At 35.8% G+C, this 60948-nt stretch overlaps 2 protein-coding genes across 2 annotated transcripts; both read right to left on the minus strand.

The window, feature by feature from the left end:
* Positions 1-37615: 37615 nt before the first annotated feature.
* Positions 37616-39980, minus strand: LOC145559553 (peroxidase 27-like). Its single transcript, XM_081620968.1, has 4 exons — positions 39783-39980; positions 38900-39091; positions 38615-38780; positions 37616-38031 (listed from the first exon to the last, which is right to left on the minus strand). Exons 1-4 carry the CDS (start codon positions 39978-39980, stop codon positions 37616-37618), a joined length of 972 nt encoding a protein of 323 aa, XP_081477094.1.
* A 5903-nt stretch (positions 39981-45883) lies between these two features.
* LOC145559554 (peroxidase 27-like) lies at positions 45884-48427 on the minus strand. The gene is made up of 4 exons (XM_081620969.1): positions 48166-48427; positions 47655-47846; positions 47323-47488; positions 45884-46462 (listed from the first exon to the last, which is right to left on the minus strand). Exons 1-4 carry the CDS (start codon positions 48373-48375, stop codon positions 46047-46049), a joined length of 984 nt encoding a protein of 327 aa, XP_081477095.1. The 5' UTR covers positions 48376-48427; the 3' UTR covers positions 45884-46046.
* Between the last annotated feature and the right edge of the window lie 12521 nt (positions 48428-60948).

Consider the following 60948-nt stretch of genomic DNA (forward strand, 5'->3'; position numbering starts at 1 on the left):
GAAGAAAGTTCACTAATGGGGCTATGTTATTTTCAAGGATTGGACTTGATTAAAGTTTTGAAATTTCAAGTCTTGGATTCGTTGTCTTATTACTTATTCATCTAATGGTGAAAACTAAGTGATATATTTTTCTAACCATCTGTGCGAATTAAGTTGATGTTGAAAACATGCTAGTTTTTCTTATTAGAAAAAATATTCTAGCAAAATAATTTTGCACTATGGTAAGGAAATTTGGGACATGTAATACAAACCTTGATAATTTGTGGAAATGTCGAGGGGGATAGGCCTTAAGCCCATGTGGAAAAGCGTTACTTTCTTATCCCTATGACATGTGTTGTAATGCTTGTTTGAGGTTGGACTCTTTTGAGTTCTTTAATGGATCAATAGACCATTTTGGTTGGTGCTATTTGAGACGCACTTGATTGATCCACCATTTGAGGCTGAGTCCTTTGACTCTTAATGAATCTAATTGTTTGGGTGGACGCACTAAAACTTTGGATCACCGTTGTTTATGATTATTGTGAGGTTGAGCGTTAAGCTCTTAATGAATCCATGGTCATGTGGGGGTAAATGGCTACAATGCAGCATTTGTTAATTCTTATGAACATGTTTTAACCCCGTTGACTAATGTAGAGAATAATTCAAGCCTTAAATCCCACTAGCTTGAACCCCACTGTGATCATACACTAAAGTACGGTGGCGTCCAAAAGGGAAGAAGATAGAGCAAAAGAGTCTCCAACAAGTTTTCTAGGAACTTGTAAACTGTTCATAAGATGAAGGTTACACCCCTTAACGATCCAAGAGATCGTCAACTCCATAAGGTCATGAACCAAATAAGGGTTCGGGGATGATGATACAAATCCAACCTAAAAGAGATTGAACCTGCCCTAATAATAGGCCTCTACTTTATTCTGCTCGTATTCATGTGCGCTTTCTGACTAACATGCAATCAATAGGATTAACCCTAAACCTGTTTATCTATGTTGGTTGAATTTAATGCACAAACAAATCTATTATTGGCGATCACTTGAATTTATAATCATATTAACCCTAACAAGATTATTAATTATCTTATTAAGCGTGATTACAAGTACCAATTCCCTTTAAACATGCAATAAAGGCGATCAAGCAATAAATAATAAATATCAAGCAACATAATAAACAATCAATATCATGAATAATAATTATAATAATCATGACAATAAAATTATAATCATCATCAAAATAATAATAATAATAATAATAATAATAATAATAATAATAATAATAATAATAATAATAATAATAATAATAATAATAATAATAATAATAATAATAATAATAATAATAATCATAAATTATAACAATTATAACAATTATCATGTTCATGTTAATATTAAAGCACGATAAAAATAGCAAGATCCTAGGCATGATACTAACAAGATTAATAACAAACCCTAGCATGTCACTAAGCAATAAAAATCATAACTTTAACCCTAACATGATACTAACAATCATAAATATTAGGAAGAGAATAAAAGGCATCACATGAATCATATTTAATATTAAAAATACCCTAGACATGATACTAGGAATATCATAATAACAATGTAAACATGAATTCTACATCATAAAATCAATTAATCAATTAAAGTACTTACTTTGATGCTTCGTACCTCTTTCTAATAACAAAATACACACGTTAGTAACTTCAAGGGAAATAATAAAACAAACAATCAAATTAAATAATTGAAAGAGAGATTTGGGACCAAACCTCAGAAATTAAACCTTTCACGTCTAGGGCGAAGGCAACTTCGAATATGGCTAGGTGTTTCTAGATCTTGCGAATGCGGAATTTTGTATTTGAAAACAAAGTTAGGAATAATTAAAGAAAGAGAGAGATGAAATAATCAAGAAAACTTGATGAGAATTGGTGAATGAAAAAGAGAGAATTAGAGAATTAATGATTGCGAATAAAAACTGATTGTAGGTGAATCAAAACGGGGTTTTTAATACGATATTTATAGAGAAAATCAGCCAAAAAAGATAAATTAACAAAACAGAGTCTGACGCTCAGGAAACAGAGCTGGCGCCAACCCTGGCTAGCTGGCGCCAGGCACCAGAACTAGCGCCAATGGCTAGCGCCAGGCCTGGTTTCAGGCGTCAAGGCCTGGGGTCAGACGCCAAGCTTAAATCTAACGCGTTTTCGAAATTCCGATAAGTTTACCGTACTGGAGGATAAAATAATATAATTTCTTCGAAAATGCTATTTGATTTTGATTAAAACTTTGAAAAGTCAACAAAAGTCAATTTATCAATGCTAATTGAATTAGGAATGAAAAGAACCTTCTAGAAGAATCTAGAAGACTAAAACCATTCCTAATTGCATTAGGAATGATAAATCATATTCGGCCCTCCCCTAGATCATTGGGCCGCATATAAAGCTCAAACCGGGCCCAGTTTAGTAAATTGGCCATAACTTCCTCAATATTCATCGGAATTGGGCTTATAATATATCGTTGGAAAGGTCTTGCCAAGCCCCATCCAACTACACTACTATTGGACCCATATCATGGACCAATCAAACTGGGTCGGCTGTTTTCTCAAAATAAAGTTTTCAAAAACAGAGAGAAGGGAAAAGAAAATAAAAACTTTCCGCAACACTAGACTTTCCACACTTTCACTTCATTCGATTATGATTCAACATGAAAGGCACTCATCACCGGGTTTGGTTTTGGGGAGACACAAAAACGCGTATCTTGCACCGTCGAGCACACGTCTCTGAAAGTAACCGATTATTTTGATGACCTCCTACAAGCTAGAGAATGCCATCCCGCTTGAAAACCGCTACGCCTGTAACTGCTTCCAATATAGAAGATTGCTTCGCCTAAAACGATCCTCTTCCGCTTTGACAATATTCCACATCCTAGGGAATACCATCAAATATTATTCCTCTTGAAACAATATCCATCCGCATTGATAATATTCCACATCCTAGGGAATACTATCGATGATTATTTCTCTTGAAATAATCCTCATCCGCATTGATAATATTCCTCATCCTAGGGAATACTATCGAAGATAACTTCGCCCGAAATTACCTCCAGTTGTTCGTGACAACTCTCCGCAAGCTAGGGAATGTCGTCGAAGATATCTTCTCTTGAAGTCATCCTCATTCAATGCGATAATTTTCCAAAGGAAATTACCGAAGATCCACGCCTGTCGATCTTTAAAAGTTCGCCTGAACTTTGCTTCCGCTATGCCTGTACGTCGGTGCTCCCGTTGCTTTGAACCTGTATGTCGGTGCCTTCTTGTGCTTGAACCTATATGTCGGTGCCTTTTGCTAATGAGCCAATGCTTAGGCGCTTTAAGCTAAGTGAGACGATCTCTTATCAGGTCGATCACTTTATGTAATCAAGCCGATTACTAAATCATGTCAAATTGCTTAGAGGGGCTGACTGGCGTACCAAGGAACCCGAAAATATGTTGCAGAAGGCTAGCACAACCTCATCAGGTGGCTAGGTGCTTTGGCGTCGCTGAAAAACCATCAACGCCAGCTTTTTAGCGTTAGCGCCAGGCGCTGATGGTGGCGCCAGGCGCCAAGCCTAATTTGTGACGCCAATGCATAGGGACTGGCGCCAGCACGGGGTCTTCCTTAAATACCCCCTTTTCTCTTCATTTCGCTGCTCTGTTCGTCGCGAAACTGCTCGAGGAAACCCGAAAGCTTCAATTGCTCATTTCTTGCTCGTTTTTTAACCGAATTCGCTCAAATTTATTGCAAATCAAAGCTCTTTTCATCTATTTTCCTGATCTATGTAAGTTTTCTTCAAACTCACATCAGTTTTTATGAATTCTTGGCATATTTATTCACGAATTTCATGAAAATTCGAAATTTATAATGCTCAATTTGCTTTGTTTGTCAAGTTTTATGCAATGAAATTGCTTGATAATGTTTGTATATTGCCTTGGGAGTAATTTGAGACTTGTTTGACTCAATTTGGTGAAGAAATGAGCAATTTGCCATTGTTGGACCTCTTAAGGTCGTGAAGAACAATGTGGCTCGTTCTTGATGTTTTTGCTAGCAATTCTTGTTCAATTTGTCACAATAATCACTATAGTGTTGCAAGAAATTGTTTGATTGTTTGAAAAATGTTGTTATGCCCAATTTGAATTTGTGCTCTGTTTAAGTACTACGTACTCAATTTTTTTTGCGAACATAGTATCATGCGGCTAGGCGAACCTTAGATACTATAGAACCTTAATTTATGATGATTCTGCACAATGTAGTATGGCTAGACAACGAGGCTCGGGTTCACGGTCCCGAAACACTCGACGGGAGCATGAGCCCGTGGAGGACGACGCCACGCCGTCCACTTCACTTGGCCGGCTTCCGGAGTGGGATGAGCGGACTCTGTTCTTCGCCCATGTCCACCACATTTCCGAGAGGGTGAGACGGGGTACCGAGCCCGGGAGGACAAGGCATCACGGCTCTGGCTGTGACGGTTTAGGCGATTTGTACAGGATGCACATTGCCAGGGATCTTGAGACGAGACTCCTATGGGAGTCTTGCGGACTAGCTACTTTGTTCGAGACCTCAGAGGCTATGATCGCCTCCAGCGGGGGTCACCATGTAGTACGAGCTTTGGTGGAGTTCTTCTGGGACACCACCAACACCTTCCATTTCCCTTGGGGTGAGATGATGGTCACCCCTACGGATTTCAGTCTCATCACAGGACTGGAGTTCACTTCTGTGCCACTGCCGTTCGACAGTGGAATCGACGTCTTCTCTTCGGAGGTCGAGGAGTTGTTGGGGCCGATTGCTATTCGGGCCCGAGCTGAGGCCGAGACGACTCAGTTTAGTGCTAGGGGAATTCGCTGCTCGACACTGGCAGGGGCTCTTGATGATGATGCGACAACCCGAGAGCAGCGGGTGCGCATCTTTGTGCTGATGTTGTTGTCATGGACATTCTCTCCTGACAAGGGTAATAGGGCATTGCTTTACTACCTCCCCGCTGTCCGTGATCTCCAGCGGATCGGGACTTATGACTAGGCCAGCTTGGCCTATGCTGACTTCGTTCGTGCACTGAGGGACTCGTGTCGTCACCGGTCCTTTGGGGCGAACGTTGCTTTGTCTGCTTTTTCGAAGGTCGTAGAGGTAAACATTTACTCCCTATAAAGTTTAGCTCTACATATTAGTTAGCATTTACTCACACTTTTAGCTCCTTGTAGATCTGGTTCTACGAGTATTTTCCTTCCGTTGCACCGGCGAGACCATCGCCGAGGGGATTTCCAGTGAGCGGCTCTTGGGGCGGTCATCATGTGGATATGTCTACTGCACGTGTCCGGAGCTGGATCATCTCGATACGACTTTTATTGTTTATCTTGCTCTTCCGCGGTGCTTTAGATATATTCTTGCCTGATTGATGCTTTCTATAGGGACCTGAGGTGGTATACCGACCGTGGGGCGGTTGGACAGTCCCTGGGTTAGCCGCACAGTACTCTGCTGAGCGTCGCTATTTTCTGTGGACTTATGGAGCTGTCGTGTACTTAGGAGAGAGGGTCGCTAGACAGCACTCTTCTGATGTCTTCGTCGTTCCTGCCGCTCCACCACGTCATATGTTCGACGAGGCGCGGTTGTCGAGCATGTCTGAGGGAGCTGGTACCCCTTGGCGGTCCCATGTGATCCTCGGGCGGTGTTATTATGAGGAGCTATTACCTTTATTAGCTCCAGCCCTGTTCCGGCTGAGGATGTGAGGGTAAGATTTTTAGATTTTATTTTTCACTAAGTAGCCCCCAAGTAATACTTTACTGATTTTTTCTGTTTTATCAGGACGGTGATGCTGAGTTCGTGCCGCCCCGTATGTCCATCCACTACCAGGGGATGTAAGGGCCGATCGAGGAGATGATTTCTCCGGCTCCCGAGGGCGAGCGCTTCGTAGAGAGGTCGATTCCTCGCCACCAGACTAGAGTAAGCCTAGTTTTAATTCAGAATTTTGTGTTCATATATCATGCATTTACTGACTTATTTTTCAGACAGTTTTCACGCGAGGTGGTTTTGGCTATGGCACAATGCATAGATGCCTTCCGGAGCCAGCTCGTCCGGATGAGGAACGCGGCCACCTGCCGTCGGGATGATGTTGTCCGAGAGGTAGCCTTTCTTCACTCATTATTTTTGCATTACTGCTTCGATTTTACTTTGTTTCTAATTTAACTCTTTTTACAGGGCCAGCCTATCGCTTCTCACACCCGCACGAGACCTGAGGGGCGGAGGGATCCAGCGAGGTCTAGCTCGAGACGTCGTCGTACTTCGTCAAGGGGTAGAGGTGGTCGCTCTGAGGCTGCTCGAGCCGACGTTGCTGATGGCTCCGGATCTTCTTTTGAGGGTTCTCATGCCGCACCGGTAGGAGAGGCTACCTCGGCTTTCAGAGGTGGTGGGATGTACGAGGTAGGCTCGTTATCGCAGCAGCCTCCGCGGCCTCAGCCTCAGGTTGATCCTGGCTGGAGTGGTCCTATATTGAGTCTTCCTCCTCCTACGGAGACTGGGGCTGGTGCTGAAGCTGGAGCCGGTGGAGAGGTGACTCCTCGTACGGCGTAATTTTATAACATGATGGGCCTACGTCCTCTGGCGCCGTAGTTTGTTCCTGTGTATATTTTATTTTGACTTTTTTTTATAGAACTTTGCCTTTGACTCATTATTTAGAGACACATTTTGTATATTTATGTTATTATGAATTTATTTGATTGTTTATTATTATGTGTATGTTAGTGTGTGCAAGAAAAGTGTGACAAACAATTTTGCGCAAAAATTCCGTCATTTTTATTATTGATGGAGGGTATCCGACTCTCTCCCCCAAAAAGAAAAAATAAAAAAAGGAAAAAATTAAATAGAATGTCGGGTGTTTGAAATTTAAAATAAAGTCCAAAAAGAATAATATAAATTAAAAAAATAATAGCTATATTTAATTAATTAAGAAAAAGGATAAAAAAAAGTATGTTTAGGAATATTAAACGGAGCCATAAAGTCATTAACCGACTCGAGTTTATTATTAAAAACGCAAACTGAGCACGCGCGGCTGTCTGGCAACTTGGCGCCAGCTGGCGCCACACCATGGCGCGTGGCTCCAGGCGCTACACTTAGCGTGTGGCGCCAAGCTTTGATGGTTGGCGCCAATCACGGGGGTTTGACGCCAATTGACGCTGACTCCGTAATTCATTCTGATTAAAATTCCTCGCAATTTGTGGATAAATAGCCCCCTGCCCAGCCGATTCTTCTCATAATTCCAGCGAATAAAATAATTCTCTTCTATAGAAAAACAATAATCATGTCTTTAGTCACCAAGACCTTCACCCAATACACTCATGAATGGTGTCGATCTCTTAATGCTAGAGACAAAAAAGAATTAGATTTATTTCACTTGGGGGGAATTTATGGCATCAAAGGGGTAGATCTTGACCTAAACTTCATACATACCGCTTTAGAATTTTGGAATGTTGATACTCATTGTTTCAGAATAGGGTATGATGAGATTAGCCCTTTGCCAGAGGAATTTGGTGCTATTTTAGGCTTCCCTGCAATAGACCTCGTAGTAATCCCTAGAGTAGATGCGTACTATTATAAGGATTTTGAGCGCTTCTTTAATTTGAAGGAAAGGGATTTATAAAAAATAGTAGATGGCAACATAGTTAATTTGAAAGAATTTGCACGCCGTTATTTTGATAAACCTCTTTCTGAATCTTTTCATATATATAGAAGAAGGATATTCTTATTTTGCATGTTTAATCAATTTTTTCTTAGTAGTGGTAAAAATAACGAGGGTCAATCAATTATAACCACTGTACTAGAACAAATTGAATCAGGGAGGAATCCAATGCCATTAATAGTTGGAGAGACTATGATTAGTCTAGATGAATTGAAAAGGGACCCAAAGGCGCCTCTTCGCGGCTCTCCAATTTTATTACAGGTAGAAAAATAATATTTTTAATTACAGAAATCAAAAAATATATTTTTGTATCGTAATAATAATTTATATGCATTGCATTTTTTACAGATGTGGCTAATGGAGAGGCTAGGATTAATTAGCCCTCCGGACGACATTAAAAAATATACTCCCAATTGTTTCGTGAGAAGGAAGAAGCGCATCCCTAAAATTGGGCGCCATGGGTGGAGAAAAGTCTTTGAATCACGTGATTTTGCTATCAAGTGGGTCATCCCATGGTGGAAAATAGAAAGGATGGTTGGTGTTAACAAGCAACCTTTCTGCCGTCTTCCAAGCTTGTCTCGTGTAACATATTATTATCCCTGCAGGGTAAAAAGACAATACGGCTTGCTGCAGAATATTCCTTCCGGGGATCTTCGTCCTCCCTATGAGTACCCTGTATCTCAAGAAGTAGATAGATTCGATGCTTACTGGAGCGCTAGACCTTTATGGGAAGTGATTACCCAAAAGGTTCCTCCTTCGTTGCCTAATGATGTAAAGAAGTGGTTGCTGAAGAAATCCTCGATTGATCAGGGTAGAATCGATGTGAAGAATCGTCTAGGTGACAGGGTGACTCCTGCCAAAGAACGCTTAGGTGCAAGAATTGAATTCAAAACACCTACAATGCCTAGGAAGAAAAATACCACCAAAGACAAAGGAAAAAGGAAAGCTAACACCACAGACAAAAAAGATTGGGTGGAAAAGAAGCATGGAGTGCTAGCTAAAGGGGAGACCATCTACTCCAAAATTGAATGTAGGTCCTCTAAAGAATGCCTACTAGCTAAAGTTATGGATGAAGAGGAGGAAGCAGAAAAGAATTGGAAAAGAGCTAGAAAGGAAAAGAAAGATTAAGAGCATTGCTTAGCTTTAGATTTATTAGACTTAGATTGTTGTTTTTATTTAAAGTTAATTTATTTCAGCCTTATTTAAATTCCATAAATAATGTAATTTTATTTTATTAATGAAATTTTAGCTTTCAATTAAATTGTTTACTTTAAATTTATTTTATTAAAGCAATGAAAATCGAAAAAAATTAATTTTCCAGAAATTCTTCGAGTACGGACGTCGAAAATTTTCCGAAAAACACCGAAATTCGCCCAGATTTTATTCCTGAATTGGCGCCAGTTATTGGCATTTGGCGCCAGCTATTGAAGTCTGGTGCCAGGCGCCAATTCCATCGGCTGGCGCTGATGACTTATGGCTGGCGCCAGGCTCTGTTCTGCGATGCCAATAATTTGCCGATTTTCTGTTGACTTTTTAATTGATTCTGGAACGCGGAGATATCGAGAAATGAAGTGGCCGCACCCGTAAAGGGTTGCCTACGTATCCTTTCTTAAGGAATCAGGCCGAACGTAGCTCTCTTGAGTATCCTACTCAAGTAATTATGGGTAGTATTTCTTAAGTTGGTCAAGATTGGTCATGTTTGAGAATTCATTGCCATCCATGTCAGTTAGTTTTGCTGCACCCCCTGAAAGGATTGTTTTGACGATGTATGGTCCAGACCAGTTAGGTCTAAATTTTCCCCTTTGGTCTAAAACATTTTTCCTTAGTGCTTTTAATACCAAATCTCCTACTTTGATATATCTTGTCTTGACCTTCTTATTAAAATGCCTAGCCATACGAGTTTGGTAACACTGAGTGTGATGTAGAGCTTCTAGTCATTTTTCGTCGAGTAGAATCAATTCTTCATATCTTGCCCTAGTCCATTCAACTTCATCGAGTTTACTCTCTAACGCGATGCGTAGATATGGTATTTCTAGTTCGACAGGTTGTATGGCATCCATTCCATATACCAAGGAAAATGGCGTATTTCCTGTTGATGTACGGATTGACGTGCGATAACCCCACAATGCAAAGTGAAGCTTGTCAGGCCAATCCTTATAGTTTTCTGTCATTTTCTCAATGATAGTCTTTAGATTTTTATTAGCTGCCTCGACTGCTCCGTTTGCTTGAGGTCTATAAGGGGAAGAATGATGATGTTGAATGCCATATTTTTGTAGCAATTCTTCACATTCGGCTTGAAAGTGAGTTCCATTGTCACTTATCATTTCATGTGGGACTCCATATCGACAAAAAATATTTCTTTCGATAAAGAGTGCTACATGTTTTGCAGTGAGTTTAGCGTATGATTGCGCTTCGACCCACTTTGTGAAGTAATCAATTGCTACTAGAATAAATTCGTGGCCTCCTGTTCCTGGGGGAGTGATTTTGCCAATTATATCAATTCCCCATGTAGAGAATGGCCATGGCGATGTGTAGGTGTAGAGCAAAGATGGAGGGACATGTTGTAAATTGGCGTAAATTTGGCACTTAGGGCATCTTTTTACGTATTGATGGCAATCCCTATTCATTGTAGTCCAATAATATCCTTCTCGCATAATTTTCTGGACTAACATTTTGCCATTTACATGAGTGCAATAGATTCCTTCGTGAACTATTCTCATTACTCTTTGTGCATCCACCTTTCCTACACATAGGAGAGCTCGACCTTTAGGTACCCTTTTATGTAGCTCGTTGTTTATGAGTACATATTGAGAAGCCAAAAGTCTCAACGCTCGCTTTGCTCTTTTGTCAGCATGAGGAGGGTATTCTCCATTGGTGACATAATTGAGTATATCTGTGTACCACGGTTCTTCTTCTTCCTCTTCTTCTTCTTCGCCTTGGACTAAGTCGTCGTCTTCTATAACCTGGATGTATGCTGGTTAGTGCCTTTTTTCGATAGTTAGAGGCATTTTCTCGATCTTCGTGGGAATCCTAACCATTGAGGCTAATCTTGCCAAGGCATCAGCAAACTGGTTTTCTTCTCTAGGTAGATATGTGTATTCTACCTTCTCTAACTGATCGGTAAAAGTTTCCAGATAGGTTTGGTAAGGGGCTAGGCTTTCGCTCCTTACTTTCCACCTTTTAGATATCTGATTGATGATCAAAGAAGAGTCTCCAAATATCCTTAACTTCTTTACTCCCAATGCCAAGGCCGTTTCAAGGCCTACCACGCATGCTTCATATTCAGCAGCGTTGTTGGTAACGTCGAAATCAAGCTTTATTGAGATTGGAACGTGCTCTTCTTTAGGTGATACTAGTAACACTCCGACACCACATCCCTTTTGGTTTGAGGCTCCATTGAAATACAAGGTCCAAGTATCATCTTCAGTGACCATTAGGTCTTCATCTGGAAATTCATTGTCTTGTATTGGCGTCGAGTCTTCTATTGGAAAGTCTGCTAGAAAGTCTGACACCACGGATCCTTTAATAGCTTTTTGTGGCATAAACCATACATCGAACTGGGCTAGATTGACTATCCATCTTGATATGCGTCCATTGAGTGTAGATTTCTCGAACAGATACTTGAGTGGATCTAATCGGGAGACTACAAAAACGGTATGCACTAGCATGTAATGTCTTAACTTAGTTGTGGCCCACACTAAGGCGAGGCATAATTTCTCGAGCGGTGTATAGCGTGTTTCGTATTCGAGCATCTTTTTACTTAGGTAATAGATTGCGTTCTCTTTGCCTTTTACTTCTTGTGCTACCATGGCTCCCATTGTCTCTTTGGTAACCGTCAAATATAACCTAAGAGGTATTCCGGGAAGTGCTGGCGCTAACACGGGAGGATTTGCGAGATAGGCTTTGATCTTTTCAAAGGCTTTTTGACACTCGCTCGTCATCCCATATTACTGGTACATTCTTCTTGAGCTTCGTGAAGATTGGTTCACATATTGTCGTCAGTTTTGATATGAACCTACTTATGTATTGCAACCGGCCAATAAATCCTCGAATCTGCCTCTCAGTCTTGGGCGGTGGCATTGACATGATTGCTTTAATCTTGGTTGGATCTGCCTCTATTCCTCTAGATCTTATGACGTATCCCAAGAGCTTGCCTGAGGTGACTCCAAAAGCACATTTTGATGGATTCAACCTCATGTTACACTTTCTTAGCCTTTCAAAAAATTTCCTTAAGGCTACTTGATGGCCTGGACGGTCTTTTGACTTCACAATCATGTTGTCGACATATACCTCGACTTCTTTGTGCATTATGTCATGGAGTAAGGCAGTTGCTGCACGTTGGTAAGTAGCACCCGCGTTTTTCAACCAGAATGGCATTACCATGTAGTAGTAAGTGCCCCATGGTGTTATAAAGGTTGTTTTCTCCATGTCTTCTTTTGCCATGAGAATCTAGTTGTAACCTGCGTATCCATCCATGAATGAGAGAAGCGCGTGATTTGTCGTGTTGTCTACCAGAATATCGATGTGTGGCAAAGGGAAGTTAAATCTCGATAGTCGACACACATCCTTACCCTTCCGTCTTTCTTTGGAACTGGGACGACGTTGGCGACCCATTCGGGGTATTTGGATACCTTGATGAAACATGCAGTTATTTGTTTTTGAACTTCTTCTTTTATTTTAAGTGCTACGTCGGGTTTCATTCGACACAACTTTTGTTTTGCAGGTTTCATTCCTGGAATTAATGGTATAGTGTGTTGAGCTATCTCTCTATTAATGCCTGACATATCTTCATATGACCAAGCAAATACATCGATAAATTCTTTAAGTAAGTTAATTAAATCGGTTCTTTCTTGTTTATTCAATGTTAGTCCGATTTTAACTTCTTTTTTATGAGTTGAATCATTCGAGATGTCAACTGTTTCAGTTTCTTGAATTACCAGTGCTTTCTTTTCGAGTGTTTCCATTGCTTTAATAATTTCTTTGTCTTTTTCATCGTTAGCTAAGCAATGCTCGTCATCTTGGGTTAGGGAGGAACACAAGAAGTAAGGAGAATGAGAAATATTATTATACTCTGAGATCATTGCATCAAAGAGTGATATGTCCTCAGGGACTGGATCACTAACTATCCTAGGAGAAGAAATAGGAGGGGGAGGTGTTACTACTAAAGAATCAGAAGACTCTAAAGGGGAAGACTCTGACTCAGACTCTAACTCAGACAACTCTTCAAACATCGTTCCTTGCCCTGTCGTGATTGATATCTTCCTTCCGCTTGGAGTAGTCACTTTGATAGTCTTGCGCCACCCTTGTAGTGATCCTTCGGCTGGAGTAATTAGCTTCGAGGGGTCGAAACTTTCATTTTGTAGGACCGTTTGAATGAGCGAGGAGTTATCCTCTTTATAAGTTGGCTCATTCTTTTCTCGCCCAAACAGTAATCCCATGACATTAAAGTGAAAGCATGGGGGTGCTTTCTCCTTGTGGACGGGAGTTGGGATTTCATTAGTGAAGTAGCAATCCAAGAAAATCTCGAATCCTGGTTGTCTTATGCCGTTTACAACAAATGGCTCGGGAAATTCATGGCATGGATAGTCCTCTCCTTCCTTTATGAACTGACCATTAAGCGTAAGAGGGTACTGATCCATTGGAATTGCTTTCTTTTGAATGCGAGCGTCCCTACGTGCTTTCGACTTTTCCTAGGCTCGCTTGAGATCTTTCCGAGTCGGTTCGAAACCATGTCCGAAAGTATCTAACTTAGGGAGGCCAGGTGACTCCAGCGATTTTGCTATCCCTTTCTTCTTTCCTAGGGTCATCCCAGGGAAGTGTCCTTGTTTCTTCAGCATGGTGTTGACAATCATGTTGGAATGGGGGTCATGGCAAAGAGATGTCCTTTCATCCTCCTGGATTAAGGAGACTTCTTCATTAAAGCCCCATAGGTCTTCGTCATCTTCGTCGTGCTCCACATTAATAATTGGATTTTCTATGGATTTGATTCTCATAGGCAAAGCATCGATAGTGATTGGAATTCCTCCAACTATGGCTTTTACTTGTTGGTGGAGAGATGAAGGGACGGCCTTTAGATCATGAAGCCAAGGGCGTCCCAACAACAAGTTGAATGAGGCTTTGATGTCCACTACTTGAAAAGTAGTAGCATGTTCTATTGCTCCTTCCGTAACATTTAGGGTTATTTTGCCAAGAGCTTGACGGCGAGTATTATCGTAGGCTCTTATTCCTTGTGTGGACGGAGTTAAGTCTTCATCCCTTATGCCGAGCATCCTCGCAGTTCTAAGTGGACAGACATTGATAGCCGATCCATTGTCTACAAGAGTCATGGGAACATTCATCCTTTTGCAGACTACCGTGAGGTTTAATGCTTTGTAATGTTTGTCAACTTCCGGGGGTAAATATTTGTCAATAAAGGTGATCAAATTAATCGGACTAGGAAGGTCACTTGTGAGGAAGTTGGCTAGTCCCTCAGGAGTAGTGTCAGAATCTATCCCGATTTTGTCCAAGGCATTCATTACAGCCAACCTATGCTCTCGAGATGTTGCCAGAAGTTTCCACACATTCATCTCAACTTTTGTCTTCTTAAACTGTTTAACAATTTCATTGTCTTCGATGATAGGTATGGGAACTTGATGTATGGTGGGCATAGGTTCTGTTGAAACGGGAGGTTGCATTCTCCCGGATCTTGTGAGGACATCTATTGATGAATCTTCGTCAGCCCAAATGTCATCCGTGGTGTATGATACAGAAGGTGAAGGTCCTACTATGTCCTTTAGATAGACATCTTCTTCATCACTGTCCCAAACTCCATTAATGGTTATATCCTCTTCTTGTTGAACTTGGACTAGTTTCTTTTCATTAATCATTTTCTGTACCAAATCCTTGAACTTGAAACAGTTTTTTATAGTGTGCCCCCCTGATTGATGATACTGACAGTAATATCTATCTGTCCTTTTTAATGACTCAAATGGTCTCGGTTCGAGAGGTTTGACCTCGCCACTCTCGGAGAGCATTTCGAACATTCGCGCATATGGGATCCCAACTGGAGTGTAGATTCTATTGCTCTTCTTGGGTTTTTCAGTGACTTGTAAGGGAAAGTGCTTTGCCTCATAAGTCGTCCTCACTGGTGTGAATTCTCTTTTAGGTTCTTCTTTTGGAAGTGGAAGCTCATCATATTTCTTATGGAGTTTGTTCATAACTTTGAGAGCTTCACGTAGTAATTGCGATGCCTCCTTCATAGACAGTGTGGGCAATTGTATATCTTCCTTATTTGCCGGTTCTGGAAGGCTATCCTTGACATCGAAAAAGATCTCCTCTTCTATTTCTTCGACGGGTTTAATGAGGGAGGAGGGGTCAACCTCGTTTTCTTCATCGGAGATAGCCAGGGTATGATCTAGAGGTGCATTGTCGATGCTTGGCTTCTTACTGGCAGGGGGCAACGACAGTTTTTTATTGTCGATTAGGTCTTGGATAGCTTCCTTAAGCTTCCAACAGCTTTCAGTGGAATGGCCCCTACCTTGGTGATACTTGCAGTGTGCATTGGGGTTCCAGTTAACCGACCTCTTCTCGACTAGTGGGTCCCCAAATGGTCCAATGGGAGTTATAAGACCTTTTGCATTTAATCGATCAAATGCGGTGTCATAACTCATGCCAATAGGAGTGAAGTTCCTCCTAAATGGTTTCTTCTGTCCTTGGTTGTTCATGGCAAGAACTTCTCCTAAATTAAAGGTGCTAACATTATTTGAGTGGGCGGTTTTGGAAGAAGAAGGATTGTCGTTCTTCTTTCCTTTCCAGCCACTGTTGGAGTTATTGTTGGCAACTTTTGACTTAGCCAAGTCATCTTCAATATTGATCCCAATGTCATAAACAGCCTTAAAGGTATGGAGATTATTTTGATATTTAAGATGCTTAGAATATTTTTCTTGGAGATTCTTGATAAATAGTCTTACAGACTCTTTTTCACTTGGCACCTCAATCATTTTAGTTGAGGTTTCTCTCCACTTGTTAAAGAAAGCGGTGAAGCCTTCATTCTCTTTTTGTTTGAGGATTTCAAGTTTTCTATGGTCAGTCTCGACTTGAATGTTTCACTTGTACCTATCAACGAAAGCGTTTGCTATAGACTCCCAGGTAGAGGTCTTTTCTTTCTTGAGAGAAAAGAACCATTGTTGGCAAACGGTCTCGAGAGATAGTGAGAACAGAGAAGGGAAGACTTTCTTATCGATACCCTTGATACTCATTATTGTTTCGAATGCTCTTAAATGGAAGTAAGGGTTGTCAATTGCTTTGAACTTTGGGATGTCGTTGGCGTTGAACTTCTGCGGAAGAAGATCTTTGTCCACCGAGACCCCTTGTGATGTAAGCTCTTGAAACTTGTAGTCGCTAGACAACTTGCTTAAACTCTCTTGCATGAGGTCCATTTGTTGTTGCTTCACGGGATCGTCGATCCTAAGTGCGAGAAGCTTCAGTGTCTCAGTCACAGTAGCCAGTTGGTTCTTAAGATCATTGACTTCTTCTTGAGTTGCCATTATAACCCTAGCTTTCCTCTTGCGAGCTATAGGTTTGTCGAAAAGTTGGACTTGTACGAAGAGGTTATCTTTGATTAATCGTCCTTCCTTTCTTGACCACGCGCTGTAAATTTAACCATTTTGCGCTTTAATTACTTGACTCGAATCAACTTGACTTTATGGTTTATTTTAAGGGAAAAAGCGAAAAGGGTGCATATTTTTGGAAAAAATAATATAATATTTTTTAGGGAACTAAGTATTATTATTTTCATATTGGAGGATTAATATCCGACTTACCCCCCTAAAAAAATGACGGAAAAACGCGCACACAAGACTCTCTTAATCATGGTCAAAGTATGTGTATTGGTGTGTGCGTTGAGTGTAAGTGACATGCTTGGACTCTTGTGTAAGACCATGTGACTTACTGCCTAAACTCGATCATTGATTCAATTAAATATTATTGACAGCAAAATTAACCGAATTAAACAGAAAACTGATTAATTAGACCCTAGGTGACGACTCGACAAATAATCCGAACTGTCGGCCAAGCGACAGGACTGGCGTCACACTGTGGAGCTTGGCGCCAGACAACATAGCTGTCGTCAGGCGCTACACACCATAGTGTGGCGCTACAGCTCAGACCTTGGCGCCAATAGTGGAGCTTCGGTCTGGGACTGTTTTCGGTGTTATTAGTCAACTGGGGTATGCCTAAAGTCGTACTAGGTCAATTCCGATTAAAATATTAGACTTTATTAACTCAAATTAATTAATTAATTAGGCAAAGTTCTTTAAGTTATTAATTTATTTAATCTCAACACAAGTCAACAAACGGTTAAGAGAAACATAGAATACATATGCACAACAAATAATACACAATTAGTCAAGTAGGCACAATATGATGCAATGCGTTCGCAACCTAACCATGGCTCTAGTTCTCTAAAGTTCGGGATATGGTTTAGTCAAAGAGGGTCCATGGTTAATTGTTCGGATGCACCGCGCGGAAGCCTAACCGTGAAGGGTTGGCGCGAGTGGATGGGACACCGCGAGTTTTAGAAAAAACTCTCTTCCATGGTTTGGTGAATTCAACAATCTCGGATGTACCCTTTGTTGCACGGAGCGTTCAATCGGGTAGATGGAGCATGAATTCCCAGAGGGTTATGTCCATATGTAGAACACATATGGGTTTCAGAAAAGTGAGAAAAAATTCAATCAGGAAGTAGGATCGAGCAAACAATACGAAAAACCGGTCAAAATTAGAACGCATATTTCTGGCTCGGTATTGGGGGAAATTGGCGCTAGCAATCAGAGACTAGCGCCAGCTTTTAACTATAGCGCCTGGCGCCAATGCTGGCGTCTGGCGCTACGGCTTAAAGTCTGGCGCCAAGCTCTGGCCCCTGAAGCTACTTCCCACATGCCTCAGCAGCTTTCTGTGCTCGATAAAATTTTCCAGTTTCGCGCGGTGTTATTTTAGTCCTAGTTGTGAAAGACATTCCTCAAATTTCCTACGTGTAAAATCCTATGTTTTTAACTCATTACGGATGGTCTTTCCAATGATATCTTTTTTATGCATATGACAATAATGTTAATCAAAATTACGCACATGAAATACTTAGAACTTTTTGAGTCTCATCCACTCATTCTAAATCATTGCCGAAACAAATTCAGGAATTAAAATAGAAATCCTCCCCAGCGGAGTCGCCAAAAACTGTAGGGAATAATTAAACCTTAAATCCCACTAGCTTGAACCCCACTGTGATCATACACTAAAGTACGGTGGCGTCCAAAAGGGAAGAAGATAGAGCAAAAGAGTCACCAACAAGTTTTCTAGGAACTTGTAAACCGTTCATAGGATGAAGGTTACACCCCTTAACGATCCAAGAGATCGTCAACTCCATAAGGTCATGAACCAAATAAGGGTTTGGAGATGATGGTACAAATCCAACCTAAAAGAGATTGAACCTGCCCTAATAATAGGCCTCTACTTTATTCCGCTCGTATTCATGTGCGCTTTCTGACTAACATGCAATCAATAGGATTAACCCTAAACCTGTTTATCTATGTTGGTTGAATTTAATGCACAAACAAATCTATTATTGGCGATCACTTGAATTTATAATCATATTAACCCTAACAAGATTATTAATTATCTTATTAAGCGGGATTACAAGTACCAATTCCCTTTAAACATGTAATAAAGGTGATCAAGAAATAAATAATAAATATCAAGCAACATAATAAACAATCAATATCATGAATAATAATTATAATAATCATGACAATAAAATTATAATCATCATCAAAATAATAATAATAATAATAATAATAATAATAATAATAATAATAATAATAATAATAATAATAATAATAATAATAATATTCATAATAATCATAAATTATAACAATTATAACAATTATCATGTTCATGTTAATATTAAAGCACGATAAAAATAGCAAGATCCTAGGCATGATACTAACAAGATTAATAACAAACCCTAGCATGTAACTAAGCAATAAAAATCATAGCTTTAACCCTAACATGATACTAACAATCATAAATATTAGGAAGAGAATAAAAGGCATCACATGAATCATATTTAATATTAAAAATACCCTAGACATGACACTAGGAATATCATAATAACAATGTAAACATGAATTCTACATCATAAAATCAATTAATCAATTAAAGTACTTACTTTGATGCTTCGTACCTCTTTCTAATAACAAAATACACACGTTAGTAACTTCAAGGGAAATAATAAAACAAACAATCAAATTAAATAATTGAAAGAGAGATTTGAGACCAAACCCTCAGAAATTAAACCTTTCACGTCTAGGGCGTAGGCAACTTCGAATATGGCTAGGTGTTTCTAGATCTTGCGAATGCGGAATTTTGTATTTGAAAACAAAGTTAGGAATAATTAAAGAAAGAGAGAGACGAAATAATCAAGAAAACTTGATGAGAATTGGTGAATGAAAAAGAGAGAATTAGAGAATTAATGATTGCGAATAAAAACTGATTGTAGGTGAATCAAAACGGGGTTTTTAATACGATATTTATAGAGAAAATCAGCCAAAAAAGATAAATTAACAAAACAGAGTCTGACGCTCAGGAAACAGAGCTGGCGCCAACCCTGGCTAGCTGGCGCTAGGCACCAGAACTAGCGCCAGGCCTGGTTTCAGGCGCCAAGGCCTGAGGTCAGACGCCAAGCTTAAATCTAACGCGTTTTCGAAAATCCGATAAGTTTACCGTACTGGAGGATAAAATAATATAATTTCTTCGAAAATGCTATTTGATTTTGATTAAAACTTTGAAAAGTCAACAAAAGTCAATTTATCAATGCTAATTGAATTAGGAATGAAAAGAACCTTCTAGAAGAATCTAGAAGACTAAAACCATTCCTAATTGCATTAGGAATGATAAATCATATTAGGCCCTCCCTTAGATCATTGGGCCGCATATAAAGCTCAAACCGGGCCCAGTTTAGTAAATTGGCCATAACTTCCTCAATATTCATCGGAATTGGGCTTATAATATATCGTTGGAAAGGTCTTGCCAAGCCCCATCCAACTACACTACTATTGGACCCATATCATGGACCAATCAAACTAGGTCGGCTGTTTTCTCAAAATAAAGTTTTCAAAAACAGAGAGAAGAGAAAAGAAAATAAAAACTTTCCGCAACACTAGACTTTCCACACTTTCACTTCATTCGATTATGATTCAACATGAAAGGCACTCATCACCGGGTTTGGTTTTGGGGAGACACAAATGGGTGTCTACAACTAAGTACTTTTGAGAAGTGCTTGTGATTCACCTGTGTGGTTATGAAGACTAGCCATCTTCTATGGAAAATTTGGGCAGATTTCCTAGAGCGAGCTTCCACTAGACCTAAGGTGAATATGCTTGGCTATAAAAGAGCATATCTCTTCGCGGAGTTCAAGTAAATTTTTGGAGAAAGGTATGTGATGTGGGGGTCTTGAATTAAATCTTGGAGTTTCAAGGCTAGTCCACTCCTTGATCAAGAGCCTAAGGGTTTCAAGGTTTGTCCACCCTTATACTTGTAATTCACTGTCTCATTTCACTAAGCACTAGATTTCAAATTACTTACGTAACATCTAAGTGTTATGTATTGATCTCCTCTTATGCCCAATATGTTGCTTATCCTCATCTTTTGTTGGCTTTTCTTCCCTTCCTAAAGTGGGGGATTGTTGGAAATAAAGAAAGGAAATTCAAAGGGTCAGATATGGGCGCCCGATCAGGCGCCCGACCGGGCACCTGACTGAGCGAGACCGGCCTGATCGGGCGCGAGAAGAGTCGTAAAATTCCGGAGTTCCACCGCTCGATCAGGCAAGCTCCGCCCGATCAGACGGCCGACCGAGCGCGAGAAGACATCTGGAAAAAAGAGTGTCCACCCGATCGGGCGAGCTCCGCCCGATCGGGAGCGTTTTTGTCCGTTGGACTCCAACGGTTCCCTTGGATTCCTCTTCTTGTATGATTTCTTGTAACCCCCCATTTAAGAGGTTTATTATGGTGTTTTTAAGGACCATAATATTTCTGATTTTCTCTTCTTTTTTCATAGAAGATTCCTCCATGATCTTTCATCTTCTTTATTCATCTCTATAAATTGGAGGATGTTTTCTGATTTTTATACACACAAGAAATACATATCAAACACAAGCTTGCTTAAACACATACTCTATATTGGGCATAAGTTACTTGGCTCCAACCTTCCACCCAAAAGTGCCTTTGTGTGGAAGTGGTGTGTTAACCTTAGGGAACGTGCCGGCGAATACAATAGTGCACCTCGGTTGCGCTGGAATTTCGTTTTCAAGTCAGTGATTTGCATCACGACACACCGTACTCTTTCATTGTCATGAGATCATTTTTTCGATCTTCTTATTTTAGAATATAGCCTTGAAAATACTTCTTATATTACAACAACTGGAACTTCATCTTTGAAACATGAATATAACTGCAGGTCATGGATATCCTTTCATATTCACCCCCCTTCATTGTTCCGTGAAATATATATAAGTTTCCAATGATCCATGTCAACTTCCTCTATTATTATGAGTATTTATTCTAGAGCTTTCAAAATATTTACAGAATTTAATATTCGTTCTCATCTTGATTCTTTTAATGCCATTGCTCCCAAGATTCATTCTCCTCTTTACCATAACACCATCTAAGAAGCTTAGTCCCCCCTGCCCTGGTGTTTTCAAAATTAATTTTGATGGTTCTGTTCTTAATAACTTTGGGTCAGCCGGAGTTGTTATTATATTAGAGATTATACAGGAAATAATGTAGTTAGTCGTGCTTATAATCTTGGTAACTCGACTCCTATTATTGCAGAAGCTACAGCTCTCCGTAACAGTATTCTCTTAGCTGTTGAACATAATATACGACAACTTTTTTATTGAAGGTGATAACCTTTTAATTATAAATATTTTGCAGGATAAAGCACGTTATCCTTGGAAAATTCAATTGCTAATGAATGACATCAAGAAGTTTTTGGCTCACTTTGAGTTTGTTTCTTCTTTCCATGTGTATCGAGAAGCTAATCGTGCAGCAGATTATGTTGCAGCTATAGGCCATCAAATTACAGGCTATGTAAACATTGACCCTAATGTAGATGCAAAGTTTTCTTATTTTATTTCTTAAGATAAGTTAGGGTACAGTCTTGAGAGAAGACTTACCTAACTTTTGTATTTTTCTTATAAAAAAAATGTCAACTTCCTTCACTATTTCCGTACCAGAAGGCAGTGCTGATCTAGGCTCCCCATCACTCATGCCAAGAAGCGGTATATTATTCACAGAGAATCTCATATTCATATGATTAGTATTACATCCCACTGTTCACATGCCTGAAGCCGGTGTACTTGGATCAAGAAACGGGTTATGCAAGAGTTCAGTTATAGTAGGTCTGACAAATTTAGGAGATAGACATTTCATACACAAAAGAATGAACTGCTGCAGCTCTGGTTCTCTATATTGGCCTAGAAAATCAACAGTTTTGTCGATTTTACACATACTGAGTTTATCTCCCTTAGTCACAATCTGTCATACTCACCTCCCAAAACATTATACTTGATCAGCGCACACTGCTGCTTCATCATCAGCATCAACATCACCCTCTATAGTACTCCCCGGTTCAAGAATCATCGTGTCATCAACACTAACACCAACTTTAAGTCTGCCCGATCTTCTGAAAACAAAGTTGTTTTCGCAATTAAGATTACCGTGAATCATCGGTGCAGTACGATTATGAAGATAATCTAGCCTTGTCAGGATCTGTCTACACCAGTTCTTGATTGCTATACAACTAAGATATCATGTCTCCTGGTGTAATCTCTCAAATTCGCCGAAAAAAGTTGAGTAATTATGTTAACATATACATTGCCATCGTTAGAATGGTTAATATAATGGTAGGATTTCACAATATTTTCAAGGTCTAAATACTGCAACAAATTAACTTCTGCACACAAATGATCAAAATTATTAACTCCTTATTTTAACACAAACCTAGTCCAAACAATTTCTCTGCCATTAACCCTATCAAATCCCTTATAATCTTCTCTTAATATAAACCGATGTTCAATCATACTGTCGTACCTTGCGTAGTGCCCTATTGAATTTCTCTCCACAAACGTATACTCATCTTCCCGTGATCGTCGTACACATAAACTCAGAGCCATTACTGATCAACACACAACAATTGTAAAAGAAGTAAAGAAGTGAAGAATGATTCGCAGATGAACTTTGATTTTGAAGGAAAAAACATAATTGATTTTTTGTTGATTTTGAAGAAAAAGGAAAGGGAAATTATCAATGATACCTTCCACGTTATGACTTTTATCAATGATACACATCATTAAACATTCATTATTAGCAGTACCCTATAATTTTTCCTTAATAGCTACAGTGACCATAACGTTAAATAAACGGTAAGTGCTTCGAATTTGACAGGTTTAAGGGGGTTGGAAGGTGAAAATACTTAAATGCCCCCAGCGGCCATAATTTAATCTCCATCCAAAAATCCCAAAACATTTTCCACCTTTTTTTGATTATTTAATTTCCCTCTTTCCTATATAACCTTTTCCCCTCTTTTTCTGTTCATTTCTAATTTTTGATTTCCATTTCTTTCTCTTTTACAGTTCTTTTCAAGGTTAAACTTCAATGGCTCTTTTGAAAGGGGTTCATCTTCAAGCAACATGAATGGTGGGGCTTCTTGGTTTAGAGACATGAATTGCAATTGTGAACCACCAAGAGCTGCGGATATTAGGTTTTCAAACTCAACTGCAGAAGGCCATATTATAAGTATAGGCTATGTGAATTCTTTATGTGGGTAAGCGAAGACCAAATTTCAAGGGACATAGGAGGAAGGCAAGGATCCATGCCAGAAGCAGTTGTTGTTCATGTATTTGATATGTCTATTTTATATAGTGTTTTACCCCCGTCCCTTGGTCACAATTAGTAGTGTTTTTGGCTCTTTCGAGCCACTTTTATTACTAATTGGTGTTTTCTAGTGTTTTCGTAATTTTAGTTGAGTTTTGTAGGAAATTGCACTTTTGGAGCATTTTCCCGGGTTTTCATGGATCAACTACGGAAATTGAAGGAGCACGACCATCTTTGAAGCCCAAGGCCAGTTAGAGTTATCAAGCCGGTGATTAAGGGCTCGGTAATCGGGATACCGATGTATTTGGACCGAGTGATCAAGACCCTAAGTGGATATCCGGATTGGGCCAAAGAAATAAGCCTAATCGAAGTTTCAAGCCTCGAGGTGAAGCAAGGACCCAATCGAGCAAGCATGTGCTCGATCGGGCACAACAGTTTAGCAGGGTACGCGGAGAAAAAGGCGCGCCCATTACGGGAATTTTATCAGATTTTCAAAAACGCGTTGAAATCCAGTTTGGCGTCCAACCCCAGGCCTTGGCGCCTAGAACCAGGCTTAGCGCCAGGCGCTAGCCATTGGCGCCTGGCGCTAGCCACTGGTGCCTGGCGCCAGCTAGCTAGGGTTGGCGCCAATCCTGTTTTGCGATCGTCATACTCTGTTTTGTTAAATTATCTTTTTTTGGCTGATTTTCTCTATAAATATCGTATCAAAAACTCCGTTTTCATTCACCAATTCACCAATTCTCTCATTCTCAAGTATTCTTTAGCATTCAATTCTTTCTTGCTTTTTCATACAAAATTCCGCATTCACAAGATCTAGAAACACCTAGCCATATTCGAAGTTGCCTTCGCCCTAGACGTGAAAGGTTTTAATTTCTGAGGGTTTGGTCCCAAATCTCTATTTCAATTATTTAATTTAATTGTTTTGATTATTATTTTTCCTTGAAGTTACTAACATGTGTATTTTGTTATTAGAAAGAGGTACGAGGCATCAAAGTAAGTACTTTAATTGATTAATTGATTTATGATGTAGAAATCATGTTTATATTGTTATTTTGATTCCTAGTATCATGTCTAGGTTAATTTTAATATTAAATATGATTGCTATGATGTCTTCTATGCTCTTCCTAATATTTTATGATTGTTAGTATCATGTTAGGGCTAAAGATTTGATTTTTATTGCTTAGTGACATGCTAGGGTTTGTTATTAATCTTGTTAGTATCATGCCTAGGATCTTGCTATTATTATTATGCTTTAATTTTAACATGAACATGATTATGATTATAATTGTTATAATTTATAATTATTATTATTATTATTATTATTATTATTATTATTATTATTATTATTATTGTTATTATTATTATTATTATTATTATTATTATTATTATTATTATTATTATTATTATTATTATTATTATTATTTTGATAATGATTATTTTATTTATGATTATTATTGCTTTGATTATGATTATAATTTTATGATGATTATTATTATTATCATGATTATTATTATGTTGCTTGATATTTATTATTATTGCTTGATGACCTTTTATTGCATGTTTAAAGGAATTTGGTACTTGTAATCATGCTTAATAAGATAATTAATAATCTTGTTTAGGGTTAATATGATTATAAATTCAAGTGATCGCGAATAATAGTTTATTTGTGCATTAAATTCAACCAACATAGATTAAACAGGTTTAGGGTTAAACCTATTGATTGCATGTTAGTCAGAAAGCGCACATGAATACGATCAGAATAAAGTAGAGGCCTATTATTAGGGCAGGTTCAATCTCTTTTAGGTTGGATTTGTACCATCATCCCCGAACCCTTATTTGGTTCATGACCTTATGGAGTTGACGATCTCTTGGATCGTTAAGGGGTGTAACCTTCACCTCGTGAACGGTTTACAAGTTCCTTAAAAACTTGTTGGCGACTCTTTTGCTCTATTTTCTTCCCTTTTGGACGCCACCGTACTTTAGTGTATGATCACAATGGGGTTCAAGCTAGTGGGATTTTAAAAGCTTGAATTATTCCCTACAGTTTTTGGCGACTCCACTGGGGAGGATTTCTATTTTAATTCCTGAATTTGTTTCGGCAATGATTTAGAATGAGTGGATGAGACTCGAAAAGTTCTAAGTATTTCATGTGCGTAATTTTGATTAACATTATTGTCATATGCATAAAAAGGTTCTCATTGGATAGACCATCCGTAATGAGTAAAAAATATAGGATTTTACACGTAGGAAATTTGAGAAATGTCTTTCACAACTAGGACTGAAATAACACCGCGCGAAACTGGAAGATTTTATTGAGCACAGAAAGCTGCTGAGGCATGTGGGAAGTAGCGTCAGGGGCCAGAGCTTGGCGCCACACTTTTAGCCGTAGCGCCAGACGCCAGTATTGGCGCCAGGCGCTACAGTTAAAAGTTGGCGCCAGTCTCTATTTGTTGGCGCCAATTTCCCCCAATACCGAGCCAGAAATATGCGTTCTAATTTCGACCGGTTTTTCGTATTGTTTGCTCGATCCTACTTCCTGATTGATATTTTTCTCACTTTTCTGAAACCCATATGTGTTCTACATATGGACATAACCCTCTGGGAATTCATGCTCCATCTACCCAATTGAACGCTCCTGGCAACAAAGGGTACATCCGAGATGTTGAATTCACCAAACCATGGAAGCGAGTTTTTTCTAAAACTCGCGGTGTCCCATCCACTCGCGCCAACCCTTCACGGTTAGGCTTCCGCGCGGTGCATCCGGGCAATTAACCATGGACCCTCTATTGACTAAACCATATTCCGAACTTTAGAGAACTAGAGCCATGGTTAGGTTGCGAACTCATTGCATCATATTGTGCCTACTTGACTAATTGTGCATTATTTGTTGTGCATATATATCCTATGTTTCTCTTAACCGTTTGTTGATTTGTGTTGAGACTAAAATTAATGACTTAAAGAACTTTGCCTAATTAATTAATTAATTAATTAATTAGAGTCAATAAAGTCTATTTTTTTCGGAATTGACCTAGTACGACTTTAGGCATACCCCAGTTGACTAATAATACTGAAAACAGTCCCAGACCAAAGCTCCAATATTGGCGCCAAAGTCTGAGCTGTAGCGCCACATTATAGTGTGTAGGGCCAGACATTAACTGAATTGTCTGGCGCCAACCCCCATAGTGCGACGCCAGTCCTGTCGCTTGGCCGACAGTTCGGATTATTTGTCAAGTCATCACCTAATGTCTAATTAATCAGTTTTCTGTTTAATTCGGTTAATTTTGCGGACAATAATGCTTAATTGAATCAATGATCGAGTTTAGGCACTAAGTCCCATGGTATTACACAAGAGTCTTAACATGTCACCTACACTCACTAGTCTTAGCACACACTTTGAGTACACATCACCATGGCCATGTCTTAGGTTCATGCATGAGTCGGTCTTTTCCGTCGTTTAAGTTAGGGGTACATTCTATTCCTAATTGTTCATATTTCTCCATCTAAATCTTCTTTCGCATTCTTCCATCTTTCTTCACTTCCTCCATCCATTGCATGTTGAATAAAGTTTGAGTCAAATAATTATCAATAAATATCCCCAATTTCCTTTTCCACAGTACTTGGTCGAGGAGAGAAGGGCGATTAATCAAGGACAACCTCTTTATTTAAGTCTCGCTTTTTGATAAACCGATTCGTCAAAAGAGGAAGGCTAAGAAGATAATGGCAACTCAAGAAGAAGTCAATGATCTTAAGAACCAATTGGCTACTGTGACTGAGACACTAAAACTTCTCGCACTTAAGGTCGATGATCCCGTGAAGCAACAACAGATGGATCTCATGCAAGAGAGTCTAAGCAAGCTATCTAGTGACTATAAATTTCAGGGCATGAGTTCGAAAGGGGTCTCGCTGGACAAGGAACTCCTTCCGCATAAGTTCAACGCCACTGACATCCCTAAATTCAAGGCAACAGATAACCCTTACTTTCATCTAAGAGCTTTCGAAACCATAATGAGCATTAAGGGTATCGATAAGAAGGTTTTCCCCTCTCTGTTCCCACTATCTCTCGAAACCGTTTGTCAACAATGGTTCTTTTCTCTCGAGAAAGAAAAAACCTCTTCTTGGGAGTCGATAACAAACGCTTTCATAGATAGATATAAGTGCAACATCCAAGACGAGACAGACCACAGACAACTTGAGATGTTAAAACAAAAGGAAAACGAAGGGTTCACTTCTTTCTTCAATAAATGGAGGGAAACTTCTGCTAATATGGTCAAGGCTCCTACCGAAAAAGAATCTGTGAGGATGTTTATCAAGAATCTCCAAGGGAAGTATTCAAAGCACTTAAAGTACCAACACGACTCGAATACTTTCAAAGCTGTTTATAATATAGGCGTTGACATTGAAGATGACCTTCTGAAAGATAATAGTGCGAGAGGAAAGAAGAGCGACCATCCTTCTTCTTTCTCTAATGAGGTACATGCTACAAACACCTCTAAACCACGAATCCAAAGATCAAAAAGGGTGTTCACTCCACTTGGTATGAGTTATGAAATGGCTTTCGAGAAGCTACATCACAAAGGACTAGTCATGCCCATAGGGCCCATCAAAGATCCGGTTCCAGAAGCTAGGCCACCTAAGTGGGACCCTAATAAGCACTGTAAATATCATCAAGGAAAGGGTCACGACACCGAGGAGTGTTGGAAACTCAAAGAAGCTATTCAAGATCTGATCGATGATAATGAAACTTCTGAGATTCTAGCCATCGAAGATGACCAAGCATCCTTTGATCCATCACTTCTTATCACACCTGTAGGAGAGCCCGTGATCGAGACAGCTTATATGACCTCTCTCGATGAAGTGGCCATAATTGAGGAGGATGAAAGTCTTTTCTTAGATAATACCAAGGAAGACTCGTCAAGTCTAAAAGAGGAAATTCGAAAACTGCAAGATGTCATTGCCATGCTCTTGAATGTGGTAGAAGGATTAGCAAATCGGGTGATGGCCATCGAACAAAATTCTCGCCAAGAGTTTAATGAAGAACTCAATGCTCCTAAGCCACAGGAAAAACGGACCATTGTAGAATACACACCAATAGGAATGACTTACAATGAAGCTTTTGACTGTCTTCACAATCAAGGTCTCATTCACTCCATTGGTCCTAGTCAAGACCCTCCATCTGAAAAACGTTATCCTAATTGGGATCCAAATTCCTATTGTCGATACCATAAAGGTCGCGGTCACACTACTGAAAAGTGTCTCGCCCTCAAGGATCGTGTTCAAGACTTCATTGATTCAAATCTCCTTCATGTTCCTCCGCGCGACAAGAAGGCCAAGATTAGTAACAATGGTAACAGTGGTTGTAAAGGGAAGAAGAACGACTATCCTTCTTCTTCCGAAAATACCTACTCTAGTAATAGTGTTGGTACTTTCGACCTTAGTGAGATCCTAGCCATGAGTAATCGAAAGCAACCGAAAAGGGAATTTACCCCTATCGGAATTAGCTACGATGATGCTTTCGATCGACTCCATGCCAAGGGAATCATTACTCCCATAGGACCTATTAAAGATCCCCCACTTAAGAAAAGATTGCCTAGTTGGAATCCAGACGAACACTGCAAGTACCACCAAGGTAGGGGTCATACTACTGAGAGCTGTTGGAAGCTAAAGGAGGCTATCCAACATTTGATTGATAATAACAAGCTTCCCATACCTCCAGTTAACAAGAAGAACGAGTGATGATAAGGGAAACAACACAAGACAAGAGGCGAGCTTCAACAACAAGAGTTCATGACCTCCTTTTCTATTTCTTTTTCATTTTTTCCTTTCCTCAATAAATCTAGCATAGGCACCTTTTCTTTTCCTTTAGATTAATTTTGTAGTCTTTTTTCCTTTTCTTTTAATAAAAATGAGCATTTATTTCCTTATATATGATCACTTCATTATATTGCATCAAATATAATAAAAAAAAAAAAAAACAATGTCGAATTAAACACAAGGTATGCCAATGATTTAAGGCAACCCTTGTAGCCACATCATATCTCCTTCCGCCTTTCTAATTTACAAATCCTTTCTTCATAAACCACTTTGAGCCTCGTCTAACGATAGACCTTTCTTTTTTCAACCTACATCTACCTAACCTTGGGATGGGATGGTGTGTAACTTATGCAATTTTAAGAAGGCTTGAGTAATTCAAAAGATAGCAAAAATAGCAAAAAAATAAATAAAAGTGTACAAAAGGGTAAGTGTTCCAATGTCTTTGATGTGAAAATATCTTCGATAAGAACACGTCTCAGATTGCGTCTCTTATCGAGTGCTCGGTATCGTGCCTGAGAAACATGAATGCCAAGTGAGTGATAGACCGCATGATCGAGATTGCCCACGCTTATAAAAATGAAATAAATGCTAAAACAAAGAGAGCTAAAAAAGAGTAGAAACTCAAGCATAAAAATATAAAGATTCAAAAGCGAGGTTGCACACCTTGGGGGCTTATCTAGGGTCTTGAGCCTTTATCCCCTTCTTCTTCAGCCTTTAGCCTAACCACGTTACAACCCTTAAAAGACCTTTTTGAGGTATACACACACTTGTGCGAGGTTTGGCTAGAGCTACGTTCGGCCTGATTCCTAACGGATACGTAGGCAACCTCACATCGAGGTGCAGCCGTAATAAAAATGCATTCATATTCACATTCACACACTTACACCATGATCATATCAAGGGATCTCCAATGCTCATCCCTATTTACTTAGAGCTAGACTTGGGGGCTTGATCCTTATATCATTAGCTTACCTAGCCTAAGAGTCACCACCATTTGACTCTTTTCAATAATATATTTTTCCACACACTTAGCTCTTGCGGCCTAACTTTAGTGTCACTATCACACACATCACGCATACATGACCAAATATATTTCCCTTAGGAACCCTTTGTCATGAAATCTTAACGCTGAAGCATGCTTCGTCAAAATCACTCATAATTGTCATTGCATAGAAGTATGAAGTGCTTAGCCTCCGTGCCTAAGTTACCCAAATACTTTCATCATGGAGTCAACAGTTGAGATAGCCTAGGATGAATTAATCCTTGAACCTTGAGAGATAGTATCAAATGACATTTGACTAAGCTCATTCAACATGCATCTTCAACACTTCGCTTCTTCTTTTTCACGTCTTTCTTTTTCGGGAGAAAGTCGGTACCTTCCACAAAATTGACGGAAAATTTTTGCTTTTTTGTATTTTTCAAGTCGCACGATCACATTACAATGCACACACGAGTCATGTACACATTAAGTCATGTCGTGCCATATCACTTTGATTTGAGTCTAACACATGTGTCATTACACTTCGAGTCGAGTCAACCTCGAGTCAGTCAACATATCGAGTCAAGTTTATACCTTGAGTCGTGTCAAGTCGATGAGTCAAGCAACATTAGGCCTTAGGTTAACCCTAAGATAATTAAAGAAATTGGCAAAGTTCTATAGTAAAAAATAAATACAGGGGCAGCAGAACAGGGAAGACCCTACTCCAGCGCCTGGCGCCAGAAATATTTCAGCAACGACAGAGCTCGAAGCCTCTCAGAAAGGTGATTTCGACTTCATACAGCAATTTCGGGTTCCTTGGTACGCCAGTTAGCCCCTATAAGCAATTCGACATGATTAAGTAGTCAGTTTGATTACAATTGCAATAAGTGATCGACCTGATGAAAGATCGTCTCACTTAGCTTAAAGCGCCTAATCACGGAGACACCGACATACTGGTTTTAGCGGAATAAAGTTCAAGAGAGCTTTAGAGATCGACAAACGTTGGTCTTCGGAAATTTTTTCTTCAAGACATTATCGCAACAAACATTCAAGCACCGAAGCTCTATTGTTCAGAGACGCGTGAACATTTCCATCAGAAGCTCTTTTGCTCCAGAGACGCGTGGGCATATCATCAAAGCTCTTTTGTTCAGAGACGCAAGGACATTTCCTATTTTCAAGCTCTTTTGTTCAGAGACGTGTGCTCGACGGTGCAAGATACGCGTTTCTTAACTCTTTTATCTGTTTAACTAACGCTAGTTTTGCAGGTATCGGCGTTATAAGATTGATTTAGGATCGCAGAACGTTCTGAATCATTCTCCGTCCCTATCGTTACTTTGACTTTCGTTTTCGAAACTTGCGTTTCTCCAAACTCAGTCAAAGTGGGGGCTTCTGTAGACACCCATTTGTGTCTCCCCAAAACCAAACCCGGTGATGAGTACCTTTCACGTCGAATCATAATCGAATGAAACGAAAATATGGAAAGGTCTAGTGTTGCGGAAAGTTTTATTTCTTTTCTTTTCTCCCTGTTTTGGAAAACTTTATTTTAAGAAAACAGTCAATCCAGTTTGGTTGGTCCATGATATGGGTCCAATAGTGGTGTAGTTGGATAGGGATTGCAAATACCTTTCCAACGATATATTATAAGCCCAATTCCGATTAATATTGAGGAAGTTATGGCCAATTTACTAAACTGGGCCCGGTTTGAGCTTTATGTATGGCCCAATGATCTAGGGGAGGGCCTAATATGATTTATCATTCCTAATGCAATTAGGAATGGTTTTAGTCTTCTAGAATCTTCTAGAAGGTTCTTTTCATTCCTAATTCAATTAGCATTGATAAGTTGACTTTGTTGACTTTTCAGAGTTTTAATCAAGATCAAATACCATTTTCGAAGGAATTATATTATTTTATCTTCCAGTACGGGAATTTTATCAGATTTTCGAAAACGCGTTGAAATCCAGTTTGGCGTCCAACCCCAGGCCTTGGCACCTGGAACCAGGCTTGGCGCTAGCCACTGGTGCCTGGCGCCAGCTAGCCAGGGTTGGCGACAATCCTGTTTTGCGATCGCCAGACTCTATTTTGTTAAATTATCTTTTTTTGGCTGATTTTCTCTATAAATATCGTATCAAAAACTCCGTTTTCATTCACGAATTCACCAATTCTCTCATTCTCAAGTATTCTTTAGCATTCAATTCTTTCTTGCTTTTTCATACAAAATTCCGCATTCACAAGATCTAGAAACACCTAGCCATATTCGAAGTTGCCTTCGCCCTAGACGTGAAAGGTTTTAATTTCTGAGGGTTTGGTCCCAAATCTCTATTTCAATTATTTAATTTAATTGTTTTGATTATTATTTTTCCTTGAAGTTACTAACGTGTGTATTTTGTTATTAGAAAGAGGTACGAGGCATCAAAGTAAGTACTTTAATTGATTAATTGATTTATGATGTAGAAATCATGTTTATATTGTTATTTTGATTCCTAGTATCATGTCTAGGTTAATTTTAATATTAAATATGATTGCTATGATGTCTTCTATGCTCTTCCTAATATTTTATGATTGTTAGTATCATGTTAGGGCTAAAGATTTGATTTTTATTGCTTAGTGACATGCTAGGGTTTGTTATTAATCTTGTTAGTATCATGCCTAGGATCTTGCTATTATTATTATGCTTTAATTTTAACATGAACATGATTATGATTATAATTGTTATAATTTATGATGATTATGAAAATTATTATTATTATTATTATTATTATTATTATTATTATTATTATTATTATTATTATTATTATTATTTTGATAATGATTATTTTATTTATGATTATTATTGCTTTGATTATGATTATAATTTTATGATGATTATTATTATTATCATGATTATTATTATGTTGCTTGATATTTATTATTATTGCTTGATGACCTTTTATTGCATGTTTAAAGGAATTTGGTACTTGTAATCATGCTTAATAAGATAATTAATAATCTTGTTTAGGGTTAATATGATTATAAATTCAAGTGATCGCCAATAATAGTTTATTTGTGCATTAAATTCAACCAACATAGATTAAACAGGTTTAGGGTTAAACCTATTGATTGCATGTTAGTCAGAAAGCGCACATGAATACGATCAGAATAAAGTAGAGGTCTATTATTAGAGCAGGTTCAATCTCTTTTAGGTTGGATTTGTACCATCATCCCCGAACCCTTATTTGGTTCATGACCTTATGGAGTTGACGATCTCTTGGATCGTTAAGGGGTGTAACCTTCACCTCGTGAACGGTTTACAAGTTCCTTAAAAACTTGTTGGCGACTCTTTTGCTCTATTTTCTTCCCTTTTGGATGCCACCGTACTTTAGTGTATGATCACAGTGGGGTTCAAACTAGTGGAATTTTAAAAGCTTGAATTATTCCCTACAATAACGCTGAGCCTCAAACCAAGAACAAAACAATAATTTCTCAACTTTTTGATCTCATACTTGATCAAATAATTATTCATAAACAATCTCAACAATGGCACATGTTCCCAAATAACATAACAATTCAATTCAAAAAACATCTCAACTCTTAGGGAAATAATACTAGCACCGTACCCAAAAATAATTAAATCACAGCCCAAAAATTATACTCTGCATTAACAACCCTAAAACCTCAAAACAATACTCCATATAACAACAACATTAAAACCTAGAAAAATAACACAATCAATCAATATCACAAAATAATACGACAATTAGAATCATATTATACCACACACTAATCATGTATATATAAATCATGATCATATATAATTCATAAATTATAAAATTTACACAAAACAATACGGAGTACAATTAATACTAACAATTTATAATCAAACAAATAAAAAAAAAATTAATTACGGTCGTGTGATTACCTTAGCTTCAAAAACACAAAAGTACGTATACACAAGCATGGTTGCTCTACTGGTTTGGTCGAAAAATCTTGAATTCACATGATGATGGAAAATAATTTGGATGAAAGAATATACAAAATCATCCAATCAACTCCAATAAAAAGAAAAAAAGACGGCAGCAGGCTTAGTAACTACAATCTTATTGTTTTTAAAGAGATTAAGAAGGATGAATTAATGAATAATTTACATTCTTTGCCGACCTCGTAAAACCCACGCCTAGAAGAATAGGAAAACTGACAAAGAGCGTGAATGAATAAGACCCCCTTTTTTTTTAATAAACAACCAGTAAACTTTATTAGGGTTAAAATAGTTTATATACGCTTAAAAATAAAGAGTCATATTTAAATTAAAATAGGGTTTTAAACCTTTCCAAACTCTAAAATAAAAATATGAGATTAGGTTTATTATTTAATAAATAAAAATAACTATTTTTTTTATAAAATATACAATATAAAATCATAAAATATTCGGGTATTACAATATACCCTACTTAAAATAAGTTTCGTCCTCGAAACTTAAAATAGAAAATTTTTGGGTATTACACTCACCCCCACCATCATCTTCAATATCATAAGGGACTCTCCTCCTAACAGTTGGTTTACTGCTTTCCCGAACCTCATTTGGCTTATTAGGGACTCTGGCCTTAGCACCAATACAAATGCCCTTCCTAATAGCAATACTCTTGGGAATTTTTCTACTAAAAAGGGTGGGGTTAGTAGCTGGATTTGGACCTTTTGTGTTTGGACTAGTTGAAAGAAGGATAGTGGGTTGCTTGGTAGTAGTCTGTGCTGGTGAAAACTTAGGGCTTCTCCTAACAGCTAGTGTCTTGAAAACAGTGTGTGGTGAAATGAGAGATGGGGGTAACTTCTCACCACCAGAAATTATGAGCTTTGCCTTACCTTTACCCTTTCCCTTTGCCTTACCCGTTTTCCCTCTTCCCTTTTCTGTAGCACCAAAAGAACCAGCTACTTCTTCTCCCTCAGCCTTATCTTGACCCTTACCCTCTTCCTTGTCCATATACTTCTCAAACTCCTTTCGACCTCTTCTGTACTCTTTTGCAGACTGGTTAGCACTGTTCAGTTCATACAGGTCTTCTATTTCAGTGAAATGAGCATCCGGGTCATAGTTTATAATCCTAGGGTCAGAGTCTTCTAATGAAGAGTTAACAGGAGATACAAGACTTGTTGATTGAGGTTCTGATTGGTATGTAAGTCTTAATATTCTCCTAGGTTTTAGCTTGCTCCTTCTATAATTTGAAGGGTTTGTAGGAATAACAGAAGGAGCAGCTTCAAAAGGGTTGGAAGCTTGTACATTTTCAAGTGGTGGTTAACCAAGTTGTGGTTCATTAATTAACAAGTGGAAGTTCATCACGTTGTGGTTCATTAACAAGTGGAGGTTCATCAAGTAGTGCTTGGTTAGCTCTTTCAGCAACTAATTTGTTTCTTCTAAACTCGGACACTAGATCAATTAATTTATCTTGATCAAGGTCCACTTTAATATAAATTTTATGCACCTTATATTTAAATCAAAACAAAACCTTATCATTCATTCTGCAAAATCAGTATAAAATCACTTAATTTAACCACACTAAAACATCACATTACTTTGCAAAATCACAAGTGACAACACTTATTCATGCAAACACAAATACAATTTCACACTTAAATGTATTTTAATATATGAAAAGATTAAAAATTTAGCATGATAACATAATTATATGTTAATTTAGCATAATTCATAGCTAAATCGAACAACACTTGAAAATTAGCACTCCAAAACATCACATTACTTTGCAAAATTAGAAGTAACATTGTTTCATGCAATCACAAACACAATTCCACCCTCAAATGTATTTTAATATTTGAAAAGATTAAAAATATATTTTAGCAAGATAGCATGATCATATGTTAATTGAGCACAATTCATATTAAAATACAACAACACTTGCAAATTACCACACAAAATCAAATGAATTACACAAAGATGCATACACCACCTTAAACCTAACAATTTAAACCAAAATCACCAAAATTCACAAGAGAAGTAAGCACTAACCTTTAGAATTACAAAGAACCGCTAAATCTTCAAGGACCTAGCTTCACTCAAGCATCAATTAGGGTTACTCAGAAGAAGAAGAACAGGGGAAATGCTCAAGGAGATGAACGATCAAATTTGTTTTTGTATTAAATGGTGTTGGTTGGGCTTGGGGGGGGGGGTATTAATGAGTGGGGGGCATTTTTGTCAACTCAAGTCATCCCATTAACCATGTCATATTGAAGGTACTTATCGTTTGTTTAGCATTATGATCATTGTAGCAATTATGGCTAAATTATAGGAGAATCGCTGATAATGAAAGTTTAATGATGTGTATCATTGATAAAAGTCAGAACCTGAAGGGTATCATTGATAATTTCCCAAAAAGCTAGAAGTGGGTTGTTACGTATGAAATGATTTGTAACATTGGTGTAGATTGGTATGTATTTATAAACAGGTTTTTTTTTAATTATCCACTAGTTAGTGGTAATATAATTGTTTAATAATAACTCAGTTATCAATATCAAGAAAATCAGCATGCCCTTTTTGGATTATTATCTTTTTTAAATTGTTGTTTATTTTAAAGAAAGAATAATATTTTTTAATTTGAATATGAGTCAAATAAAGGGTAAATGATCGAAAAATAAAGTCAATCGTTGAAATTCGATCAAAGAACTCTCCTTACAATTTAAATGGGATACACGTAACACGTTTATATATTAGAAACTTTCTACCAATTGGTTGTTGGTATAGTGGTGCTGATTGAGACTACACTTGGTAGGGAGGACTCGTGTTCGATCCCCCGCAACAAAAATTGGGAGGGGACTGGAACCTAACCACCCAGAACTGATCCCCGAATCCGGATTAACCCAAAGGGTAAACCGGGTAAAACACAAAAAAAATATATTATAAACTTTCTAACAATGTCGACTACGTAACCTTTATGATAAATTTTCCTTCAACATATAACCTTGTGGAGCTATTAATTTTTCTTATTCAAACATGTTACAAGTACAAATCAAAAGAATAACAGCTCTACGAAACATAACAAGTACAATTTATTAAAAAAAATTCAAAACATAAAAGAAATTAAATAATCTTTCAAAGGAACGAACACCTCTACCCACAAAACAAATAATGGTGTAAGAGGATCATAGTTGACCAGTACAAGTAAAGAAAAATTCTCGATTCTTGTAGCTGACCTCGCCATTAAGATTAAAGCTCTGATGTTGTTGTGCAATGCATGAAAACATCATTACAAATACAAGTAACCAATTTATAGATTAATTGAACCACAAGTTTTCCTGATTTCACCTTGGCTTCCCGTGAGTACACCAATATTGATCATTTTGGTCATAGATTCGGCGAAATCTTTAGCAAAAGTTGATCCGGCGGTCTTAACTTGGGTCTCTATATAAGTTCTAGTTTCTTGATCATCCATAAGAGTGGCATCTGATGTAAAGAGCCCCCTCTTTTCGGTTACCATGGTGAAGTACTTTTCGTCGAAAACCTTAGGGGTAATTCGATCCATAAACACAAAAGATTTCATGTCGCTTGGAGTGGGCGGGCATCTAGTTTTCAACCATTCGGCATACTTTGGGGATATTGAAGGATCGGTGTCTCCATTGCCGGTGAAATTGTACAAACGATTTCGGATGATGAAGCAGTGACCAACACCAATAGTATGAGCACCTACGTAAAATTATTTAAGGGACAAGTTTTTAATATAAAAGTACGTAACAAATAATTTAACATCCACTTGTTAGTTAAATTTCGTAAAGGTAAAATTTAAAATATGCAAAATAACTTATTTATTGTGCACCCAACTATTTAATAATATATCATACGAAATGTGATTATATCCTTACAAAAATGATTATATCATCTAGAAACTGATTATAATGAAAATGTATCATTCGAACAGTGAATTTCTCATTTTAAAAAAAAGTATCAAATAACAGTTAAATCATTCAAAAAATAATTATATTATTCAAAAGATAATTATATCATTTCACTAAATTGTTTAAAATATGATTATGTCATTCAAAATATGATTTATAACAAGATAACTATTTCATTTAAAAAAGTGATTATGTCAATGTGATTATATTATTTGAGAGTATTAAATTTTAGATCTTGAATAATTTATTGTAAACCAGATCCATACAAAACCTGCTCGTTCGTAGATAATAGACACTTTCACTTTTATGCAACAACGTGTGTATATATAAACATGTATAATGGACAATAATGTAATTTTACTTGATTAAATTACCTGATAACACAACCAAATCTTTAGCAGTAAAACCCAAAGCTGCAAAATTTTGTTTAAGGGTAGTAACATTAGAAAATGGTGATGGTATAAGAGCATTGGCTTCCGAAGCCAATGATACTATCCCATCCCTTCGACCGGTTGGAACCTCCCACCATGGTCCGCTTATCTGCACCAATATAAAAAGATAGTAATTTGTTGAGTTATTAGAAAGTATATAATTACTCTGTATTAACATAATAATCTCTCTTAGCAGCTGGTGCTTTCAAAGTTTGATTGTAACTATACCGTTGTACTTGCATCTCGAGAAGCCAAAGCTAAAATATCAGCACAAGAAACAACACCGGGACATTTCTTTTCTAGAGCGGATTTGATTGCATCTATAACTTCAAACCCTCGTAGCGTTTCGTTGGGAATGGCTGTCTTCTCTGTTTGGTTGTTAGAAGCAGATGGATCTACGAGTACGGAAGCATCACAACCCTGCAAACAAGGGATCAAAGCCATTAATTAATTACTACATTTGTGTAACATTACCATTAAAGAATATTATTGATTGAGTTTGAATAAGATATTGACGTAATTGAGTCACTTGACTAATGACCATACGATAATAATTCAATTCAAACATCAAACAAAAATAACAGCTTGTATGAGGAACTAACTACCATGTATATTGTAATAATGCATGTACTGTACAAAACTAAAAATATACAAATTATAATTTAGTTCGTTACTAAATATAATATAATAATTAATAAACACCTTAGGTACATACAAGCTAGTTAGTTCTTTTGTTTATTTTTTAGTGTAAATAAAGAGTCATAAATGTCAAATAATACACACTCCATTCTAATCAACCAAGTTAGATTACTTCTAATAATACTTATGACTATTAACAGTAGTAGATTATTTAAAGTATAATTTCTTACTTAAGATTTAAAGAATTTGGTTGACATATACTACATCCGTTTTTTTTTAGTTGACACGTATTCTTTTGGGGTAACTTTTTTACCTTACATTTACAAGTTACCCTACCTGCTTTTTCATTCTCTCTTACTCTCTTTCCTCTCCTTATTATATGTGCCTAAATCAAACGCGTCAACTAAATAGAAACGGAAGAAGTATGCAACAAAAAAAAAAAATAAAAAAAAAAAGAGTAAAAAAGACATACCCTAACAGCACAGTCGTGGAAGTTCATTCTAATCAAACCAGCAGCAAAGTTGTGAACATGACTAACATATTGCTTAGTAATCCTATGAACAATTTCTTCGGCTTCAGGACACGAAGACTCGTAAAACCCGAGCTTCAAGCCTTGTGCATTCACCATGGAAAAAATGAGAAAGAGCGCGAGCAACCTGAGGTTTGTCATACTGAATTATATATCTTAGCTTAAGTAAGCTTACTTCTCTAGAGTATATTTTTCTAGGATTATTTAGTTTGTATGATATAAATTTGTACGTAGAATGTTTGCATTATATACTAAAATTTATGGCATATTTTCACATGAGATAAATTAATATTGTACAATCTCAAAACCAAATTAGAAAACACGCATTTACATGCAAAATATCAAATGCATTAAATTAATGCACGTTATATCATATGGGCAGAAGATGTTATAATTACAACGTATTATGATGATGATTGATAATTGTTTAACTTAAATACAACAACTCTAAAAATAATCCGTAAATGACTAAACTTAATTGTTATGATTATTTATTCGATTGATATTATCTTACTGTCTGACATGTATTATGTATATAATCAAACAAAGGCAATTTTTTTTGAAATATTATTGTTTTTTCTAATGATATATTATTGTATAGATATAAATTGTCATTAATAGTATGAAGTTAAATTAGTGCTCTCATGCATTTTGGTTAGGAGCGAAACAACTATCCCAAATTATTAAGGGCGGCTGATGGCTTCGGACTATAATAATTGATCTTAATCGCCACCCTAGACAAGCTTGTTATATTGTTACATGTACAACTACAGGCTAAGTTAATTTTTACATGTAATAACGTAAATACTCTCTCGGTTTCAAAATAAAAGAGTGGTTAGTGTTTGCTCAAAGTAATTAGAATGTACCAAAAAGGATACATATATAGAGAAAGGATCAAAGGAAAAGGGTGATCCTGATTTCTTCTACCTATTAAGAAGTCTTGTTGTTTGCCTCATAAAATAAAATGGGGGAAGTTAAAATTCATGGGATTTTGTAATTTGGGTAGTTGATTGGTTGACATAAAAAAAGCAAAAATGGGGGAAGTTGGAATTTATGGAAATTTCCACTTTCCACAAAATGTACGACGTAAATTACCTAGCCCCTCCTTGTTCATTCAATAATATTCATGAGAATTCCAATTTCCCATTGCACAACCAAACTTAAAGAAATTTCTAGGAAATTCATTTGGAAAATAATTCCCATGAAATACAACTTTCTATGGAAATTTATTTCCCATGTCAACCAAATGAATTAAGATTCCTCTTGCAAAGTTGCAGTTGTTCCTTATCAAATTAATGTTTGGTTCAACCTTCAAAGTAAACGGTAGATTTTTATCAATACTCGGCGTTAGTTTTAATTTGGACACGAATAACGTCCTTGAGTATATAATTTTTATGAACATGATTGGGCTATATCATTTTATAAGTCAATAATCCCCTTTTTTCAGCTTATTTGGACTAAGGGTAATCCCCAAGTATTTCCTAAAAGAGAAACTAGACTTGAAATTGCATAATGTAGCAAGTTGATGCCTAATATTATAATCCATTTTACTGGGAAAAATAATACTAGATTTGAGATCATTAACCTTTAAACAAGAAAAAAACACCAAACTCGCATTAAGAATACTCATTATATTACTTAAGTTTTGAACATTGGCTATACCAAATAGAAAACATCATCAGCATAGAATAAGTGATAAAAATTGTAGTTTTTAAAAATTTTGAGAGGCTTCCAATTACATTTCCTCACACTATTCTCAATCAAAAGAGATAGTCTTTCCATGCATAAGACAAAAGGATAAGAGGAAAGGGGATCTCCTTGTCCTATCCCTCTTAAAGGCTTAAAGCTGTCGGTAATCTCTCCATCCCAAAGAATAGAAATTTGAATGGAAGAGACACAATGCATACTCAGCTTAATTACAGAAAGGGGAAAACCAAAGTAAGAAAGAGTATCTGAAATGAAATACCATTCCAGACAGTCATAAGCTTTAGCAAGATCTAACTTTAAAGCCATCAAATTTTTACCTTTTTTGCTTTTATGAAACTGATGAGCAACTTCTTTAATAAGAAGGATATTATCACCCATGCACCTGTTCTTAATAAAACTGGATTGGAAAGGACTTATAACACGATGCAACACGCCTAGAAGAAATGATTTTTGTGACAAGCTGATAGATAGTATTGCAAAGGCCTATAGATAGGTCTAAACTCAGACATGGAAGTAGGATGATCTTTCTTTGGAATAAGGGAAATGTAATAATGGTTAACATTATCAGGGATAAGGGAGGCTGAGAAGATTTATACAACAAACTCATGAATGGCCACCCCAATGTCTTCCCAAAACTGTTGGTAAAAGAGAGGCTGAATACCATCAAGACTAGGACTTTTAATGGGACCCATTCAAAACAAATTTAACTTGTGTAATTTTAAAAATTACAAATAGCATTATTGTAGACACCTGATTATGTCTTCCGAAAAACCAAACTCAGTGATAAGTACATTTCACGTCATTGATATCAAGTGAGGTGAAATTTGAAAGAGTCTCGTGAATTCTTCAGTTTTAATTTCTAAAATGTTTAAATAAAAATAATTCATTTCTATTTTCGAAAATCATTCATTTCATATCCTATTTATGAAAAACGCTTAATCCAGTTTAGTATATTCTATAATTAGGGCCCAATAATAGTGTATTTGGATAGGGTTTGAAAAGACCTTTCCAACGATATATTATAAGCCCAATTCCGAGTTATAACGAGGAAGTTCCGGTCAAAATACTAAACTGGGTCTAAACGAGTTTGATGTGCAACCCAATGACATGTGGAGCGTCCATTAATCTTAATTATATTCCTAAACCAATTAGGATTAATTAGCAGCTTCTATAAGTTTCTAAAAGATCTTAATTATCCTTTTTGAAAAGATACGATTAAAGAATTTGAAAATGAATAAAACTCCTCTTTTTGAAAGTCCTAATTCTATTCAAAATGAAAGACCTTGAAAGATGATAAAATATTATTTTTGTGCCTCATAATTTTAATTCAAATCATAGATGGTTGGATAGCCCTTGAAATTTTCTCTCTAATGATATATTATAATATTAATTCCGAGTTATAACGAAAAAGATATGAAAGAAATACGAAACTCTATCCAAAACTAACACCCTTCCATACTATTTCGTCCATATATTTTATTCTTCAAAATATTTTAATCTGATTCTAATTGGGTTGGAAAGTAGAGTTCAAGAGCTTAGCTTTCCAACGACATATTATATGACTTATTTCGACTTCTAGATCAAAAGATATGATTAAAAACAAAATCTGCAAAAAAACTATTTTTATCGCACCGTGATACTTTTTATCTTGCCACGTCAAAAGGAATTTATTCCGGTCCAAATTTTAACTCTTTTCTAATCATTTTCGGTCGTTTTTCTCTATACATAGGGTCATATTTTCCTGTTTTTAATCATCAACAATCATTTTTCTATTCTTTCTCTCAAAGCTAGATGATTATTCTTTTTCCCTCTTTCTAAGCCTTACCTTTTCAAAAACATCATTCGTCCATCACGAGACTTAGACACACCTAGCCAAGCTCGAAGTTGCTTTCACCTTAGATGTGAAAGGTTGATACTGAGGGTTTTGTCCCAAATCTTATTTCAATTCTTTGATTAGATATATTATTTAATATTTTTATTAAAGTTACTAACGTGTGTATTGTTTTGATAGAAAGAAATATGAGGCAACAAAGTGAGTAATTTCATTGTTATATTTCTTTAAAAAGCATGTTTAGGTTATTCTAATTCCTAGTATCATCTTAGCATGTTATTTATTAAAACCTAGTATCATGTTTAGGTTGCTTCCTATTTCTTCTATCATGTTAGTATCATGTTAGGGCTAAAGCTTTGATCTTTATTGTTTAGTGGCATGCTAAGATTTGTTATTAATCTTGTTAGTATCATGCCTAGGATCTTGCTAATATTATGCTTTGATGAGATTGATATTATTTTGATGATGATGATTTGTTGTATCAATAGTTATTATGTTACTTGATATATTATTGTTATTGCTTGATCACGCCTTCTCTTGTAGGTTTAAAGGAAATTTGTAATTGAAATTACGCTTATAAGATAATTAACAATTTTATTTAGGCTAATATGATTTTAATTCAAGTGATCGCCAATAATACATTTATTTGTGCATTGATATTCAACAAACATAGATTAAACAGGTTTAGGGTTAATATAATGATTGTATGTTAGTTAGGAAGCGCACATGAATATGAGAAGAATAAAGTAGAGGCATATTTAGGATAGGTTCAATCTCTTTTAGATTGAATTTGTACCTTCATCCCCGAATATGCAGTCATGGTTCAGGACCACTATGGAGTTAGCGATCTCTAGGATCGTGAAGGGATCTAACCTTCACCCTGTGAACGGTTTACAAGTTCCTAAAACTTGTTGGCAACTCTTTTGCTCTAGTTTTCTTCCCTTTTGACGCCACCATACTTAAGTGTATGATCACAGTGGGGCTCAAGTGTGGGATGCTTGAAATATTCCCTACAGTTATAAACTGGTGTAATTTTAAAAATTAAAAATTTGGTTGAATAAATAAAAAACTAAAGTAATGCATCTTGTGTACGACTTGTCACACCATGTGACCGTTTGTAAAAGACCGAAGTAATTAATAAGTACAATACTAACCGAGTAACCACAGTAATACTAATCGAGTAACCCTTATAATACTGATTGAGTAGCCCCTATAATACTAAAGAAATAACCTCTATAATGGCTAGACTCACCACCAGCATATAAGAATTTGTGAAAATAAAAATCATTAGTTTAGTAAAGAAAATTTACGCCCACATGTTTTTATCTACTTATTAGGTTGCAAGTGTGACTTGTTGTCTCACATGGAAAAATTAAAAAAAAAAAAAAAGAATAATTAGTTTATAACATAAGTGAGCTACTCCTTCTATTGTCATATTATTTTAGAATGTAACCTTACTTGGACTTATGGGTGGGGTTTTCCCTCCTCCTTGTCTCTCCCTTGATTCTTAACAATGGTATCAAACCTGATGGTTCAGTTGGACCGTCTCTTCCTAACAATGGTATCAAACCCAATGGTTTAGTTAGGTCGCCTCTCGCACCCGGAGTGCTTTAAGGGTTTGGGTGCATATATAGTTTCCGCTTAAGGGGGAGTATTTCGAACTCACACTTGAGGGGGAGATTGTTAGGTTTCAAGTGTGAGTTGTTGTCCCACATGGAATAATTAAACAATGAACAATTATTTATAACTTAAGTGAGCTACTCCTTATGTTGTCATATGATTTTGAAATGAAACCTCTCTTGGGCTTATGTGTGTGCTTTTCTTCTAAAATGGTCTTTGTGCCTCACCTTATGATAAAAACTTATTCTTGAATAAGTAATTGAAGTTTGATACACTCAAAATTTTATTTAAAATCATTCACTTTGAAAATTTATTCATTTGAACATTAATAATTAGGGGTGAGCAAAAATTCCGGGTACCCGGAATTGGAACCGGAACTGGTTAGGAACCGGCGGGTCCGGAACCGAGATTGGACCCGGTGGTTCCAATTCCGGGTAATAAATTAAGGACCCGGTTATAACGAATTCCAATTCCAATTCTCAACTTTTTGGACCCGGAACCGGTTGGGTACCCGGTTACCCAATATATCCTAAATTAAATAAATTTTAAATAATAAAAATATGTTAAATGTATCTAATTTGTACAATAAAAAAAGTATTATTAATACCTAACATGAATACAAAAAGCTTAATGCATATATAAATATAAGTATTAAACACTAATAATGATACTAACTAAAATAAGAATTATAATTTGTATTATATTTTAACAATTACATACATAAGTGGGTACCCGGAACCGGAACCGGTACCCAGTGGTTCCAATTCCAATTCTTAAAATTTAGGACCCGGTTTAACCAATTCCAATTCCGGTTCCGAATTTTAGGAGCCGGTTCCAACCAATTCCAAGTCCGGGTCCTAAAATTTTGACCGGGTACCCGGTTTGCTCACCCCTATTAATAATAAGCTACAAGTTCAAATTCAAAAAATTTGTGAAGCCAATTTCTCTGGTCCTAGACATGATGCAATAAGAGAATAAAAATAAAAAAATAAAACTTAATGTAACGAATATAATGAAATAGCCTTAACAAATAGGTTGAATTTTTCAATCTATTGATTAACTGCACCACAAGTCTTCCTGATTTCACCTTGGCTTCCAGTAAGCACACCAATATTGATCATTTTGGTCATAGACACCGCGAAATCATCAGCAAAAGTTGATCCCTTGGTCTTAACTTGGGTCTCGATGTAACTTTTAGTTTCTTGATCGGTCATAAGAGTGGCATCCGACACGAAGAGCCCCCTATTTTGGGTTACCATAGTGTAGTACTTTTCGTCAAAGACCTTAGGGGTAATTCGATCCATAAACACAAAAGATGTCGAATCACTTGCAATAGGAAGACACCTAGTTTTCAACCAGTCGGCGTAATGTGGTGACAGTGTGGGATCGGTGTCACCTTTTCCGGTGAAATTGTACAAACGACTACGGATGATGAAGCAGTGACCAACTCCAATGGTGTGAGCACCTATAAAAAATGTAAGGGAAATTTTTTAATACAATGTACAAAATTGTGTTTTTGCAAAACCTAAATGCTTATACGGAATAGAACTTTTGTGTAAATGTGTGCTTGTGTGTGTCAACCTGTGTATGATATGAGAGCCACAAAATGCATTGACTTTTTAGATGGTAATAAACTAATAATGTCATTTTATTTTTATTTTTTGGGTAATGTTATACTCCCTCTAATCCTCTATATCTTTATTAGATTCCTCTACTTTTTTTTGGCAAATTAATATTAAAGTTTCATTATAAAAATCTTTTCATTTTTAATAAGTGATTTTTTACAATTTTAACCTCTATCTCTTTATTAGAATCCTCTATCTTTTTTGTGTCAAATGTTCTCGTCATTTATGACACACTATTTATTCTCTCTCTCTCCCTCTCTCTTTTTTTTTTTTCTTTTTCTCTCACTAGTTTTTTAATGCAAATAATGTACTTTGGTACTTGTTTAAGGAATTTACCAAAAACCTCAATTCCCGTGAAAAATGAGAAAGGTGACTCCGATCTAATAAAGAGACGGAGGGAGTACATATAAGCATTAAAAACTCTCTTGAAATTATATAAAATTAGGAATTTATGTCAAAAACAAATGTAGATCAGCGTAATTAGTTTATTTTTGTCATAATTTTATACATGTAAACAATTTTTTACAGTGTTTTTAATGCTTATATGTAGCCTGGCCTTAAGGGCTATGTAGAACACTTTCCTTTATATATATATATATATATATATATATATATATATATATATATTAGAAAGTTTTTTTTTTTTTTTTTTTTTTTTTTTTTTTTTTTTTTTTTTTGCTACAATGTATGTTAATATTACCTGATAAAACCACCAAATCCTTAGCAGAAAGACCTAAAGCTGCAAAGTTTTGTTTAAGGGTAGTAACGTCAGAAAATGGTGATGGAATAAGTGCATTGGCCTCTGATTCCAATGATACTTTCCCATCCCTTCGACCTGTTGGAACCTCCCACCATGGACCGTTTATCTGTAAGAAAGTAAATATCTATGTTTTAGTAATAGAACAAAGTAAATAGATTGCATAGTCTTGACTCACATATGAAATTTATTTTACATTTTATAAATAAGAAAAAAAAAATATATATATATATATATATAAATTGATAGGTTTATGTTAAAATTTGAATTATTACCGTGGTAATAGCATCTCGAGATGCCAAAGCTAAGATATCAGCACAAGAAACAACACCAGGGCACTTCTTTTCTAGTGCGGACTTGATTGCATCAATGATCTCAAAACCTCGGAGTGTTGTGTTTGGAATGGCTGTCTTCTCTGTCTTGTTGTTGGAAGACGTTGGATTGATTAGTACAGAAGCATCGCAGCCCTACAAAGAAAGGATCAATACCATCAATTACTATTATGCACGTTCATTTGACTAAATATGTACTTGGCAACATGATCATCTAAAAGTCAACGCAAACATGATAGGCTAATTATTGGTGGTTATAAGAAACAAAATTGCAATCATGAACAACATATGATTTTAATTGATTGAAAGAACTAATTTGGAGCACCTAATTGTCACTTTAATTTGTACATTTATTTTATATAGTCGAAATCCGATCAAATTTATAAATAGAGAAAAATACTCTGTAACAGATATTTATATTTTAAGACAAGTTAAGGTATAAAAAGAGACATACCCTAACGGCACAATCGTGAAAGTTCATTCTAATCAAACCAGCAGCAAAGTTTGGAACATGACTAACGTATTGCTTAGTGATTCTTTCAACAATTTCCTCGGCTTCGGGGCATGAAGTCTTGTAATAATCAAGCTTCAAGCCTTGAGCATTTGCCATGGCAAATATGGTGGCGAAAACAAGAAACATTGAGGACAATTTGTGGTCTGCCATGTTGTATAATCTAAGTTACTTCGCTAGGATAAAATTGATTTAGAAGATGTACTTCTAGGAATGTTGTTTTGAATGTTGCAGGAAGAATGTTCGCGTTTTATACTTCAATTTATGGCATCTTCTCACATGAAAACGACTTTGATATATTTTTTAAAAACTAATCAAATAAATTATTGCAAACATGCATTTACATGCAATTATCAAATACAAGAAATTGCACGTTAGCTCATATGGGTTGATCAAAGATGATACCATGACAACAAATAATGACAACTCTTTGATTAATCATGGTTCAACTTACATAAATACAACACTAATATATAGTAGTAATTTGTTAGGGAAAATATATACCATGTAACTTTTTGTTTTATGTGATTTATTTATTTTTATTTTTTTAATGTAACTCTTAACTTTATCACTACTTTTAGAAGTAATCTTAAACTTGCAAAATATCATTAAATTGGATGGTAAAGCTAACACCGGCCGTTAATTGTTTTACTTTGTTTCCTCTTCATCAATTCAATATCGTTAGTTGAACTCACTCTCCATCTCATCTCTTTCTCAATAATGGGGGATCTAAGCAATATATATCTCTCTTCTTCTTCTTATTCTCTATATCCTCAATATCAAGACCGGATACAATAAAGAAAGGCAACATCAACCAAACTTTATTTTCAATTCATGTAGCTTCTAAAATTGAACCCAACCTAAAATTTAAATGCCATTACAATTTGAAAACTCAACTTCAAACATAACATTTACCATCCCACATCATCCATTCAAATTAAACATCAAAGCATTCTTTTCATTTTTACCATTTTAGTTTTTTTTTTTTTTTTTTGAGGGATACCATTTTAGTTTAAAAATAATGAAATTAATTAACATTAGTACATTAATGTTGTGTATTCCATCCAATTTAATGAGATTTAAAATTCTAAGGTTACCTCATGCAATAGTTAAAAGTCAGATAATCGTTACAAGAGAGAAAATCTGATTACACTATGGAGCTTAATTAAGTTTTACTCTTTACCGTTCTTACACAATAAGACAACTTGTATGGGGGGTAAGGGCCGGGTACAACTTTCATGGCCTGCTAACAGGTACTAATATTAATTAATGACAAGAGTTGAATTAATACAATAATATATTTGATAGATATTATGTATATATAAAGTCAGACAAAATTGATAAAAACTTTTAGGAATTATTGTTTTAATTTTATTCTAAGTTATTATAGTATTATTATAAGAGTTGTCCATAAATAAAATACTGAAGGTTAGATTAGTGTTGTCTCCATGGTTTAGTGCGAACAATTAGGCCAAATTATTGAAGGCAGTAGGCGGCTTGTGAGTTGTGACTATAATATAATTGAACCTTGATCGGCAAATTGTACAAGTTACTCATTCAACTCGTACCTTAGACCACAAGTTAATTTACTAATAATTAGTTTATGTTTGGGCTAAGTCCATTGTCCTAAGCCCAATGACCTAAAATTATGAAAATATCCCTTTATGATTCATCCCATCATTAATTATTGCAAAGTACAGATTTACCCTTAATCTGTCCAATTAAGTACAACTTGTGTCACCTGAAAGTACAACTATAAATAGCACTCCAATCATGAATGATGGTAACTTTTTCCTAATTCTCTCTCCTTCTCTCTCTAGAGAATACTTTTGCTGACTTAAGCATTGGAGGGGCTTTCTCGGGTCACACCCCCGGGGCAGTTAATCTTCTTTGTTTTGCAGGTTGAGCTCTCGGACGTGCAAGCACTAGCGGAGCCCTCAGACATCCCTTTGCCAGGCGGAGCTGAAGGACATTTGGGCAATTCGGACAATTAACTTTAGGACACCTTGATATACCTTGTAATTCCCTAAGACTCCAGGAGCATTCTATTTCCATAAATAGTTAACATAAAATCTACTACGACGATTTCTATTCAAATTTAATAAAAACGTATTGCCTTCATTTTTTTCATTTGCTCTTTTTAAAATCTTGATAATTTCTAATTTTTCAAAGTAAAAAAATAATAAAAATAAAATAAAAATTATTTTTTCACTATATACCTCTGATTTTTTTTGTTTATTCACCATGTACTCTTAAATTTTTTCAAATTCATCATTCACCCCTAAATTGTTACAAAAATTCACCATATACAATGACAACAAGATGAATGGAATTTGATTAATTATGCATCAAAACCACCTTAGATCTCTCATCTCATTCCCAAAATCACTCATCTCCTTTCTCCAAACCTCAAAGCCATTCCAAATCTCCATAGTCATATTCGTATGATTGATTTTGAGGATGAAAAATGAAATTTTTGGTGGTTTGGGGGTGAAAAAAGGAATGTATGTGGGTGGTTTTGAGGGTAGTGCAATGTACTTAGGTTGATTTCAGGTCATAATTAATCCTAATGACCGATGAAAATAACAATCACTAGTCATCAAGGGTATATGGTATATTTTTGTGAAAATTCGGGGGTATATGATGAATTCAAAAAATTTTAGGGGTATATGGCAAATAAACAAAAAACTCAAAGGTATATGGTGAAAAAACAGTATATATATATTTTAAAAACCCAAAGTTGCACATGATATTTAACGGTGGTAGTAAATAAATTTTAACAATTTTTCTATATTTTAAACATAGTTATCTAAATTCTTCTTGGTTTTTCGTTTTAAATATTTAATTTCTGTTTTTTTTTTTAATTTAACTTATTATATTTTAATTATAATATTGTATTGAAATTTTTGCAAACAGCAAATATAAACAACAAAAAAAGCAAAGTAAGAGTAGTTATTTTGGGGGAAATACTAGTTGATCTTCATGATCAACAAAAATTGTCAATCTAAGGGTGTAAATGAGATTTCCATCATTAAATTAGGGATGGTATGGTAAATTTGCCATTGACAGTTGGCATTCTTGCCATATCACTACTCCAGCTCACAGTCACACAATTCACGCCGTTAACATAACATTTTCCATCAACTTTCTCTCTCCTCACTCTTCTCAATCTCTCGACAATGGAGGTAACTTCCAAGAGAAGAGCTCACTCAATCGGCGATCGATGTCAAACGTGAAAGCACTCCACCACCATCACAACCACCGTCATGTATATTTCATCTCCTCTCTTTGCCATCGACGACCTCACTTCTACCATTAACGATCCATCTTCGACAATCAAGCTCAATGGAGGGAGCTTGAATGGAGGACATGGTCACCCCTACCCTTAGGGGTTGACCATGCCATTAATTTCACCCTTTATTTATAGGGTTTTCGTTTAAGATTGGGGAAGGTGGGTGGATTTTGGGGAATCATCAATGGTGGTGTCGGGAAAGCTTCGAAGGTTGTGGAGATGGGGAAGCTAGCTTCAATGGTGGAATGGAGGTTGATGAAGCTTTAATGGAGCAAGAAAGAGTACGAAGCTTTTCAATGGTTAACCCAATTGCGGTTACGGCGTCAAATAAAATGATGTTTCATCTTGCTGATTCATCAAGTGGGGGTCACAAAAGCTGAGGTGGAGATTATGATTGACAAATTTTGTCAATCATGAAGATTAACTGGGCAAGCCCCGTTATTTTGTACTTCAAGTAGTTTTTTTTTTTTTTTTTTTTCTTCGAGAAAACAACTAGATTTTGTATTCACAACAATGTTAACAAAACAATAAAAAAGGAAGTTGTGTAATAATATTAAATTTTTACACATAGTTTTATGTATGCAATACAAGATATTATATCAAAGAGGGCAATTTAAATCGCCCTCTTAAATTCAAATTTCGCCCTATTAGGCAAAGAGGGCGATTTTAAAATCGCCCCCAAGTTGCCCTGTTAGCTTCGTCCTGTTAGATTCAAAGGGCATACAAAATTTTCAACCTATTTGTTAAATATCAAATAAGGCAAAAATTTTCGCCCTCTTTGATCAAAATCAAATAGGGCAAAATTTTTGCCCTCTTTGATTGAATCAAGCGGGACGAAAATTTTTTTTGCCCTGTGTAATCAACTCAAACAAGTCAATTCATATTACCCTCCTTGCTCAAAATTCGCCCTGTTTGATCATATTAAGGGAAAAATCAATAATGTCGCCCTCTTTGTTCAATTTTTCGTTTAAAAAAAAAAAAAATTCTAGGAGGGACTACATTTAGTTAATAAACAAATATTAACAAATATTTAATAATATTTAACAAATTTTCCTAAATAGCAAATATTTAATAACTCTAGGACATCTTTTCATCCTTTGCAGCTTCAAGCATCCCCTTTTTTCTTGTAGCTAACCAAAGCACAGCCCAGGGCCTTTAACTAGATTAAGCGCTATACAAAATTTGTCTCGCAGCTTCATAAACAGCAATGCCTACACTGACATAAAGATTTAAACATCTGACATAGGTTTCCAACATAGGAATTTTAATGGTTGCACCTCCATATGCTTCACTTCTGCAGTCATCGAGCTCATCAGGGGGTAGCCCACTAGTTTCTGATCTAAACACAAGCCAATCACCAAGTTTATATAGGTTTATATGTAAAGCCAACATGATATTACATTACCATTGTTGGAGGATCATAGAACATGAAAGGACAATGAACACACACACAAAACAAGCAATATACACAGCCACACAAAGTTCGAGCTCTAGCAAGCAAACATAATGCAAATGCACAACTGAATCATGTCCTCACTAGAGTGCAAAGAGTGCAGGGTTAAGCAAAAAGGATTAAGATCTACAAGTAGGACTTGTAAATACATCTTTCAGTCTAGTTAGAATGGAAATTTATGCTACCATATTCAAGCTAAGTGGGTGCAGTGCAAATATGCAATACTGGTACACCCCTTCTTTATTAATCTGTTAAAACTCTAAAATTGAAATAAGGAACAAAATTGTAGTTGACCTGAATTTCCTGACTTTTAGAGCTAATCTCCTGAGCTAATCTTAGCTCATTACCAATGAATGCTAATGAGCTATAAGACAACATCTTCTTTCATTTATGATATGTTAAAGCCTACAACTAACAACCAGAATAAGCTATACATCCACATACAACACACTTTGACAAATGGACTTTTTTCAAATCCCAGGGCACCACATCATTGAATCAGCACCAGCAAGATAATATTTATGGGATCAATTAATATAAAATCAAATATTTTAGGCTATACAAGATAGTATATGCAAATGTCAGTAAATAATAGCAAAACACTGATAACACATACCACAAACCATACAGTTAACCATGGCTGCCCAAAAATATCAAAGTAGAAAAAGATACTTCATATAAAATATTACCTCTATTAGGCATCAAGGCCAATCTTCTCCATGACTAACCGGAGCTTTTGTTCTAGGTCTTCTTGTTTCTTCTTATATGCTTCCAATTCAGTTCGCATCATATTATTTTCATTTTGTAGTTTTTCAACATTTAAACCAGCTCAGCTCTTCCTATCTTTCCATCTTTAGACGACACCGGGTGCCCTTTGCCTAAACCTCGGGCATAACTTGAACGATGTCCAAGAACCTTCACATAAGATTCTTCAAGAGTAAGATTATCAACCCCCTTTTCACCAATTTCCTTCTCATGCAACTCCCTTAATTCCTTAAACTTCTCCTCTGCCTCATCGTCAAACTTCCCATTTTTATGCCTTACAAGATAAAACAAAGTCAGAATTTTAATATAAAGAAAAAAAGAGTGTTCGTGCATTAGAAAAATATTCAATATACCTCTTTGACTTCTCCCATAACTTTAAATACATGGGATCATCATTAGCTTGGGATGAGGTGGTTACATTTGAACTAGAACCATTAATTTCGATGACCTCATTCTCATTTTCACAAGCTTGTGCCTCAAGTTCCTATCAAATCACATACATACACTTATTAATTTTAGCAAGATCAATCCATTTAGGAAAGTATTTCTGTTTTCTGATATAAGAATGTTTTATCCCAACTATTGTCTAATGCAATACTAGTGTTAGATAGACATTTCATCTAGATCAAGTACCATATAAACTGACTCCTCTCCCAGTACATGAAAGAACAATCTGCTGCAAGTTTATATGAAGAAATAGTCAAATAATGCAAAACGCAGAAGTAGCAGTAGCTATATATTCATCTTTATACTCACCAGTATTTCTGTTTTCTGATTTTGTTGTTAGAAGATCAAGGAGAATACAGTCAGCAGAGTTTCACAATCACAACTAAGACAAGCCAAGACAGAGACAAATTCAGCTAAGACAGAGACGGATTCAGCTAAGACAGAGAACAGATTCAGCTAAGACAGAGACAGAGACAGACATTAACAATTACTTATACTCACCAATTCATAAATTATGCAAGCTGTTGATTTCGCACCACATGCCGACTTGATCTTCTTTACAAGAGCATTTGCCCGATTCTTCTCACTCCTTTCCTAAAGATTACAAAACAACATATAGGATTAGTAAAGGGGAAGAAATGCCAATTGTAGAATTTTGATTACAAGAGCATTCCCATAACTTACCTTTTGTTTAGGAGAGCTCCAATAGTTATAAACAAGCCACTTCCATTGTACAAGTTTTATTGAAGGTGGGCAAGCACGCTCCGCCTCTAATAAAGATTTGCGATTTGAAAAATAGTCGGCCTTCAACCTTTCTCTCCAATGCCTATAAAGGGTTGAGCATTGAATCTTTATTGCTTTGCGGATGTGTGAACCTTCACCCAATTCGTACTTTGACTACAAGAATAAAACAGAAAATAAATAGCAAAAATAAATAAGCATATACTTCAACAAGGCAGCATACTATTCATCATATTCTAGCCTTTGCAAGATCATCATATACCTTAATCCTTGCATATTATCGATCTGAAATCCCTTCAGGCATATCACTCCATTTAGGAACATCAAGGGGGCAAATCTCCTTCCCCCAATAAATAACACCTTGTCGACTGAGTAACCCCTGATCAATTGAGTCTAAATAAGTAACCTCTTATTAATTGAGTAACCCATAAATAAGTAACCCTGACCATAGTGTGTTAAGCTCCTACACAGAAAACGCGCTCAAATTTTTATTCCTTGACGTAAAAATAAAATGTAGATCAATGGTATGAGATTTTTTTTTTGTTCTTTTTTCTTATTATTGAAAATTTTGTTTGTTTTTTTTTTATTTTATTACTAAGGGCCTGTTCATTTCAGGTCTGCTCAGTTCATATTAGTTCGGTTCAGTTTAGTGAAACTCCAATTAGTTCAATTCAACTCACTTCAATAAATGCAAACAGACGCTAAGTTTTCAAGATGCTTATAATTGTCACGATGGGTTTTGTATGATTATTGTGGGCTTGTGGTAAAAATTTGGGAGTATCGTGTACCTCCTAATGTTACTCTGAAATCATGGATGCTTTGGCTATTTAATAAATAAGTTTGACCCCCCACCAAAAAAAAAAACAAAAAAAAAAAAAAAGATATAAGATATATATAACCGACATTAGACATTAGTGCCAGAAAAGACGACCCATTAATGATAGGTCTAAGTATTTTAATCCTGAACATGATCCAAACACTATCCTAGACAGAGCTTTATACAGCTTCAATTACTTAATTAATTACTGTATTATGAGTTTTCTGTTCTTTCATTTGCAATATCATTAATAAAACTTATACAATCTTATAAGCCTGTTTGTGCTGCATTCATAATTTGTTTGTATAAAAATTGAAAATCTAGTCATTAGTTTTGAATATGTAATCAATTGTGTTATTTTGGACTCAATTTGATATCAAGTAGCGTGAAACTCCTAATAATCATCAACCAATCATCAATCTATACATATACTATATACTCCCTCCGTTTTTAAATACTTGTTTTACTTCTCCATGTTCGGAGTTTAAGAAGAAATTGCAAAAAGTGATAAAATATAGATAGTGGGGTTAGTGGAAGGTAAATTGGAGGAGAGAGAATGTAAAAGTAATAAATCGGATCCCATTAGTTGAGAGAAATGAAATATTATAAAAGTTTTTCAAATAAGGAAATGGAACAAGTATTTAAAAACGGCCGCAAAAAAAAAATAGAGCAAATATTTAAAAATGGGTGGAATACATACAAATTCTTAAATGGACCTGGTTCACACTAATTTATTGTGGACCACTAACATTAGAGAAAGTATGGTTGTTTTATTAATAAAAAAAAGGGTCATTATAATTAAAAAAAGGTCACTATATTGAAATAAAAATCATTTTGGTAATATATAGGCCTAAGTGGTTATTTTTGTAATGAAATATTTTATATACTGATCAATATGAATAATAAAGGCCACTATGTTAAAATTAGGGTAATAGCATCGTATTTCAAGTTCAAAATATTATTAAACGTTGTAGTAGTTTTAATAAAGGTTACTAGGTTAAAAATAAGGTTACTATGTTAAAAATAATGGTCACTATGTTTAATATAAAGTCAGTTGCGTGTGTATAGACCTCGGGTCCACAATAATATTATTGTGGACCAGGTCCACGCAAGTCTTTTTGCTAAAGTAATCACCAGAGGTGACACTTGCCATAATTTTATGAAAAATTTTCCCTCCAAAATTCTCTTTTTTTAAGAAAAAAAAAATCTATTTAAAATATTTAAAGGATAGACATTAATAAATTCAAATTTAAAAATAAAAAAGTGTTACATTAGTTATTTAATTTCAGTTACCTCTATTTCAATTGACTACCAGATAAGTCCCGTGTGGTGCATGATTTTAACAAAATATTGCAGTAAAGAACTACAAATACAAATAATCCTTTAAAATTTGTCATAAATTCATTTGTTAGAAGGTGAAAATCCTAACACGATATTTTTATACTCGTGTTTCATAAGTATGTATAAATAAATAGCTATAATTCCTTGTTAAATGATCAAAAATCTAAAATAAATTGATAGATAAAATCATAAGCCTATATAATTAATGATATACTGATAATACATTCAATAATGCTTTCTAATTTCTAGTAGCCAACTTTAAATTAAGTAGCACAACATCCGAATTGATGAATAACCAAAACCCTTTTATGTAGGAGCTGTAAAGACTCTGCAAAATCAAAATATTAAGTCAAAATTTCATAACCATCAATCATCCTACTGTTCGAATAAGAAGTAAAAGAGAACATAAATAAACATTGAAAATAATACTGATATTTTTTTTTGAATAGAAAATAATACTGATACTTGCATACTTCATTCAATCATGAAATACACAGATGCCTCTTTCCCTACAGTATAAACTTAGGGCCTATTCATATTTACTTATTTTCAGTTCAGTTCAGTTCAGTTCAGTTCAGTTCAGCTCTAATCAGTTAAATTCAGTTCAGTTCAGTTCAGTCCCAATCAGTCCAGTTCAGTTCAGTTCAGTTCAGCTCTTAATTTCCCTCTCTCATAAAATATTCATTTCAGCTTAGTTCAGTTCAGTTCAGTTCAGCTCAGTTCAGTAAATATGAACAGGCCCTTAAAAGTAGATAATGCTAGTACTTAGATGATAAACATGAGCCATGATTTACTCCACCAAATAAACTGATTTCTAATACTCCTAAAAATCTACTATATACTTTATTTTTTGAGGAGATTAATATGCCACTAAATCACTAACAACCTTTTTTTTTTTTTTTGAAGAACGGTTAGTGCGATATTATTAAATCATAAGAGAATCAGCAAACACATACGGGGTAACCTCACTTGGAGCATGATTTACCCAACATTGTTCAACACCTAGTGGCACTAACCTAGCAAGATGGTGAGCTACGAAATTACCATCTCGCTTTACATGGGACCAAAAAACATACGAAAAAAGAGAGCTAGTAGCAATGATATCTTCTAGAACACTATCCACAAAAGTGAGATCAAAAGAGTTCTTCTTGAGCTTTAACACCATCAATTGGGAATCTGATTCCATGATGATATTCGACAAACCATGTTCCTTTGCTTTCTTCAGGCCAAAGAGAGCAGCCTTGCACTCTGCTACCAACGGATCCCAGCGAGCTTTCACTCTTCTAACAGCAGCAAACACCACTTCACCTGCACTATTACGAGCAACGGCTCCCATTCCAACCCACCCTTCATCCTTTGTGGAAGCATCAACATTAATTGTAATCACCTCAGAGGAAGGAGGGACCCAAACTGTTCTGCTGGCAGTAGGCTTGGGGATACGGTCCCCATAAATTTTCTCTGTATATAATTTGAAGTCCACCACTAACTTGCTGTGCCTTTGTAGATCACTAACAACCTAATATCCCTTAAAACCTAACTTTAAAGCGCATAAATAACTTAATTACAAATTATTTTAAAGGAATAATATCAACGGCTACTGAAAAATTTATAATTCATATTTAACAACGCATAATATAAGATATTGAAAATAAAGTTGGGTTTACAAATTAGGTCAAAGAAAGTCAATTAATAAAAAGCTAAAGTAAGGTTGATTGTACTCCATAATTTAATTTAGAAGAAAATATGTATCACTAAAAATAAATTATATTTAAATATTATCATTCAATATAATAAATTATTGTACTCTAGTATTATAATCAAGGTGCAATGCATAATCCCAAGCTCAAAATATCTATTTTTTATAAGAAACTTAGAGCTAATGCAAAGACAAATTATTGTATTCTAATTTTCTAGAATAAACTTGCTTGTTGAAAGATTTACTTAGCTTCTTATGAAATATCACAAAACAAATAAAAATGACATCATGAAAGCTTTTAGGTGGGGAAAAATTTAATAGAAAAGCAACACGTGTACAATTTGAAGAAAGATGATGTCAACTGTAATATCAGCGGCTGCTACTTTAATATTAGTTATAGATTATTATATCATACTTGTGCACTGCACGGGGACAAAACTAGTAATAACTATAAACTAAAAGACACACCAGCAATGACACGTGTCATTTTCTTATGTGTCCCTTATTTTTTTGTTGTGTAAGAAATAAATCTTATACATAAATAAAAAAATTATAAAAGATTTTCCTTCAAAAAAAATATTAAGAAAAGATTTAAAGTGTCATCCAAATATATATTAATTTTTTGGTGTTTAGAGAGCCACAAGGGCGGGTGATGAGTTATGATCCCAGTATCACCTGGAATCAGGAGGGGAGCTCTAACCACTTGAGCTATCCCTCACACTCTCCATATATATATTAATACCATAAACTTCTCAATATAATTTATGACATAGGTTGAGTTACGTACTACTATACCATTAATAAAACAAGGATTTTTAAAAAACCAAAAAAAAAAAAAACAAAAAAAAAATATTTAATCATGTATGAAAAGCTTGCCAAGAAAGATAAGAAAAAATATTTTAAGTGAGTTGAAAAGAAAAAAAAATACATACATAAGAGAAAATGAATAATAGTGTGCAAAAAAGAAATCTATTTACGGGTTAAATACATATTTTAGATCTTTATTTGGTTAACAAGAAGAAAACGATGGAAATTTGTTGATGAAATATATATAAATACACACAAATGCATTTTAAATTATCTATTTTGCTAATAATATACTTTTATAGTAAATTCAATTTACAAATTAATAAGGGTCTGTTCACATTTACCTAATTTCAGTTCAGTTCAGTTCAGCTCCTAATTCCCTCTCTCATAAAATATTCATTTCAGCTCAGTTTAGTTCAGTTCAGCTTCAATCAGTTCAGTTCAACTCCAATCAGTTCAGTTCAGTTCAGTTTAGTTCAGCTCATTTCAATAAACGTGAACATGCCCTAACTTAGCCAGATTTCTTCTCTTGCTGAACTAGATGTAACTTGATGCTCTATTAATAATATCACCCATCTTGCTTTTAAAATTAAAGAAAAGTTATTGAAAGTTACCATGCATGACACGAGACTTAACCTAGTATAATTAAAAAAGATTTGAGAAAGAAATGTTTTCGTGGAAAGATCAACTTATTAGTTATTATTGACTCTTTCTTGCACATTGAATAATATATAATTAAGAGACTTAAAATCTAAGGCATCAAGCGCACAAGTTAGCAATCGGTAGGTACAAAGCAATATCATCTAACCTCCTATAAGTCAAACAATATGCAAGGAGTATCACTATACTCCTGAACTATGCTGTCACACACGTTAGTTGATTTTGATGTATTACATTAATTTTAAATTGATGCATTATATTTTATTTTGTTGAATTAGATATTTAAAAATTGTTAATTCCACAGCTGTATTCTTAACAGGCATTGCAATTGAATGAATTTTTTAGGTTACAGGACTTTTGTAAGTTTGTGAATTATGAATGTATGATAATGTATGTACAACTAAACATTTTTATTATTTAACTATTTATATATACGGTGCTCCATCAATTACTCCGATGATTATTAAGTTGACCTTGAGTTTTTGAATTGGTAATATTAATCCTCAATGGAGGTGCTTTTTCATTATCTTTTGTGCAATGATTAATTGAATAATATGCATGGTTTTTAATTTATTATTGGGTTAGAACCCTTGCAATGTACTATGCAATGCATTGTTTATATAAATTTATTTTATTAATTTATACATTTGAAACCGTCAAAAAAATATATAATTTATACATTTGAAAAAAAAAAAAAGAATTATGTA

The sequence above is a fragment of the Chenopodium album genome, chromosome 9, assembly GCF_948465745.1.
Source record: "Chenopodium album chromosome 9, dcCheAlbu1.1, whole genome shotgun sequence".
Lineage (NCBI taxonomy): Eukaryota > Viridiplantae > Streptophyta > Magnoliopsida > Caryophyllales > Amaranthaceae > Chenopodium > Chenopodium album.

Coding starts and splice junctions, on each gene's coding strand:
- LOC145559553 (XM_081620968.1), bottom strand. CDS start 39,980: ATGACAAACCTCAGGTTGCTCGCGCTCTTTCTCATTTTTTCCATGGTG. Junction 39,092..39,782: donor TCCACGACTGTGCTGTTAGG/GTATGTCTTTTT, acceptor CCTTGTTTGCAG/GGTTGTGATGCTTCCGTACT. Junction 38,781..38,899: donor CTCGAGATGCAAGTACAACG/GTATAGTTACAA, acceptor ATATTGGTGCAG/ATAAGCGGACCATGGTGGGA.
- LOC145559554 (XM_081620969.1), bottom strand. CDS start 48,375: ATGGCAGACCACAAATTGTCCTCAATGTTTCTTGTTTTCGCCACCATA. Junction 47,847..48,165: donor TTCACGATTGTGCCGTTAGG/GTATGTCTCTTT, acceptor CTTTCTTTGTAG/GGCTGCGATGCTTCTGTACT. Junction 46,463..47,322: donor GGATTTGGTGGTTTTATCAG/GTAATATTAACA, acceptor CATTTTTTATAG/GTGCTCACACCATTGGAGTT.